The sequence below is a fragment of the Coloeus monedula genome (assembly GCF_965178545.1).
Source record: "Coloeus monedula genome assembly, chromosome: 2".
Lineage (NCBI taxonomy): Eukaryota > Metazoa > Chordata > Aves > Passeriformes > Corvidae > Coloeus > Coloeus monedula.
The window spans coordinates 35,070,670-35,141,339 of record NC_138782.1 but is presented as its reverse complement, the minus strand read 5'-3'; the positions used below and the strand labels follow the sequence as shown (position 1 = coordinate 35,141,339).

The 70,670-nt window shown below is 48.1% G+C and overlaps 1 protein-coding gene across 7 annotated transcripts; it reads left to right on the top strand.

Moving 5' to 3' along the window:
• Positions 1 to 32,121: 32,121 nt before the first annotated feature.
• VEGFA (vascular endothelial growth factor A) lies at positions 32,122 to 55,591 on the top strand. Of its 7 annotated transcripts, XM_082276935.1 has the most exons (8): positions 32,122 to 33,194; positions 38,954 to 39,005; positions 44,135 to 44,331; positions 46,070 to 46,146; positions 46,546 to 46,578; positions 49,320 to 49,391; positions 50,533 to 50,664; positions 52,925 to 55,591. In XM_082276935.1, the coding sequence occupies exons 1-8, from the start codon at positions 33,129 to 33,131 to the stop codon at positions 52,944 to 52,946; spliced, it is 651 nt and encodes a 216-aa protein (XP_082133061.1). In that variant the 5' UTR covers positions 32,122 to 33,128; the 3' UTR covers positions 52,947 to 55,591. The 7 variants fall into 7 exon arrangements, with proteins under 7 accessions (XP_082133061.1, XP_082133063.1, XP_082133065.1 ...); XM_082276937.1 differs by lacking the exon at positions 49,320 to 49,391; XM_082276939.1 differs by lacking the exon at positions 50,533 to 50,664.
• The last annotated feature ends 15,079 nt before the right edge of the window (positions 55,592 to 70,670 follow it).

Sequence of the window (70,670 nt, the reverse complement as noted above, 5' to 3'; positions counted from 1 at the left end):
GCTTTGGTTTAGGTGTAGCTGCCTCTATTTTGCAGGCAACCCAAAGGCTTCTGAGTGCTTTCTAATGAGGTCAGTTCCTTCAGGGGTGAAAGGAGACTGGGTGCCTTCCAAGCCAAGATGCTAATGGCAGTAAGCATATGGCGTATGCGTGTAAATTATAACCCAGCTACGTGCTAACATGCCATCACCTTCCTGGCCCTGTTTTCTGGAGTCTCCCTGCTGCCCCAGGGGTGAAGAGCTCCATTCATCCTGTAGGCCACCCAGCTCTCCAACAGAGAAACTCTGAATTTTTAAGTGATGGATTTAAAGCTATCGAAAGGAAACAGGATTAGCAGGGTGAGAGACCTTTCAACCACTTATCTGTGCCTGCCCTCGATGCTGTGAATCACTGGTGCTCCCCAGGCACTTCCCTCTATGCCCCATACAGGGAGCCCTGTCCTGCTCCGCAGGCACCATCACTGGTCTTACCTCCCCTCACCAGCCCTGGCTTCTGCTTCCCAGCCACCAATTGTGGCAGGACAGGAGTGGGCCACAACACACACAGTTTTCCTCTCCACTCCACACTGGTGTTGGAGGATGCCCTCCCTCAGACTGGATTTCCCCCTCCCCTGCTGCCTGAGAGCCCTACAGCTGGAGACCGTCATTTCTGCCCTGGAGGTCAGCATGATGGGGGAGTAGGGGGTGCAGGAGCCCAGCACACAGAGGGCATGTTTCCCTCCCAAAGCCTCCCTCCTCTGGTCCCTTAGCCCTGGCCCCAAGTTGCTCCAGACCCTGCTGGTTGCTGGCAGTCTTGCTGAGGACCTCTGTCATCCCCGACCCTTCCCTGACTGAACTCTGCCCCTGCACCTCTTTTGGCCTCTTGCAAAGTCCAGCAAGGTGTCATCTCTGCCACGTGGTGCCACATTTTTTGGAGCCTGAGCCAAGAATCAGGCCTGGAGCAAGAGAGACACTCAGCTGTGCTTCATCTCCCAGCACAGCATTGTTGGAGGGTGCAGATGCTCATTTGGAAAGTGATGGCACTGCTTGGGTGCTGAGGGAAAGAGTTTTGCAGCCGGAATGGCCCCCAGCAAGACAGGACCTCTGGGGCTCAGTGTGACTCCCATGGCCAAGGCTGGGAAGGGGTGCCCTGGCACTGGTGCACACTGTCAGCCTGTGGCTGTTTCGCTCCCCGAGTGTAAAGCTCCCAGCTTGTTTATTTTTCATTAAGCCTCTTCATTAAGGCTGTTTCTCATGTGACAAAGGGGAGAGGGGATGTGGGTGCAAGGAGGGGGAAGTGACAGCCTGCCCAGGTTAAGGCACCAGGTCTGCTGAGGGGCAGGCTGAGCTGGACACTCAGGCTGCAGCCCCCAGTGCTGTCAGGAGCCAGGGCTGGGAGTGAGGAGGAAGAGGAGACCTCTGTGCCAGGCCTGCTGCCCTAGAGGAGCGGGGTGGGCACTGCTGGCCAGCCCATGTGCCGGCAGGGTCTGGAGGCTCCCAGTGGAGCAGGGCCTGCCCCAGTGGGGCCCTTATCTGTGCTGGAGGCCCTGCTCACATCCCTCCTGTAGTGCCCACCATGCTGAGCGGTGCTGATAAGGGTCTGGGGGAGAGCAGGGGCTGGAAGAGGCCTGATTTATGACCCCTCAGCCCCCCGGTGGCTCCAGTCACTGTGGCTCCTGCCAGCCCAGCCAGCCCCATGTCTGTGGGGACAGGGCTTTCCTGGGAGAGGGTGTTTGCACTGCAGGGGGTGCCTGCACCCTCGACAAGGGTCACATTGCTTTTTAATTTCTTGCTGAAGTGCATCTGGAAAGTGTAGTCAATTACTGGATGGAAGACTCCCTCACAAGGCTGTGGTATTTACGAGTTCCCCCAGTCCAGGGGGGGTTGCTGACCGCAATTAGAGGAGATGAGGGAGTGAAAGTTGCCTGTGGTGAACTCCAGGACAGTGGAGCTGGAGAACAACTTGTTGGCCACTGCCATAGGGGCAGCAGCTCCTGGGGTGATCCAGGAATGGGTGACAGACCTGAGGGCTGGAGGAGGAAAGGCAGTAGCAGAGAGTTTGCTGTTGGGAGGAGATGAGGAGGATGGAGCAGGATGGGAACAGCACATGGGACTGGTGGGACAGAGATGGACTGGAGGTAAGGTGGAGAAATGTAGTGTTTAGACCATGATGAAGGTGTGGGATGCATGAGGAGGATTGTGCACATGTATCCTGACTCCTTTGTTGTGCCGGAGACCCCAGTGTGTAATCTGATATAACAGATGTAAGGCCTGAAGACTTGTGCCTACGTGTAACCCTCTTGGGCCCCACAGAGGGGCTTCTAAACATGCTTCAGTGTCATACACATCCTTTAAGTGCTGTGTGCTGATGAGGCAGCATTAAGGGGTCATCAGCCTTGTCCATTCCCAACAATTTTTTTGCCTCCATAACCCCATTAATTAAGGGAAGGGAAAGTCATCCTGTCCCTCCCATCAATACAGTAATGCTGGCAAGAGTCTTAAGATAATGTGCTGCTCTGCTGGCAGAAAATTCATCCAAAATAAGCCACCCTGGCATGTGCAGACTTTTTGCCAGTTGAAGCTGAGTCTCTGTTGGGAATGTTTTCCTCGCTGGTAATGAGAATGAGGTGCCCTGTGTGGTAGCAGGTGAAGAAGCTTATGGTCAGCAACCTGTGAGTCAAGTGGTACAAGAGGACCAACTGGAGGCCTACTTCATTTGTCCCCTTGTCCCCACAAGTCCTGTCTCCTCAGCGATCTTTTTCCTGAAGTGGCTCCCACCAAGCTGAGATGAGAGTTGGTTCTTGCTAGCCTTGCCCCATGCCTCGTGCACTGCATTAGCTGCCAGGGCGGTTGCACTGCTTGAAGACACGCACCCATCCATGGAGCTGGCAGGCTTGTCCTCACCAGCGTGTCAGTGTGAGAGTAGGTACATGCGTACAGTAATTGAAGAGATCAAGGCTGAGTGCGCCCAACAGACCGACAAAGCCAATTACCCCTCAGGAATTTCTGCTCCTCAGGCTCGGATGGTGATTACAAAACCTTTGCCATTAAAAATTAGCCAAGAGAGAAACTTGTTGCCAGAGCCTGGCAGGAATTTCCCATGCCCATCTGATACACAGAGTGACCACAAAATGTGCAGCGGTCAAACCATGGATATCACCTATTTACAGGCCTGACATTCCCCTCTACTTGAGGAGGTGGGTAGCATGACACACAGATGCATGGATATCCACAGGAACAGAGCATGTGTCCACATTTGTTGGCACACAGAGCAAATAAACTGTAAAGCTGCAGTAATAGGAGGTTGTGAAACCAACAGTGATTGCGCTGACAGCTTCCATTTCTGGCTGTGTGCTCTGGGCCCAGCTGCGGGGTCTCAGGGTGGAGGTGGAGGAGGGATGAGTGGCTGCAATACAGGCAGGGAGAAGGGGTCCTGCTGCTGAGATGCTGTGTCCTGGACACTGCCAGGAAAACCATGTCCTGCGCACACTTTGTGAGGTTGGCAATGAGACCACTGGATGTATGGGATGAAGGGAAAGAGAGGGAAGGCTACAACGGGACCAGTACTACAAGCCTGACTGCCCTATTCCTCTTTTGGATTCATCCTGCCTCCCTGGCCTCTCTGCTTAGCGTGGGTGTTTACTGCAGAATTAATGAGATTATAACTCCAGTGTTGCTGGTAACTTGTGTCTTATCCACACCCACATCCCTATAAATCGAAGATGCTTTTTGACTCGAGCTGGCTGGCCAGCCAAGGAGATAGGCTGAAGTGCAACCCCAAGGCTGCTGACATAACTGCTCAGCAATGGGGGTGCAGCTACCCTGTCTCCCATGCTGCCAAGTCCTCCAGAGGCTCTCTTCCCTCCTCTGGGTCAGACAGACATCTCTCCTCCCAGTCCTCTGGGAAAGGGTTTGTAGAGCCGTGCCATTTCCTGCACAGCACATGGGGCTGTGGGATAAGCCCCCAAAAGCATGGAGAGAAGCCAATAAGACACAGCTGCTCTTCTGCAAAGTCAGCTAATGGAGAGGGAGGCTGGACAGTAAACTACATGAGTTAACTCCATCATTTGGGTGAACACTTGCTGGCATAAACCCTGTGCATCTTAAAGATTGGCTCTTGCAGTAGAAGAACTGGGGAGAATCTCGCAATATGCTGCCAGTGCTACTATTTTTCATTTCTTCTCCCCTCTGGGGTTTGGTAGTGGAGCTAGGAAATTTTCTATAACAGGCAGTTTTTTGTTTGTAGGAATTCTCTCCTATGCAAAAAAAAAAAAAATAATACCAGGCTGGAGTCCACTGACATCTCACTTAGACCTAAAGTACTCCACATGACAGTCACTCTAGTATATTCCTCTTCCTTTTATTCTCTTTATAGTACCTCAGTTTGGGTAGGATATTGTCCCTAAAAACCTCTTAGCAATTGCTCTGTGAAAGCTTCCTGGGAGTTCACTACTCCTCATAACTCTGCAGCCACAGGTCACTCTTACCACTCTGGCATGCTGCTGTTTCTGTTTCCTGATCTATGAAGAAGGAAGGAGGAGGGACGTAATCAGGTCACTTGGCCTTTGATTCCGCTGTCTGGGGGAATTAGTGAGAATGATGAAGCCACTCCCCAAAACTGAATTTGCTGGTAAAACTCTGGCCCTGGTCCTGTAAAGAGCAGTTTATGAGTGCACAGCTGAATTAACCTAACCACATCTGGAGGCAGAGGAGGGGACAGCACCTCTGAGAAACACAGAGTAGAATCAGGGCTTGTGTTTGTAACCCTATAACACCTTGACAGCAGCATCTACAATTAGAAATCCCTTCTTGTTGTATTGTTTCCTCTTATAGCTGAAGATGAGTGATGGATGATAAAGAACCTTTACAAGACAGGAACTTCATACTCCAGCTCAAGAAGAAATAATCCAGTTACTTGGTTTCCTAGGCTCCTCTTCTTGGTTTTCATGTGCTCCATGTATATGCCTTGCAGCCCTTCTGTCTACTAATTCCTATTAGGAGTTTGCAGTGATTTGTTACGCTTTTTGTTTCTGCCTGCCAGTGAAGAGTCCACACACACCACTTCCTTTGTGTTCCAGTCAGTCCTCGGTAAATTCACTGCCTAAACTAACTAAAGTTCTCCTGCACCTCACAGTGTAACTTTTAACGCCTGCATTTGCAGTCTCCCTGGCATGCTGCTGTTACAAATATGCCACAGAGCAGGATGGAAGCAGGAGGTGCTGGTTTGATTTAACAGAACAATTCTTTCATCCTACTTCTGTTAAACGATCTTTTGTCCCTGGTGTCTGAGCACTTTGAGAGACCTTGTCCTGGGACTGCCCTATTTAATGGAATCTCTTCTTGGCTCTGGCTTGATTTAGAAAAAGTCTGTGCAGCTTTGGCACACAAGAGCAGTGTCAGATCTTGGTCTATTCCTGTCTCTCTTCCCATCCCTGTTCCAGCTTGGGCTTTGGAGGCTGTGGTCCCATGTCCTACTGTGCTGGAAAGGGCCTATCCTTTGAGCACCACTTCATGAAGCCATCTGCTGCTGAGCACTGCTCCCTTTTCTTGATGCAGAGGAAGCATGTAGGGTTGAAGTCCTCCTTGCTCAGCCTCATGAATTCAGTTCAGTGTGTGCTATATGAGCCCACCTGCTCCAAGCCTCACTGGTGCTGTGCAGGATCGCTCAATTTGGGCTTCAGGAGCTGCAGTGTGGGTGCATCTGCACTCTACACTGGAAGAAGCACATAGTTCCTTGTATTAGCCTTTGTTTCAAGGCTCTGGGGAGATCTTAAGAGCCTGTCCCTTTCCTTTGTCAGCTGTAGCTTCCTTTGCATGTCGCTGAAACACACGCAGTGTGTGGGAGAGGTAATGACAGTGGAAGGAGAAAGTACTCGCAATGTAAACAGTAAACATACTTTCACCTTGCACAGATACCAGAAGAGAGCCCCACAAATGGCCCTGCAAGGAAAAGGATCTCCTCCCAGCCTGGTGTGTCTGCTAGGGGAAGGTTGCAGACACTGCCTGCACAGACACTGTGTTTTCTGCAGGGCAATCTGATGCTGTGAGGAGCACTGTCTCTGTGGCTGCACTTGTTTACTGCAGTGTGATGTGGCTTTGGAATTGCAGACAGTAATGTCCAAAGATTTTATACTTGGCCGACATCTCAGAGAGCTGTGGCTTGTAAAACTCAGACTGGCCTGTCTTTTCTTCCAAATATTCAAGAAAAATACTTGGAAATAGCATTTTGCAGAAAAAAAAATTTCTGACTTTTCTGATTAATTTAGAGAGAAAACAGAGGTCCTGGAATTTCCCACAAAGCAGAATTTCTGTTTTTCTGCCAGCTTGACTCAGCAAGAATATTTCCCACAGGAATTTGACCATGAGCATTCATACTAGCTAGACAATTTGTTTGAATCTCTGAAGATGGTGAAAGCAAGAAAAAAAGTATGTCATAAATCCTCATGTAGTTTCTGCTTCATGCCTTCATGTGAGCAGAGATCATCTCAGCTTTCTCTCCATTCTCCCCTATAGGTTTCCTGGGAACACCCTATGTAAATGGGTACCAAAGCAAAGGTCTGAAGGGCCAAAGCTGACGGAGATGTGCTCTGTGAATTGTTCCTTGTAGACAGCTTCCCCCTTTGTTTCTCTTTATGAATGAGCTCAGTTTTTACAACACAGCCTCTTGGTTGCAATTACGCGGAAATGTCAGCCTTTTTTATTTTTATTAGGACTGGACAACTGACCTTCAGAAATATTTTTTCAGGTGTCATTTTTACTTGTGGGTTCACCAGTGGGGAAGGATGGGATGGAAACAGTGGGGGCTTGAATCAGACTGGGAGTAGGAGGCAGGGAAGTGTTCCAGAAATGGCAGAATCACTGGCTTGAGAAGCCTCATCCCAAGCCTGTATTGAGATCCAGAAGAACAACTGGAAATGGTCTGGCCTGTCCCCACCCAGATAGAATGTAAGGACTGGAGTGATGGAGTTTTTACCATAGTTCTGTCTTTGTGTGACTTCTTCTATCAAAGCTGCATTAGAAAAAAAGCCCCACCTAATAAATATCTTACCTTCTCTTTAAAAAAAAAAAAAATCCCCCAAATCTTGGACATCTTCCTGGTACTGCTAGGAGAGATTTGATTAATGCAAGTGTAGCTCTTAAACTGATGAAGTCTGTGGCCTGGGGGCAGCATGAGGTTAGATGAGATGTTCTGGCTGGCCCTCTATGGCCTTAAGGGGCTGTGATCCTCAGCTAAAACAATGTTATCCTGAATAGAATTCAAAGTCTATGAATTGAGAATTCAAGCCTGAGCCTAGTTCGGGGGAAAGGAACAAATTCCTGGTATTTGATGACAGTGCAAGAAGTTATTAGGAAGTTTCACTGTGTATGCATAGCAAAAGCCAAATAACTGACTGTGTTCATGTCCAAAATATTTATTTTCTTTATGGAGCGATAACAGAACCTGAAGAGTGCAAAATAGCTTCTAAATCTGCCTTCATCTCAGTGCTAGTGCAGGAGGACTGGTAATTTTAAAAGCTTGCTGGAAACCTGAGCTTTGATTGGTGCTGTCAAGGTAGCTGCTGCCTTTCCCATGGTTTCATAAGGGATATGTCCCCTAAATTTGTGTCTGGGCCTAAGCCTGCACTTAGAACCACTGGTCCACTTGGCTTTCCTCACCATGATGTGGTTTCAGTGACTGTGTGACCATGTGTGTGCTGACCTGCAGGTGCTCTGTCCAAAGAAGCATGTCCAAAGAAGGACAATGAAGCTGGTGAAGAGTCTAGAAAACAAATCCTGTGAGGAGCAGTTGAGAGAACTGGGGTTGTTTTGTCTGGAGAAAAGGAGACTCTGGGGGGACCTCACTGTTTGCTACAACTACCTGAAAGAAGGCTGCATTCTGCACTCTACCATGTCTCGAGTGAAAGGATGAAAGGAAATGGCCTTATGTTGTGCCAGGAAAGGTTCAGATTAGATATTAGAAAAAAAATTCACTGAAAGAGCAGTTAAGCATTGAAATAGGTTGCCCGGGGAGGTGGTGTAGTCAGCATCCCTGGAAGTGTCTGGATGTTGTGCTTGGGGATAAGGTTTAGGAGTGATAATGGCAGTGCTGGGTTGATGGCTGGACCAGATGATCTTGAGGGTATCCTCCAGCCTTAATGATTCTGTGATTTGGTGATCCTGTGATATGGGTGGGGATGGCTGTATAAAGTATGACTTGGGGAGCTTGCTGGGGTTCAGACCACTTCCTGGCAGGTTCTCCCTTGAGCTGTGCGGGTGCAGAAAGAATTCATCCAGGTGACCACAAACAAGTGCTTTAGGCGATGGATGTGAGAAACAGTAAATCCTCAATGGCTGCTCACACAATGAAGCCTCTCAGATAGCAGAGAGCTGATCGCCCTGGTCTTACACTTTTTGTAGGCTAATAGCACAGTCAATGATTGCCAGGAGCTTCATAGATTTTTAGTAGAATTTGTTGTTTTATAATGATGGAAGAACAAAATACATGAAGATAGCAAGGCATATTGTGATCTTTTTACAAGCACTGAAGTTGTCCTTTATACTGCATTTTCAAATTTCAGGGCCAAAGGATGAGTTATTTCTTTTCTTGCTTGCAAGATGACAAAAAAGCCACTGTGACTTTTTAGAAAATTACTTCTGCATAGTAATGTCTCATTTTTCTTTTGAAGTCTCAGGCAATACCAAGGTGACAGCAGTAGTTCTGCTGACTGGCACAGGCAACATCAAGATCACTTTGCTGAACTGTTTAGAGCTGTTCAGCGACAGATCCATTTCTACCTTGAAGCTGAACCCTTTTGTTAGCATTCTAAGATGGGAGTGAGGTTTTGCAAAGGACTCTTTAGTTCTTTAGAAAGTTGTTTAGGTTCTTTCCTGCTGCTCTGAAAGCATATTTTTGTTTTCACCCATGCTTTGTGAAATTCTGCATGCTTTTGCTGCCTAAGTAGAAGGTTATAATTGTGAGTGGTTAGATTTGATTCAAATCTTCTCTATGCTCAGGTGTAATTAACATGCCAACCTGAAGAAGCTGGCAAAGGGCCAGCATGCTCCACAGCACTGCTAACATCTGTCACCCTGGTTTTTCAGGAATCAGAGATGCTTCTGCCTCTAGAAGCAAAAGGGCTTTACTGATGTCAAGACTCTGCATGGTCCAGGAGGCAGAAAAGAATCACCAAGACTGGTCATTACACTCAAAAACATAATTTAGTGGTGTCTGCTTGACTTACTTCCTACTCAGTCTCTGCTGTTCTTCTGCTGTCCTAGTGGGGCAAAGCAGAAAGGGCAGAAATGTTTCTCTTGTGTCTGAACTCGCAGAACATTTAAAATTTGGGTGAGTGCCTTGATGGGATGGGCTCAGGATGATCCCATTCTGCATTACGATTCCAGGCAGGGCAGGGTATGTGCTCACACTGCATGCTGGAATATGTGCAGTCACTGCTTGGAGGGCTGTAATAATGCAGTACAAATGATTGCCTGGTCCACTTGTGTCTTTTCTCATTTGGTCCCCATCACCACAATATCTGAGCAACTTATCTGGTGAAGCAGAGGAGTCGGTAACAAAGGCACCCCTGGTTACTAGAGTGATGCTGACAGGTGCATGCATTAGCATCCTTTTATCCTCACCTGGGGCCCAGACATGCCTGTCTTGAAACTCCAGAGGGAAATATATCCTTTGTCAGGCTTTGCATGTTCTGTACATTGACTGGTCCCTGCTTGGGTTCCTTCAGAAAGCAATGATGAATGAGAGGGATGTGCAGGCCCTGGTGCCGCCAAGGCTCCTCCAAGGTACGTAGGACTGCTTCCTAGTTTCACAGAAGACACCTCTGGGACCACAGGCAAGTGTCCTGCTCCTCAGGAAGCTGAATATTGCTCTCTAGTACCCTCTAGGGTTCAGAAGACACAGAACCTGGGAACTAATGGATGTGAGATGGAGTCCATGGGAACAGAACCACAAGTCGGGCAAGAGTGCGAAGGAGACACACCGGTCACCTCACAAGTACTCTAATCCAAAGGGCTCTGTTAGCACAGTTTTCCGCAGGGGTGTAACTTGCCATTGTGCTGCAGGCCAGCCCGAGGCCCTCACATCACCTCTGTCCCACCTGCAGGGCTGACCAAAGCAGCAGATGGAAGGGAGTGACTCTCCACCCCACAGCCAAGTCACTGAATCAGAGCCTTTAGAGGCCGAGGCGTGGTAAGGATACTTGGGTTAAATCCTGACACTAAAACAATGAGCCTGAGGGGTCTTTATTGTCCGGGACAGTGTAGACAATAATATTTTTGTTACCAGAGCAATTGCTAGTGGGATGTGGAGACAGCAAGCCCTCTACATACCACAAAGCACAAGAAAATATTGCTCAAAAGTTGTGTCATGTTTTGGATTGCTACTCTTGATTTATTGCTTCTCCCTGCCTCTGGGGATGTGGAGCTGAGGCAATCCAGGAGTAAGGATGCTGAGTTTTTGGAGCACAGTCAGGGCTGGACCGTCAGCATTATTTGTAAACACAGCTTAGGTCTCCTCACCAGGAATAAAAGCCACTTATCCTACAAACAAAGCTTGTTCAACTGCAGGCCCTTTACACTGCTGCTTTGCTTTTCCCCTATTTCCTAAGAAAAATATAAGCTTAATCATTTTCATATTTTAATGATAAGGTAGCTATCTTTTTAGTCTCTTTTTCACTTTTCTTGTGAAAACCAAGAAACCAACTCTAGGCTTCTCTACATTAATTTCTTCCTAGAAAAGCAGGCTGGAGGTGTTTCCAGGAAAATTCCGCCCCAGCTCAGGGCAATACAACAGATCTCTTTGAGCTGTCTCCTTTCCTTTACAGAGTCTCCAGGGGAAATATATGCCTCTGGTCTTGGGGGAGGATCTTCTGGGAAAGGGGCTTGAGGGGGGGAAGAATGAGGGAATGGTGAGGAGGAAAGTGGCAGGAGGTTTTGCTGCAGGCCAGTAGGGAGGGAGAGCACTGCGTGGGCTGAGCTCAGCCCCCGCCAGAAGGACACCCTACATGCCACCAGCAGGACCTACTTGGATGCAGCCTTTAAGGGAGTTAGAAAAAATGTCCTTGAAAAAATGGGGTTGCTGGGGCATCCTTTCAGTGAGGCTAAGAGAGGGACATGGCGGGACTTAGTAAGCCTGTCCTGGGGAAAGAAAGACAGAGGAGGGTTATAGCTTATCTTAGGGGTATCCCCATGGTTCAGAGTGGCCAAGGGAGACATCCGGCTAGATTTCAGTTGTGTGAGGGTCAGCTTGAAGGAGGTAGTTGCAGTGGGACACGGCAACCTGAAAACTCAGTGAAAGTTGAGGTGCAGTACCTGGTAGAGGCTGCCCTGACATGAGCAGGAGCAGACCGCCGGCTTCCCTGCCATGTCCCTCAGTGAGCAACTTGCCAAGGTGTGAAAGACCCTGCCTTCCCGCAGGAGGCAGAGCTGGGCCTGAGCATCGAAACTGGAGAAATTATCTGTGTAACAGGAGGGAAGCAACATCGAGAAAGAAAGAGCTTGAAACCATGGAAACGGGTCTCCCCCCTCCTTCAGTTCACTCCCGTCTGTATTTCCCAGAATAGACACTGAACTCTGGTTTCTTTTGATGAGACAGACTTGGGTCAGTGAAGTTGAGAGTGAAATGGCCATTGCCAGGCTAGGTGAAGCAAAAAACAGAAATGCTCTCTTCCTCACTTCTCCTCCTGAAGTGGCCTCTTCATCTAGAGGCAAATTAACAGTCCCTCTGTCAGGTCACAAAGTCAGAGGCTAGGATTAGTATGAAGGGCTTCTAGGCAAACAGCCTAACTTTCCTCATCTCCTTATCTTGTTTGGTGCCAGTGATTCATTCTCTCAACTGCAGATCTCTTGGCCTTTTGAGCAAAATCCTGACATTTTAGCTTGGCTCTGGAATTTCCCTCAAGATTTTGTTTTTAAGTGCATACAGACCACACTGCCCATATTACAGATCCAGTAGGATTTCAGCAGCCACTCCACCCACTGCTGTTCGCACGCACGAGGAAAAATCTGTGCCCTAAACTTTTAAGTCTGGTAGGGCTGGGGAATGTAAGGATGAATGGTGTGAGATGGCTGGAGAGTCTTCCAGGGTAAATTGAGATATGGAGAGTAGCTGATGAGGGAAAGGGCAGCTGAAACCAAGGATGAGGGACAGAGTGAAATGGAAGATGAGAAAAGCTGATTATGCATATGTGGAGACAGATTATGCAGCTGGAGATTACTGAGGCTCTCTTTGATTCAGTGTTCAGAACTTGTGTGTTCATCCATAACTACTGCAAAGGATCAGTTACGCTCATGTAATGTTTGAAGAAGAGGGCGGCACTGATGGGCATCTTGCTTGAAACTGTACAAGGGAACATGGGACTCCTGGGAAGGGCCGCCTGGAGAGGTTATGACGACTATGCAGTGACAATACATCATCCTTTATCTCTGCTTGGCTTACACTAGCCAACAACCCAGCAAAAAATTGTTCCACCACAGCTTCTCTCCCTCACTAAAAAAAATAAACCATCTGTTCAGAACAGCCTCTTTGTCCTGATGCACCAAGATAGGTATGCTACTAACAAGACAGACACATAATCCATAAGAAAAGCTTTGTACTCGTTCACCTCCATCTGCAAATATGAGATGTAGAGAATAGGAATCTCCTTCTGAGATGGTGAAAGGATAAAATCAAAGACCAATGAAACAACCCGAAGATGAAACTGGGAATATAGTGAGAGATGTCTCCACAAGCAAAAAGAGAATATTCCTTCTGGAGATCATTGGATAGACATAGGGGTATATACTCTGGGATGTACCAGGTTGCAGACAAATACCTAGAGGGCGTAATTTCTAGCTAGAAGTGGTTCCAAACTGAGTCAAGCAGTTTTCACTGTGAGCAAGGGAGGAGAAGGGACTCTTGCTTACCTCAAGGACTCTGGCACTCAAGAGAGGTAATGAGAACAAGGAGAGCTCCTGCATACGAAGACAAGCCATACTTCTTAAAACAGCGCCGAACACACTCTGTTCTTGGCAGTGCTTGAGCTTCAGCTGTGTTGAGATCAGGCTCAGCTGCACCCCTTTGCAGTAATTGCTAGCACAGATATGCAGCATATGCAGCGCTGGGACTCCATGAGGAACACGGCCGCTTAGATGGATGCTCAAATTGCAGAACGCCACACTGAGCCCTCCCGTCGCCTCCAGGAAGTTTAGTGTACAAAGCGCTTTCAAAAGCTTTCATCATGATAGACACTACAGGGGGCTGAGGAAGAAGCCTGCGGTCACACTAACCTGTGCAAGCTGGGGATCTGTGGAAAATATTACTTCTGGTGTATGAAAGGAAGCCTTCCTTTTTGCAGTGGTATTTCTGGCATGGCTACAACCCCAGAAGCAGTGGAGAGCTCCTGGCTGGAATGTTGTGGGCATCTTGATACTGAAGAGAGCAATAAAACTGGCTAAAAAGCTCTGTTTTATGTAAGAGCAAGCGCATGCTACAGGTGCCCTGCCAAGTGAAAATACAACTGGGTTTATGGCCTTGTTTGTTTGTTGACATTGTGTAATCAGGAAAAGAAAGAAAAATGGGAAGAGGGAAAGGTTTGCTGTTTCTCAGAAAGAAACAACAAAGTTTTTGCATTGGCATTTTCCTTGATTTTAATGTATGTTTCAGAATCTACAGATGTCTGCTGTCTAAATTTACAGAGTGATTGTTAACAAAGATACTATTCTTTTCCTCTTTTTATTAGGTGTCAATATTAAGAAAAAGAAATTAGTCCTTTGACTTAAAAGTCAACATAATTTTCTCTTTCTTAATATGTAAGAAGTGCCAACAGTTCTCACATCATGTCTTGATTTTCAGGTTATAGGAGTCTGAGTATGAAAATGAAAAGAAATCACTCCTTTTAAAATTCTATATTGTTAAATATCTACCTCTTAAAGTCTATAAATTCAATCAGGTTTTCTTTGGAGGCCAAGTTGAAAACATTCTTAAAATAAGATGCTGTAATTCAGAAATTTAGCAGAAGAATCACATTTAGAGGCAATCAGAGACTTCGAGCAATTGCTTTTCCTTGGTTTTGATTCCCATTATCCTTTTCTTTTTACTTCATATCCTTTCTGCTTTGGTTTTTAATTCCTAGTGGAGGTCAGACATTTGAGGCATCCAATTCTGATTGCTGTGGAAATAGCGATGAGGCAAAAATGACAGCAGTGACATCATGGGAGAAACAGATGGTGAGAGCTGATGAACTTCTAAGAAACAAAGACATTTCTGCCAATAAGTGTTCCTAGAGAACAAGAAAAACAAAACTGAGAAAAACAATCCTCGTTCATAACACAAAGAGTGAGTGAAAAGGGAAATTACTCCTTAGCAGTAGACTGTGTGAAAGGAAGAAGAGCTAGGACTGTGGATAGATTTTTGAACTCCATTAGGCCTTTGACACAAATTAAATTAAAACAGTGTTGAATACTTGTAGAGCAGAAGATCATTCAGGGTGCAAAATCCCCCTGACACTTCCATATTATTAGGATGGTCATTTGGAGCATGGAGCTCACAAAAACTTTCCTCTTTGCTCAGGCATTTTTGGAAAATGTCCTTTTGGGCAACAAGACTCCCCACAACAAACCAGGCATTGCAGTTATGAAATTACATTGGTGTCTTTAATAGTCTTGTTGAGATGCTGACATTGTGTGAATGTAGGTAAATTTGGAATGGAATATGGATAAAATGACAGTCAGCCCTGCTAATAAAGAAAGGAAAAAACAGGAATATGCACCAGTGCTTGTTTGTTTTCTTGTGTGAAAAACATGAAGAAATGGTTGGTTTGGAGAGGAGGGTGTCAAGGCTTTTGAGCTTCATTCTACCGCCTATCATAATATTGGCATTACAATTACTCTGGTCTCTAAATGAGAGTATTTTGTGATGACAAGCTTGATTAAAAGCCCGCTGTCTGGGGTTTCTGGTCTGCATCATCAGTGCAGGTAGTAATTGCAATGTCTACTCTTGGGGGAGTCTGAGTGTGGCCTCCTCTCATGAGATGGAAAAAATGAGGTCTCACTGGTGACAAGGTGTACACTGTGCTAATGAAGGCAACTGAGTTGATACACCGTTTTGATACAAATTTAGAGACAATGAAGTATTTTGCATCACACTGCTCTGGGGACTTATGACCTGGCATTATGGAAGACTGCACGTGCTCAGTGATGCCAGACAAGCAGCTCTTCTCTTGAATGAAGTTTGCTGTAAAGTCATTCTTACTCTTGCTGAGACAAGGCAATTTGGTTCCACTGATGGCAGCAGAAATACTCCAACTGAAGTTGCTGGGTTTGAGGCTGAGGCTTAAGGCTGGCTATTTTCAGGCATGTGCGCAGATACCTCAAAAAAAGACTAAAGGGTCGTGATTCCTTCATAGAAAATACTCTTCCTTCTTTGCTGTTGCTATTTGATCACATCATGGAAAATACATAGATATTACTTCATGCACTACAAAGACCCAAAGCTCAGTGACTATTGAAGTGCCTTTCTATTAGGCACTTTGAGGATCATACACTTTCATCTCCCTTAACTTTTGATGTTTATGTTTGAGCTTCTGCTCCAGGCAATCTTTATAGCCAATGGAGAGAGATAGGCACTTCCAGGACTTGGTTCATCTGAGCGCTTTTCAACATCTACCTTAAAATGAGATTACCCATGTCCCAGAATGCCTGTTTCTCTCTGCTGACTGTTAAAGTATGTCTAGACGTCTAGCTCTGATGTAAATGCCAACATCTGGACAGGTTTATCCCACCAGCAAAATGTCCCTGGTAAAATCCAGAGCAATTACTTTGTTTTCTTGAAAGGACAAACACCCAAATGAGGGGTGAGTGCAGAGAAGAGTGAAGTTGAAGAGAAATACAGGGAGAAAATGATAAAGTGATCAAATTTCCACACCACTTCAAGGCCAGTAAGGATCAGAATCGATGCAGAGGCCTGGCTCATCCCCTTATCCATGGATTTGGTGGGAAGAATTTATAGATTTCAGAGGGAGGAGACAGGAGGATCTGAACATTTTGATACGGTTTGCAGGAATAAGCTAACAAGTACTGGCCCTGTATGTAAATGAAATTATCCTATTAGCCTAAACTCTATGATAGTGCTCGGGCTTTAAAACATGAGCCATTATATGCAAATGATCTAAACATTTTGGGGAAAAAACAAAGAGGAAAAAAACCCCAAAAAATTATAATGGAAAAAAAATTAAAAAAATAAAATGCTTTGGTGTTCAAGAGGAACACAGAGCCACTACGGCTTAGGTCATCCAGTGACAAATGTTCTGTTTTTCCACAACAGGAGCAAAAAAGCAATCCTAGGTGGTGTGTCACCAAAGAAGACTGCTTTTTTTTGTCAGATCTTCCAGAACAAAGGAGCCTACAAATATCTGTTTTCTCACATACTTGAGAATACTTGAGGATTTTTAAATTTCTTTATTTTCTACCCCTACTCTTCCATCAAACCAATAGACACTGAATTCTATCTCTTTAAATTTGGTCCCTCAGATACTGCAGCTTTAGAGTTGCTGAATTGGACCAAGACAGCACAACACATTTTTTGGTGTTCACTCATATGCATAGATGCATTTTTCTTGTTCTTTTCTTAAAATTTCCTTCTTGAACATTAAAGATGCATCTGTTCCTAAATTTTCAGTGTCCTGTTGCTGCTTGTAAAGGCAATTACTATTTTGTATGAACAACACCCTCTGTGTGACCACAGCATATATTTAGTACTGAGTTTTCTGATGTAATAGAGTCAGTTAAAATTCATTTATTGCAAGGAGTAAAATACCAGCGTGACTGGTGGAAAATAAACCAGCAACAAATGTCCTACATAGGTGTATTCATATATGACTTGTTATAAAATAGAGCATAAAATATGAGAGGAAGAATGTTGCTATAATTAAAAACAAAGGACTGGAAGCAAGAATATCTGGTTTCTGCTTTTGGCTGTATCACAGACGCTCTGTGTGGCTATGGAAGGATCACTTCTTTCTCCTGTGGGTTTCCCCATCTGGAAAATTGTCTAATGATACCTTCCAGAAAGGTGCTTGAGTAGCATGACTCATTAATATTTGTAAATATCCAGGGATCAAAGGGCCTGTAGATATACAATGTAACATATTATTATGCCGCTGTTCTGTGCCAATTTCCCTTCTCTGTAAGGATGAGCTCTTTGAATTTATTGCTTTCTACCCAGGAAAATGGCCCCACAGGACTCTGTGTTTTTATTGACTCCAGATGAAGTTTTCTCATGTTTACAAATAAAGCGATAACTTACTGACCTCCAATGCCCACCGTGCAAGCCCTCCCTTGGATCTGGTTCCCAGTTCTCCCTGGTGCATGGCAATAAGCAAAATGCCACATTTCTGGTGAGCAGAACCAGTTTTGTCTCTCATAGCTGGATGACTCCTGTGGGGATAGCACAGAGGGGAATGCCCTGGGTGGGAGTTTTGAGAGTAAGAAGTGCAAGGCAAACACAGGCAGCTCAGCTCTGACATAAGGAGAGGTCATGGGTACAGATATTTTGCAGACCATGATACAATGCTGTTCTAGTAATGATTGGTCCTGTTTTCCCTGTTCTGGGATGCAGAGAGTTTACAGATCTTCTTAGGAGGAAAATCACTTCTGCAGCTGCTCTGCTGAACCAGAAGAGCCAGAAAGCAGCTCTTGCAAATTATTTTCTCTAACTGAAGAGAGTATATCACCAAACCAAAAGGGTCTTGGAAATGCTTGAAAATAACACCAGAGTTATAAACTTCCAGCTATTGGAGTGTGAGAAAGAGTCTGATTGTGCTGGAGTCCACTGGTAGATAACATTTCCAGAGAGTGATTCTGCATATTTGCAGTCAAAATGTTTCATCAGCCCTTAAACCACAAAATTTACTTCAAAATTCATTTATTGTTATTTTGTTCTTCAGGGACATCTAAAAAAGTTTTCACTCTGGTAGAATGAATGGGTAGTTTTTACTTACTGGAATACTTATATCTTTTGGAGGCAGATGGAAAGTGTATTTTGCTTAAAATAAAGTGTGTGAGCATTTCAGATATAACTACATTTCTCCAAATGCACTGTATGACCCACTGGAGAAGAAAAAAGTGTGATGGCCTAAAGCCAACATCGGCTAAATTAGGGACAGAAGTTTTACCCAGGGGAAAACTGCTTTAGTTTTGGACAATTTTTTAAAAAAAAAAATGATTCAAAAATGTTAGCTTCATGGGAACAAGAGGTTGCAGGAGAGGCCAGGGCTGGCCACTTTGAGCAGGAAATTATTAACGATTCTTATCTTCTGGAATTTGAGTAGATTTGGTTGGTGATCTTTATAGAACAATATTTATCTTTCCCTGGTGGACTTTCTCTTTGTCTCCACCAGCTATCACAATTATAACCTGGCGTTCTGCATGAGTGGTCTTGCAACTGTGGGCCAAGGAACCTGGGAGCAAAGACAACAGAATTACGGTTATGGTTGGCAAATTGTGAATACTTTTTGTTTAAAGGTTGGATGGTAATTACAGGAGATTGGGGTTTGTGATTACTAATGGACCTTCAGTCCCCTCTCCCATGTGAGTCTTTGCCTGTACAGAGTTGCAAGTAATTGCATGGAGTGAGGCTTTTTTTATATATGCCGTAACGTGAGTTAAGATTCCAGCATATTTTTTTCCCTCCCCCTATTCTGTGTTTATGAAGAGAGGAGAAATACTTATATTCTTTGGAGATCATCTGATGTTCAAAACCTTCTCATTCAAATTCATGTCTTCCTCAATCTCTCAACTGCCTTGGGCAAAATTTTTCATTTTCTTTTCTTCCTACACCACCTTATCTGTCCTTCCTCACTCATAAACACCCTAGAATCTATATGTTTGTATGACTATTTTTTCTTACACTATCTTGAGCTATTACTGCTGCATATGCAATAGTAAACAATAACACAAACTGATAGCATTTTTTACTCTTTGTATATAAATGTGCCTAGTCCCAGTTGTTGGGAAAAGTTGCTCTTCACTTCCCTGCGTGAAAACTGGTAGTGTTTTGTGGGTTGACACTGTGAGAAATGTCCTACCAGAGAGGAGTGCTGGATTCCTTACCAGATAGGCCAAAGATACACTGAAAATTTAACCTATTGCTGGTGAGGCTATTCTCTCCCTTTTACAGCATGGTCTGTGCTCCCTTACTGCTTTATTCAGAGTGGTTTGTGGTGATGTGCAGTCCACAGACCATGTCACACACTGGCCTGTTGTGTTGGTAGGCATATCAGGGTCTTTTTGTGCAAAAACCGGGGATGCATTTTTCCTCATGAACCAAATTCTGAAAGGGAGAACAGGTTGGTGTAAAGGAAGAACTTCAGCAAGAGTGACAGGCTTATTTTGGCAAAAAGATATTGCCAGAGAGATGGAGGTATCCCATGGGTTTCTTGAGCCTCAGCTTTCTCGAACTGGAGTTTAATCCTGTTTTCCATCTTTGGAGTTTAGCAGCCTTGCAACAAAGTCCTCTACACACAAAGAAAATGCTCAGAGTAGCTTCAGTGTGCTCAGGGTCAGGCCTTCTAACAGCCTGATTGGATCTGGGGAGCACAAGAAATATGAGGTGCAAGGCCAGTTGCATTTCATTCTGGAATTTTTCTGTCTTCTTGCAGCTAGAATACATTCCCTGGAAAGCCCAACTAGCATGCCCCTCCATTAGTGCATGTTAATTATTACCAGCTATCTCAGAAACGGAAATCTTCACTCATTTTTCTCCTTAATCCCTATCTTCAGCAGAAAAGTCCTGTCTTCAGAGAGTGGCTGTCAGGAGGGGACAGGCCATTCCTTTGAGTCCTCTATCTGGCTTCTTAGGTATAACAACAACAACAATACTAATAAGTTAATTTTTAGTGATCTCTTTCTGCTGGGGTTATGACCATCCTGTCAGAGAGCACAAGTAATGGGATTGCACTTCCAGCTATGAGTCATGCAAGGCATTAATGATATTCCTGTTCACACACCTGCCCAATGGCCTCCTTTGGTGCTGTTGAGTCTTTCCCACGGTGGCATTTGCAGGCAGAGATTTCCTTGGCTCAGGTGCCTGTGTTTTCAGGGGCATTTTTAATTTTTAGCATCAGCTGAAAAGAGGAACTCCTCATTGTTCCCCTCATCCAGGCTGAAACTCATGCCCTGTCGAAACACGTGGGTGAGGGATATTTAATCCCACATACCTCCAAGGCATCGGAGCAGATGCCATTGTGATCTTTGCAGCATTTTACCCTCAGAATTTGGAGTAGGCAGAAAGCGGATGGAGTCAGAGATGGGGCAGGCTGCTGCGAGCGCCCAGCCCGCTGCGACCAGCAGGGGGGAGTGTGGGCAGCACGAAAAGCCGGGCGCTCCGCTCCTCGAGGAAAACCTGGCTAGCCCACCAGAAATGCTGCACGGGTGTGAATGCCGGTGCATGAGACGGGAGTCTGCCCTGGGTCCCTTCCCCGCCCTCCCATAAACCTGGGGTATGACGTGGGCAAGCTGATCGTCACGGAAGTCGCTTTACCTGCTCAAAAGTTGCCTTTAGCCACCCCCAAAATGCCCATGACTCAAGTCTGAAGCAGTTACACAACTGCTAGCTGTAGCTGAACAGAGAGACACGGGCATCGTCTCAGGCATCTGTGGGGTCTTCTTCCAGGGACATCTCTTGGGATTGAACAGTAGGAGTAAGGATGGAGGAATGTGGAGACGTGGGGACACCAGGACAGGAATGGAGTGGTGGGGAGCCAGGAGTGGCCTATGAGAGTTTGAACCTTGTGGAAAGCAAGAGGGAAGGCGATGAAGCAGACTGCTGCTTCTGGCTACAGCAATGAAGAAGGGAAAGAAGCTGTCAGGAAGGGAATCGTTACCGGATGCAGAGAAACAGCACTGACTGACCAGCAGGTAGGTGTGAATCCCTATTGCAATCAGAGCAAGAAATAAATACAGCCACAGAGTACAACTTCTATAATGGATTCAGAAGTACAGGTCAGAAAGGACCGTGGTGACCACCTCATCTGATTTGTATAACACCTGACAAAGAAACTTCCTGAGTTTGCCCCTGTTTCGATTAAAGAGAAACATGCTCTCTTCTAGAAAGATTTCCAGTTTTCAAAAAATCCACCGGAGCTTCTTGTAATTTTCCTCAGTTGTATTTTTGCCTCATTTCTAATCTCCAAGATTGCCTTGCATCTTCTCCTCCCATTGGCTCTTTCAATATTTGTAACTGCTAAACCAAGGAGAACCTTGTTGTTGCATTCCTATCTCCAGTGTGAGACTCTTGCACACCGTTACCAAATCACCCATGACTTTCTCTTTCATCCAAAACCAGGCTACATCATGGCAACCCTTCTCCACAGCATCTTTTTCAGTGCTGCAGTCATCCTCTGGCTCTTCTCAGCACCCTCCCAACTCCTCCCTGCCCATGCAGTGATCCCAGCAGCAGTCTTCTTGGTGCTAAAGGCTGGCATAATGCAACCTCTCTTTTCCTGTTTAATAGCTCCTGGTTTGCAGCCCAGGATCTTGTTACCCTTGACACTGTATTTCACTCTGGCAGGTAAGTCCATGACTTCCAAGTCCCATCCAGATTTCTGGCTTGCTTGGGTAGAAATCCCCTCCTGGTAGGAGGACTGCTTTCTGCTATAGCTGAGTCATATATTTCTGCAGTAAAATACATTGTGTTTGCGTGAGCCTATGCAATTTGTATTGTTCTGCACCAAAAACATCCTCTTCATAACTTAATAGTTCCATCTTTACACCATCTTCAGACTTCAACTGGAATAATTTTGTACACCTTTCTGAGTTGGATTTGAATGAGCTGAGCCAAAAGCACCACCTATCAGTGACTCTTCACTTTCAGTATCACTTCCCAAGACCTACTAGTTATCCAGCTTTTAATCCTTTTAATAAGATCCATGCATTTTTTTTTATCATTCTATGGCATGAACTAAAATGGCCTGAAGAAGTAAAATAAATTACATCAAACCTTTTACCTGTGTTAAGCAAACTTGTAATCTCACTGATAAAAGCTGTTATTATACCAAATTGATCCATTTTCTTTGTATTTAGACTCACTGATGCAAATTAGACTATCCCCTTGAATTAGTTCTTCCTAATTGAAAAGCTCAGGAATGGAGACTTCACCAGCTCTCTGGGTATCTTGCTGCAGTGCCACCCAACATCCCTGTTTTACTCATGGTAATATTGGTACAGTGCCACCTTAATTCTAGGTGTATGGAACCTGTTCTCTCAAACTTATCAAAGCCCCTCAGAATCTTTTCCTAACAGCTCTTTTTAGCGCTTTACAGGTTGGAGTTTTTGCGTGTGTTCAATCTAAATCACTGCCTTCAGGTTTCTTAGGCTTCTGTTACATTTGTAAAAAACTCCATAGTCCCTTTTGGGAAGAAAATATGTGTCATCACTGTCCAAATTCTACAACAATCCCATTTGTTGGCTACAGCTGTTCCCGGTATCATTGTAAGATAATTATTTCACCAGTAGTACCAAAAAGTAATTGTCTAGAACTAGTTTTTGATATCCTTTGGTTTTACTCTGCTTAAAAAAGCTGTCTTACTACCCTTAAGTCTCCTGTTCACTGATATTTTTGTGTGCTTTTGCTCCCCGTATCAATTTTATACAGTTGCAATCAATTAAATTACATTAATTATTGCTACTAGTTTCTCTCTTCCGCCCATAACTACTTATACCCAAATCCATACAGAGACCAACATCTACATATTTAAATATTGTTTTATTTTCCCTCCAAGCCACCATTCTTTCTCAATTATGATACTTCAGCACCAATAAAAATATTCCGTTTCCTAACTATTCCATTTTTTCTGTTTGTGTTTCTCTCCCATCTCGTTTAGCTCAAAGCTGAAATGTTTTCTACTTTGAAAACTGGCCTTTTTAAACCTTCAGGTTTGTATATGAGCAGTTTGGACTTTATTCTGTTTGCCTGTAACAAATCACATTGAGTCATGCTGGTTTCCCTCTTAACTAATCAATAACTAATTTTCAGTTCTGTAGTTACTAGTCTTGCTCCAGCTCAGAATACCAATAGGGAATGAATTTCCTCCAGAGGAAAGTGTTTTGGAAGGTCCATCCTGACCCTTTCTACCCCTCTCTGCCTCCATTCTGCCCACAGAAGTGTGTGCATCTCTTGTGAGGTCACCTTCCATGTTAGCCTAGGCATGACCAGTGCTAGTCAGAGTGAAATATGTACCAGTCTTCTGCGGTGCAGCTGACTGTTCTGGTCTTAATCCTGCAGTGCTTTGGAGTTTGACATGCTTTGGTGCCTTCAGGACAGGAGCAGCAGGACAGCAGCAATAAACCACCCTGGATAGTTTTTTCCCATTTGCCAGCAGGTGACTGCCCCTAAAGTGTCTACAGTGGCAGAGCACAGTCCATCTTCTGAAAGAAGGCACAGAGATGCTGTGCTGGCTGGCTCCACCTGTGTGCTTGGGTGCCTCCATCTAACTGTTGTCTGTCAGTGTGCAGGGACATCCATGTGGCCCACATCCTGATTCTTGTCTGGTTTGTGCTACCTGGCCATGTCTGGTGAGGAGATGACTCCAGCACTGGGAGCCTGCCTTTGGGATGACCCCATCAGAAGTCTTTGTCTTCCCAAATGTCCAGATACAGAGGTGGTATGCCAGGACAGCAGTACCAGCATGATTGTCTCAGTCCTCCCCTTGCCAGAATGAGCCCTGGACCTGGGAGAACAGGTAGGTGACTGAGTAGTTGCTCTCTGAAGTATATATGCACATTGTTGGAGAAAAACACAGCCAGCTCAGGCAACCTCAGCAGCTGCTTAATGAATTTTGACTCGTACTAATTTGCCAGACTTTTGACTGGATGAAATTGGTGCTGGCTGACGCAGTTCTTTCACTTACACTTCTCAGTCTGGAACAAAATGAAAGGCAAGTGCTTTTGATTTAAACCTGGCATGAGCCCCCAGCCACCAGCCTCAGCTCTCTGTCACACAGGATGCTGTCCAGCAGCAAGGCCAGTCTGCACATGGTCTGCATCTGGGTCAAGAATGCATGTTACTAAAGAAGGCAACTCCCTTCATTCTTCAAGGTGGTAGCCCTTGGGCTTCTCAGTGTCTCTTATTGCATCAAAGGTGCTGTTACATAGTGAACTGAAAGGTTGTCCTCTTCCCATGGAATCGTCCAGGCACCATCCTTTGGGTGAAGAGCTACAGACCTTCTACCAGCACCTCCTCTACCAAGGTCTGCATCAGCTCATCATGCACTCTGCCCAGCCCAGTCTTGTGTGCTCAGACCTCTCTTCAGCCCCAGAAAGGGCAGGAACAAGGGTATATGCACAGCGGTATGTTCAACAGTGAAAGAACTGAAGTACAGAACAAGTAAGTTATTTCTTTTCTAGAATTCACTTCTTCCCTTCAAGGACTTTAAAGGCACCTTCCTTCCAAACAGAAAAGGCCAGCTAAATCACAGGCACAAATGGTGCTTCAGCAGAGCTTTGCAGCTGGAGCCATCCACCATTGCAGGGTCCCTCTGCTGAGTACCACAGAAGATCGAAGCAAACTCCCCAAGTGAAATGCAGTGAAGTGTGTCAGTGTGCAAAGAGGAGAGTGAGCAGATGTGTCAGAGACACGACTGCTGGTCTCCAGAGCCAGGCTAGCTAGCTAGGCATGGTGCTTCCTGGAACACACTTATTCTTGCATTGAGTTTCCTGACTGGCTTCGTTTGCTTAATTATTTGTTTTCACAGATAGCACTGGTTTGTGCAATCATTTTCTTTGAAAATGGAATTCAGCTCGTGTTATTTCACCTAACTGGGCTGATGTTGAGTAAAGCAAAAGTTGTTTTGCTGACAGCCCTGGGCCCCAGCCAGTGACATGTACCTGGGATGTTGCCTCAGAGAACAGTTGTCCCAGTGTCAGGCGTGTCCTGGGGCCCCAGCACAACACTGTGCATGGCACTGGGAGATGTAAAAATGAAACTCCCCAAAACTAATGGCACACAACTCTAGCTGTAGCATAGAGATATTTTGGATGGGCAGGAGGGGCTTTTTGCCATCCAAGCTTCAGGGTCATGAGCATTAACAGGTAAAGTGACTTAAACATTTATTTAGTTCAGGGTAGAGAGGGCGTTTTGGGGCTTCTGCAACTTTTGAGTGTGTAAATGAGAAAGGAAGATGGAAAGAAATGGCACACTGCTGTTTTTAAAGGGTGAGGGAAACTTTATTCTAGCTGACCCACTTCTCTTGTATGTATATGCAAGCTGGTTGGCTCTGGACATGGGCTATCCACATACAAATGCATTTCTGTAAGAGCTGTTTTATGAGTCACTTTCAGGGAAAATAAACTGTTAGGTACCTTGTAGCAAGTGGTTTTGGAGCAAGGGCTATGGATTTTTCTTTGCTAGGAAAGTGGCTTGCTCTTTCACGACTGCTGCTACCTCACATTGTAATGGCAAGAGAGCACTGCCCTGTGCAGGTTTGGGGCACTGGCCTGATGGTCTTGTGCTGTCCTACAACACAAGTACAGATGGATGCTTGTTGACCCACAACTTAACTCTTGTAAAATGTCCAGGAAGGGGATGGGTAAACCTGCACTGTGTTTTCAGCTACCAGGATAGAGACAATATGTTAGATTCACCGCTGATTTACAAACTCACATCTCTTCCTCTGTCCATTGGCCTTTGAAAGAGTTAATACTGTGTCTTTGGAAATACAGATAATACTGAAAAGCAACATCTCTATCAAACTATAGATGTCAAAAGCTAAGCTCTTTGACCTATAGGTTAGTTCCAGAAAAGCACTTCTCTTCAGATGAGCAGAAAATAAGCTGGAAATGATGAAACTGATCATATGTTTGAACTTAATTTTGTTGATGGATGGCATTTGTAAAAGTAGCTGCCTCTATGGTTTTTGTTTCAAATCATCTGGGCTTTTAATATTGACCTTTCTGTGAATTGGTGACATCAGAAAACCTATTACCCAATTCAGAGTTTGCCAATCTTCTTCAAAAGTAGTTCTATTTATGAATATCGTATTTATAAGAAAGGAGGCCTTTCTGACATCTCAGGCATTCTAAGCCTTGGCTACATTTTGTCCTACTGGTGTAAGTGAGGTTTTCCCAGAAGTGACACTAGTGAACTGTTGTCTCAAGTGGAAGCTGTTTTGGACCAAAGTTCCTTCCTCCAAGATTTGGCCTCAGAACTCAGTTTTAAAATGCTAAGAGGAAAAAAAGAATTTGGGAAATTATAATTAGCAAGGAGGAGGCTGATGAGTTTGGCGAGGAGGCTGATGAGTTTGGCCAAGGATGAGGAAGGTTCTCTCTCAGCTTCTCTTCTCAAGAAATGCAGAACACCCTGCATTTCACTTCCAGAGCTGAGAAGTGCTCCCCCAGGAGACTGAGAGCTGGAGAATTTAGGAACCTTCTAACAGACTATTTGCCCTTATTTTGATCTTTAATTAGTTGGGATATTACTGAACCTTTTTTGGGGTGCGAGGGTGCGGTTCTGGGCAGACAGCCACCAAGGTGTGTGGGCATTTGTGGAGAAGGAATTTAAGAAAACTCCCCTGCTTTGACCAACCCAATGTGCTTTCATGAAATTTCTCACTGAACTGTATTCAATATGCTGTACTTAAGATCCTCACAAAACTGAAATACAATCTTGTGTAAACTGCAATTGAAAAGAGTTATAAAATTTCCATTTATCCAAAACAATTTGTAGGGTTTGTTATTTTAAAAAAATTGCATGTTTTTGTAATGTAGAGCCAGACATTAATATACCTCTGAGATGGAAGCCTTGCAATTGTATATATGGTTTGTGGTTTGCACATCAGATAATAATCTAGCATAAGTATGAAAATATTTAACTGGCATCCAGCTGCAGATTTGATTGGAGCATCCTTTGGTTGGGGTTTATAGCCCGCACAATTGAGTGGGCAGGATTTCCTGAACAGATCAGGTCCCAAGCCATTCGTGGAGGTGAAACTGGGCTGATCACAAGTTACTTGTGGGAAAGGGAGTGGGAGGAGGAAATGGTGCAGGGAGGTCTACAGTCACCTGTGGGGAAGTGGTGTTTGGGGACGGGGAGATTCCCTTCCTCAGACCCTAATTACTGGGGAAGAGGCTCAGGTATTGCTTTGGTACATATACATTTCACATCCCTCTGGTACCTGGGATGGGGAACAACAAATGGCAGCCAGTAGCTGCTCCCTGGCTTTTCACCCTAGGGAAGTTATACCTCCCACACCCTCCCCGCCACTCCACCCCAGCCCCCATCTTTCATTGTAGAGGGGCTTTTTGGGTCTCACCAAGCAGATGAGAGGAGGTTGGGTCAGCACTTGTTGGCACCAAGCCTGTGTGGCAGGCCTTCTGTGGCACACTTCCTGAAGGGAGGCAGGAGGGGTGTCTCCTCCCTTTAAAGGAGAAGGAGGCTTCTGGGTTTCTGCTGCAGCTTCTTCCTTCTAGGGGAGCACTGGTGAGTGAGTGGCCAGAGGAAAGACACGATCTGTGGCAAGGTGTGCTCGTGATCCTGTCCCCGTGCCCCCAGCATTTATCCTGACTGTCAGATCCATGGGCTGGAGGGAGTTTTTCCTGGATCAGATAGACACCACTGGTTGGGGTTTGCTACCTTTCTCTTTGGTGCTAGTTGTGGCGCTAGTTGTGTGGGGCACCGCTGCAAACCACAGCCTGCCACTGCCAAGACTTTGGAGAGTCTCGCCCTCTTCTCTTTCTGTGGTGAATTATGTTTGTGGTATTTGGCCTTTGCTACAGCTCTGAAGTGTGGTGAGAGGTGCTGGGGGGACTTTGAGGCCCATGGATGCTTTGTGGGTTCCTCTGGACTGAAGTCCTGTTTGCTTGTCTTTGCAGAGGACTGCATATGCAGAGGACTGTCCAGCTTCTGTGTCTCTGTTATTGTACTCATTTGGTGCCTCATTGAGGTCATTCTGATTTGATTGTTGAATAGATTTATTTATTGTTCAAGTCAATATTGCTAAATGCCCCTTGATTTGCAGGGGAGGGATAAGCATACTTGAGTTTAATTTTATTTTTGTTTGGTAGTTACCAAAATGTCGAAATCTGAGATCAAGCCATATCTCCTTCAGCAAGCAACATGTGTCCAGCACCTGGAACAAACATCAAGTGATCAACCTCAGACAATAGAACAGTTTTCCTGAAATTAGCCTTTGGTTCTTAGACCCATAGCCATGAATAACACCCACTCCTTATGCTGAGAAAGTAAAATACAAGCTCCAGGACAAATGATAATAAATGAGCCCAAATGAATTCTCCCCTCTAGGAAATGATTTAATAAGCAAGGCTGCCCCATCAGATACTTCTCCAGGGAATGTGATGTAAGTGTAAGGTGAAGTACTATCACAATAACCGTGTGTGCATATTCCTACCAGATCTATTAGCCACGGAAACAAAAGTCAGGGTCAAGATGACTGTACCCTCAGGCTGACATTACATATAGTTTTGGCAGGAAGAGCTGTTTTGAGTTTCTTGATCTCTCTGTAGATGTTAAAACAATCCTGCTGACGGTTGAGGACCTGTCCCGTTACCTCCACTCACTTATCACTGCCTCTGCTGCTTGCTGCAAAAGGATGATACAAAGATCAGTCAGTGACAGGAAAACAGACAAATAGTAAGGAAACAGAAGCAACTCCTCATAATATTATGTGATTATTGACTATGGGAAAGTGTCTGGGGTACAAAATCAATCCAGAAGGACAGAATGAGTGACTGTGATGCACATTAATGAGCATTTTTCTCTCTTTCCAGAAGGCGAAGATCTTTGGGAAACTCCTGAGTGACAGAGGTAAGTGAAACTGCCAGTGGGTGGTGCATGGGCATCTCTAATGCTTGCAGATCCGAGCAGAGCGCTGCCCTTACCGTCACATGTATTCTATTTACATCACAGCAGAGGGAGCGTCGGCAAGGCATCTCAGAGGAGCAACCTTTTGTTATACCTACAGCTGCTCCCTTCCCTGTTAGTGCAACCGACAGAAAAATAATCACAATAATAAGACTCATGCAGTTAATTGATTCACTATTTTACGACCACTGCAGCCAACTTGGCCATAGCTTGGTTACTGCATCCTGTGTCCCGGTGATTTCTTACAGGGAAAGAAACTCCTGAAGTATCTCAGGATGTTTAGGATCGGTTCACCTGGCTGCTTCTCTCAACAGTTCACTCCATTCTGGTCTTTTGTCCGTATCTGCTAGAAGGCTGTAGCAAGATGTTGATTTTTCTCGTGCTGCCCTCCATGCTCAGTGCTGAGGGACTATATTTGAAATCAGCGAGTGAGCTGTGTGTTAAGAAATAGCTCTGGCACTAAAATGCTTAAAATTACTCTTTGTTTCTCTGACTTCTCTCCTAATTTGGATTATCCCCCCAGACTTGCCCACAAGATGGAATACTAAGAAAATATTGTTTTGTTTAATTTGTTTTTTGATGTCCACATTTCTCACATTTCCTGTTACAATTTCAAAGTAGGTCTGAGCTCCTCCACTAACATTGCTCCGGCTGTTATTTTGGGGATCTGAGAGAGGGGATTAAAAATAAACGAAGTGCGGGTAATGCGTTTCTTGCCACAGGTTCTCTTAGGCAAGTTGGTAAAAAGTTACCGATATTCATCTCTTTTCAGGTTAAATAAAGGGATTAGATGAAGGGTATTACTAACACAGGTCAAGGTATTAAAATATGGATGCCTAAATTTAGGCTCCTAATTTTGTATTTTGAGCCCCTAAATAAGGCTTGATCTTATGCCCTTTGAAGTCAATGCCAAAGCTTCCACTGAGTTCAATCTGAAAGATGAAGTCCTAAATTATGTTCAGGTTCTTAAAAGTTCTCAGCGTCTCACAGCTCCAAATAAGTCATCACCCTGCTTCTTTGTAAATCACACGTCTTCCCTTGAGTTCCTAAACACGGGGCTCATGCTTTTAGATATTCCATATTTAAAATCCTGCCTGTTGATGCTGTTTTTCTTCCTGTCTCAGGGGCCATGGACATGGGAACGATAACAAGGCCAATAAGGAAGCATAGCTGGGACACAGATTAATTTGCTTTTTTGGTGAGCAGAGCTTAGTACGAACACTGCAGATTCTCTAGCAATGTCAGTATTTATTATAGTGTAAAGTTAACATGGAAGGCACATGAATGTCCTTGCTGGTGCCAGAATTCAGCAAGTACATGACCATTTGCACAAACTTCACATACACTGCTCTCCTGGTAACAGGATGTTGGCAGGTGGGAAGATCACAGGATCCAGATGAAACATAAAACGAGATGAGCAATCCCGTAGTGGTAATTTTAGAAGCTGGGTTCTGTACATTATTTACAGTACATTGTAGCTTTATGGGGAAAAGGCTGCCCCTTGCCACTCATGGATTTAATTTTTTCTGTGAGGTTTCTGTGGGGGACTTTCTTCAGAGCAGCAGCTGCAGAGATTTTGTCCATCCAGAGGAGAGTTAGAATTGGAAGTTATTTGCAGTAGAGCTACCTTCATTCATAGAATGCTCATCTAGCAGGAGGAGAAAAGGCACCTAAGACCTTCCACCAAATAAAAGGATCGAGTGAGTTAATCTGCTTGCTGCTGGTCTGAAGTGCAGAGGCCTGGCATAAAGACAGAGCTGTTCACAGTGAACTGGGACAGAGTCAGAAGCAGTACCTGCCTCCAGGAACTTTAAATTGGCTTTCCCTTCAGTTAATGAAATATCCCCTCTTTTTCCTGGGGGAGTTTGAATTCTCCCTGTCTCTTGGAAGGCATTTTTGGCAATTGCATCCTGAGTATGAGGAACTCCAGTTATTTTGGATGGGTATTTGTTTCTTCAGAAACCCTCTGCAACAATTTGTTTAAAAAATTATTAAAAAAATGAAGGAAAAGTGATTATTTTGCAATGTTTGAAAAACACCCACCACTCCGCTGTAGAAACATGATCCTTGAGGAGAAAGGCTTTATGTTCTCCTTTGGGCTTTGGTCCGGCCCGAATTCCTGCCCTTGCCCAGACAGAAGGCTGTGGGTACAAGGGGTGTGGGGTGTGACCTGCAGCTGGGGCAGCGGAGGGGCTATATGGGAGCTGCTCCTTGCTCAGGGAGACCTGTCACTCATCTCCCAGCCTTCCTCAGGATCAGTGTGACCTGGGCAACACCCCCACATCGTGCACCAAGGGATGACACAAAATCTTTAAAAATTAAACAAAGGGAAGAACAGGTCTAAAATCTACCGAAAGCAACGATTTTTTTTTGGAGCTGAGGTGGGGTTGTTTCATGTGTTTCTCTCAGCCAGCAGGTGCCTCTATAGAGCCAATGCTTTGCCTGTATCACTATGAGTCTGTGGCACAGCATTGGAATAATTGCTTTTATATTATTATATAGCCTTTTCTTTCTTCAGTGTCTTTTTCCCCTACCCCTTCCTCCAGCCCACGGTGAGCCCTGGGATCTGCCAGTCTGGATTTCTACTCCATCTGCCACATAAGGTCCTTGGAGGATGGTAGCAGGAGAAAGATTTATGTATGTTGACACACGCATATTGTTACTATGTATGCCGTATGAAGAAATTTTCTGTGTGACAGGAACCAAGTAGCTCAGTTGGGGAATGCTCGCGCGAAACTCAGTGAGACAAAGCTGCCTCTTTGCCCTTCAAATACCTTCTCAGCAGGGTGGGGTTTTTCTGGCAAAACCTTCACCCCTTCAGTATGACACCCTTCTGAACACCAGGGCACCACTCAGCCAGCACAGGCTCCCTGAGCCACGGGAGAATAGCACTGGGTTAAGAGAAATAAAACCCACCTGAGGATAACGCTCCTTCAGCCCTTTAACACATAGGTGCTAAGAAATCACTGTATCTGAAAAGCCAAGTCCTGGGGGGTGGTCAGATGATGGCTGCGATTACAATTTGTCCCCCGCCGCCCCTCTCCCCAAATGGCTCTGCTGGACTTTGGAACAATTCCCACGGGCAAAGTGAATTTTGACCCGAACATGTATCCATCGGCATCGCAGAAAGCGCGACGGGAAGGCAGGGCAGGGAGCTGGATTCGAAATGCACGAGCCGCGGGGCTACTCCGCGACGGGATTGGAGAGCGGGGAGGAAGGCCGGGCCATCGCTGAGGAGGTGGGACTTCGCGGAGCGTCTCTCCCCGTGGCCGCTGCGATCAGTTGCAGAGTGCTGACGAGCGGCGGGCGGTGGGGCGGGCGCTGCGCGGAGAGCGGGCGCTGCGCGGAGCCGCCGCTGGAGTGCGCGGAGCGGGGCTGCTGCCGCGCCGGGGGCGAGGAGCGCACGCCGCGCCGGCGGGGGACAGCGCGCCGCGAGAGCAGCCCTCCCCGGGCACCGGGACCTGCTGTTAGCTTGCCGGCTTGCTTTATCCTCTCGTTTAATTTATTTTTTCCCCACCTATACTTTGATCCGCTGGGATTTTTTTCCTCCCTTTCCTACAGAGCCTTCCCACGCCCCAGTTCCCTCCCTCTCTATCCAGCTTGGATTTTTTTTCTTTTTTTTTTTTCTTTTTTTTTATTCATATATTACTATTCTGATTTTTTTTTTAAGCGGTGGACAGAGAGAGGGAGAGACAGTAACAGAGAGGGCAGGAGGAAAACGCTCTGTTCGTCCTTTCCGCCACCACCACCCCGACTTGCGGAGAGGGGTCGGGCCGAGCGGCAGCGGAATCAGCCCCTTTTCCCGGGGGAGGCGACCCCGGCTCGGGGAGCCGCCGGAGGCAGCCGCCGCGAAGAGGGGGCGCAGGAAAAGAGATGCATTGAAAGTTTCCGCGCAAACTTTGCCGTGAGTGCGCGAAACCGAGCGAGCGCGGCGCGGGTGCCTGCCTGCCCCGACGCGGGGAGAGCGCCGCGGACGGGCGCCGCTGTGGAGCACGGACTGCCCGGCGGCGGGGGCCGGGCGGCGGCAGGGCGGCCGCGGAGCCTACGCTCGGCCCGGCGGAGCGCCCACGGAAAGCAGCAGCGGGGGCCGGCGGAGAGCCGGGTTTATGGAGGGGTGAAACCGGAGACCCCGAAGAGGAGCCCCCCTTACCCCGGAACCCTTCGCAGCGCCCGGCCGGCGGCACCCCAGGAGGCGGCGGCGGGCACGGAGGAGGCGCGGGCGAGAGCGCGGCGGGGCGGCGGCGGCGGGGCGGCGGCAGCGAGGCGGAGCACGGCGGGCCCCGCTTCGCGGCGTGCGCCGGCAACCATGAACTTTCTGCTCACTTGGATCCACTGGGGGCTGGCGGCGCTGCTCTATCTGCAGAGCGCGGAGGTAAGCGGCGGGACGGGGGCTTTTGTGCCCCGCGTAGCGGAGGGGGAGGGAAGGCAGACGGCCGAAAATACTTTTCCCCCCCTTTTTTGCTTTTTCGCCCCCCTCTCTTTGCCTCCCACCTGCTCGGTGCGGTGCGGCCGCGCCACTGGCGCCGGGTGCGGGTGGGTGCCCGCAGCACAGACACGTGTGCGGGCGTGCGTGTGGTGCTGCAGCGGGGGACAGCGCTGCCCGGAGCTCCGCGGGGTCCCGGGACAGCGGCAGCGCCGTGCGGAATGCCCGCGTACATGAGCGCGCCTCGGCGCGGGGCTCCCGGCGCGGCGCGACCGTGGGGTCCCGCCGGGGCCGGGGCGCTGCGGTCGGCGGGGCGCGAGCAGGGAGGCAGCGCGCTGCCTTCTTGCATCAGCCTCGGGTCTCCTGACATTGCAAAAGGCTGTTTCGGCGATATTTGCCTTGGGTCCCGGCTCGGGTTCGTGCCGCCGAGTGGAGTTCAAAATGTCTAGCTGGAAAAACAAATAGAGATCAAAGAGGACAAAATGGATCCAGAATTTCTTCTAGATTGGAAAAAAAATAACCAAAATGCAGATCTCCTGCACCGAGATTACAAAACCAAGGATTTTTCTCTTCCTCTTCAGTCACTTTTACCTCATTGTCATTCTTGAGGAATTACAGATCAACTCTTCCTCCTTTCCTCTTTTTAAAGAAAAAAAGAAGAAAGAAAGGCAGCTTTCTTTGCAAACCTGTCCTATAAATCTGTTTTCTAAAGAGTCAAGAGGGTTGTGTTGCCAAGAGATATTAAGGGGTTTAGACAGAGTGCCCACGTGAAAGTGGCTGTTCGGGAGGCAGGCATGGATTACGTTTTAAAGGTTATAACAGGTTAGTTCTCTCCTGCCATTTCTGCTCGGCACCTGGAAAGAGTGCGGGCCAGATCATCTCCCACAATCGTGAAAATAAACGTCGCTTGCAAACTAATCAGTTATTCACATTGTTTGTTCAGCACCGATGCTGGAAGGCAACTCCCCAATTAGGAGCCATTTCAGCTGTAACTGAAGTCATGCAAGCACTGCACGCTTTGTTTCTAGCCTGTTGTATCTCTACTTTATCCAGTGACAGCCGCACATTAGGCTGTGCTTGGCTGTGCTCGATGGGAACTGAGGCGCACTCTCACTTGAGTGTGGCACAGAGCAGCTCCCTGCTGCCTTCCTGCCAGATTTGGCTGGTGGCACAATTCTTTCTGCTCTCCAGTTTTTCCACCACCACCCAAAACAGGGGTTTCTTTGCCTCCCAGCTTCTCCCTAAACTTGTACAGTAGCATCTGTTCTCCACCTCTAGGTGAGACAACTCTTTATTGGTGTCCAGTGATAACACCCTTTAACCCTCCCCTTGTTCCTTCTCCCCTCCCCTTCCTCTTCCCCAGAAGAGGAAACAGCAGATCAGGTAGAGTTGAGATCTGTCTGTCCTCAGGAGCTGCATAAAAAGCTTCATGCTGCCTTTTCTCCTAGGCTGGAGGATGGTGCAAATGAGAAAATAGTACAACAATGGAAAAAATGGTAGGGAAGAATTACAGGAGTTTGAGGGGAAAGGTTGCAGGGACAGACACGAGAGATGACTAGAGATTCAGGTACCTGGGTGATGTGGGCCATGTAAGTGCTCAGGCAGATCGACAGTGAGATCTGCCCTTCGGTTCTGTCCTTATTTGTCCGTTGGTTGTCCGGGCACTACGGTGATGGGAACGTTAGAAATACCAGCAGATCTCACGTAGGCAGCTTGATGATGACTCTGAGCATGGCAGAAGGCATGACTCTTCACACAGGACTAGGGTTTGTGCTTTGATGATAATATTTATCTGGCTGTCAGGCTGATCTATCTAGCAAGCCAGGCACATTAGAGAGCATTGAATAAAAGCCCTGACAGAGTCTGAGTTGGGGAAGCAGAGTCCAGCATGTGACAGGCAGCTTCCTGGACGTGAAGGAGTAGGGATGAAGGAATCACGGTGCTCCTCTGGTGAAGGTTCAGGGGGATGACTCCTTACTGAACTAGCTGTTACGGTTGCTCCTACAGCAAGACTGGGGTAGTGGGAAATTGCTTCATGGTTGGGTCTGGGCAGCACTGATGCCACAGGTGTCTGCCTCCACTGGTGGCAATAGCCTTTCCATGCAGGCAAGGGAGGGAAAGGTGCTTTTGCAGTGCCACCCTCCCCACCTGATTGATTGTGCTGGGCGGTGTGCACAGTCCTCACGCACCATGGGATTAGAGAGGTTGCACTGTTGTCCCCTTCCAGTCCTACCTTTCTTAGAGAATGGGGGACAGGTGGTTATTCCCCATCCTCCTTCATCTGCGGGTCTTGCTGGCAGCCTGGTGACAGGTCACCCCTGATGACGGTCTGGGAGCTCTTCCTTTCCTGCCCTGAACAGCAGCAGGACCTGGATATACCAGCTGTATTGCCATAGGGAACAGGCAGTGATCAGACACTGAGGGAGGGAGAACAAGCCTGTGACTAGACTGTTAATGATCGCACACCCGCCAGGCTGCCTGCCTTTGGTGTGCCTCTGCACCACGCCACGATGGGGAGCCACCAGAACCTGCTTCCACAGCCCATAGGCAGCTGGGATGCAGCAGGTCACCTTCCGCAGTTCCTGTGCTCTGAGGACAGGCTGGAAAGAGGAGCACTCCTTTGGGAGCAGGGGATAGGGATGTCTGAGGGGCTCACTGATTCCTGAGCAACCCCAAATCCATTCTCCCATCTGTTCTGTCAGAGAGGTGCCTTGGCTGTGCTGGCAGCTTGCAGGATTACTGACCTCTGTCTGCATGTACAATGGAGAAGGAGTGCAGTGAGTCCCATTCCCCCCCTCTCCTAAGTAGAAAACGCTGAGAATTTCTAGTGCCTAAGACGAAAAGTGCCTTAACTCCTGTCCCAGAGTCCCTCTCAAAGTGGATGGATTGTTTGTTCCAGTCCTAAACAGTTACAAAGCTCTTTTAATGAGGCTGCACAGATTAGGGGGAGGGGAAGAGAGAGAAAGAGTGCTGGTGGTGGTGGTGAGGGGGGTGATGGTTAGAGAGGAGTGACTTGATTAACCTTTTCTCTCCCTTCAGAGAAAAGCTTGCTTTGGACAGGGACTGGGGGAGAACGGAGACAGGGAAGGTGCAGACACATGGATGGTGTGAAGTGGGTTTATTTGTTCGGGAAGGTTTTACCCCACAGAGGGAGGGATGTGCATTTGCTACAACCTGCAAAGAGCACAGAAAGGAGCTTCTTCTGTCAGCCCTATTCTGGGCTCATTTATCCTACTCTCAAGGCCAAGCCAGGGGTTGCTTCCACGCTACTGTGAAATGTTGAAAATCTGTTGGAAGGAAATTGTGTTATACAGAACTGTTGGGTAATGCCAAAAGCCAGCAGAGGAGAGCATGACCTTCAGGCTCCTACCGAAGGGCACGGTTGGCCTGCTTGTCCTGAGGAATGTTTTTGGTTCCCCATGTCTGATATGTAGCAGACTGTTTTGAAGTGAGGCACAAGCCCCTGCCTCACCTGCTATTCTAGTGGACGTGCTTTGAGGCCACTAGGCACAGGTGAAAGGCACTGCTGAAAGGGCAGAAAAGTTTCTTGGAATAGTGAGCAGAGAGCGTGTTACTGATAGTTCTGGGAAACCTTTCTAGTTTCTGCTGTGAGCTCCCGTGGGAAAGCTCAGAAGCTCTTTGCCCACTTTGCACCGATCTCATTTCCCATCTTTGGGGTCGGATCACATCCCAGGTCCAGGTGAGCACTGCAAGAGTGTTCTGGCTCCTGCTCTACTACATCAGGGGCAGGGCGAGGTGCTGGCTAGGCGTAGGTGAGTAGCGAAAGCCTGTGGCTTGCTTCTGCTTTTCATCACTTGTGCAGCCTGTGTGCTTGCATGTGAAGAGGCAGTGGGCTTGGCAGCTGGCAGGGCAGTTTTGCATAGAGAATGGGTAAAAATGATCCTCAAGGTGTCTCCAAGCTAATTTTGCTCAGTCTGTCATGGTCATTTTGTGTGTGAACCAGAAATCCCTCCGTGAAAAGTCTTCGGGGCATTGTGACTTGAATAAACTGACTTGGTTCATGATCCTCTTCCTGTGCCATAGCAGATTGAGGCTTTTCTGCCCTTGATGCAGTTTTCTTTTTACCCATAGATTGTCAGGCACTGAGTGGCTTTGGAAGGCCACTGCAGCCTCCACTGCCTCCATTTTGTTTCTGCTGTTGCAGTGACCTTCACACTTCATGAATGAAACTGTTTCTAGGAACCTGCTTTTTCAAGTGTTGTCACAGCACTGAGACTGGGCACACAGCCGCCTCCTCCCCAGAGAAGAAATAGATCCACACATGGGGCAGCTCAGGTCTGGGCTGGTAAGTTACGCCCAAATACAGAAAGACTTTGGTTGAAATGAGAAAGAAGTTCGGTTAGGGGGACCTTAGACAAAGGGAACTATGCACAGACACAAAGGAATGTCTGGGAGAGGGGCTTCTAGCTGGCTCTCTTGCCCCCTCCTTTTAAAAGCTGACACTTTTGGCTGCTTGGATGGTGGTGCTTCCCCAGGGTTGCCTAGAAGACCATAGGTGGCAGATTCCTATTGTGAGCTTGGGGCGGACATGGCCTTAATTCTGTTCTGTCTTCAGCTACAAGATCAGAGGGCCTTTTTCTAAGCCTAAACACAGCATATTGCTGACAAAGCAGTATTTTGTATGGATCACCATGCTCCTTATGGGCCTCTGCTGAAAGGCAGCAGATTCTGGGGTGGATCACACAGGTGGCAACATACCTCAGAGAAGTGAAGAAAGCTGGGCCTTTTCCATTTTGGTTCAGAACAGAACGGCAGGGGGAAGCCTGACTTGGCTGGAAAGTTACGTCAGAGCTAAAGCCCTCACGAAGAGCAGGAAGAGTGGCGTTCTTGTTTCACCTGGAATTAAAAAGGCTTCCTTAATAAAGTGGTGTAATATTTCTCCATATCATTTTAGGGGTGGGTTACCTGTCACCAATCCTGCCTGCATCGGTGCTTTGGAAATGTCCCTAGTCCCAAAAGGCAGCAGGAGTGACTGCAGAGCTTGCAGCCTTTTCGTTCTTGGCCCAGGGGAAGCTGTGGAGCGCAGGAATGGGATCCATGCAGGGGCTGCGGACTGGGGACCGTTAGGTGAGGGCGCGCGTCGCCCTCCCTTCCGTCAAGGGAGGAAGAGAACCTGGGCGGTTTGGCGGCGTCCGTCGGCAAAGTGGTGCTGTCACAGTTAATCGCCCTGACACCCGGCCAGATGCCGACACCTCCGTGGCCACCACTGCTGGGTGACAGGCATCTGTGACATTGAGAGGGCAGCAATGCCCTTCCGTGCCTGGCGGCCCTTCTCCCCCCTCTGCCCTCCCGGGCCAGATTCACCTTTACGGCGAGGAGCGGTGCCCAGGTCCATCGGTCGTGTCGGCAGCAGCAGGCCACCCCGTTACTGTTCTCCGCTGGGCTCGGATTTGCTCCCGGTGTTTGCCCGCGGTCACTGACAGCAGATCCCCGGGGACGCGTTTCTCCCTTTGGGGCCTCTCTCGGGCCCGCCACACGGCCCTGCCAGCCCTGTCCCCCCGCCCGGGGCCGTCCCGCCCTTGCCCCTCTCGGCTCCCCCGGGGGCCGGGGGAACAAAAGGTCCCTCTGTGCCCGCCGGGGCGGCCTGCGGAGCGGCCGGCGACCGGACCGGGACCCCCGGGACCCCCCCGCGCCCCGGGACCGCGTCATGGTTCCATGTTGTGACTGATTTTCTGTTGTCTTTGCAGTTGTCGAAGGCTGCGCCTGCCCTGGGGGATGGGGAGCGGAAACCCAATGAAGGTAAGCGCTAGGCGGCTTCCCGGCGGGCGGGGACGGCCGGGTGCTGGGGTGAAGGAGCCCCCGGAGCCGCGGGCGGCCAACACCGCCACCTCCCGGGCAGCGGGGCCGGGGGCTGCCGGCGGGAGGCGCCGCCGCCATCAGCCCCTTCGTGGCCGCCGCAGCGCCCCCGCCCCACGCCGCGGGCCCGGGCCGAGCCGTGAGGCCGGGGGTGGCCGTGGGGCCGGGCTCCCGGACGGCCGCGGTGCCAGGGCGGGCAGCAGGGCTGGCCCAGCCCGCCCCTGGCTTACCGCAGCTCAGAGGGAAACTGCGTGCGTGCGCCAGTGCACATACGCACGCTCATTTATATATATAAATATATATATATCTCTGCACAGGCACGGGCGCACACAAAGAGCTGAATAGCGGCGAGCAGTTTGCTGGGGATTCGCCACAGTGTTGTAGGAAGGGATTTGTCAAATTTTGTTGCTCGCCTCTTTCCCGGCGGTGCTGGTGATGCCCGGCTGGGTGGCCAGGGCTGATCCCCGAACAAAGGCCAGAGAGGCCCCCAGACGGCAGGTCTCTGGGGAAGAGAAGGAGAAAAGGGCAGTCCAGGATTATTTTCTGGGCTTATGCCTCCCAGCAGTCCCAGGTACCCCCCCCAGTCAGGAGATTGCTAAGCACTGTACAGAGTCAGGCTTGAAAAATACACCTTTTTATTCTGGTTTGGGCTAACAGACTTTGCAGATTCAGGGAACAGCACTATGATCTGATAGGTTCTACTTAATTTGTTCCTGATGGTCCAGTATGGACTGGACCATTGCCTGGTGAGGAAACAAGGTGGTGCCTCTGCAGCTGCTGTGATTTTGTGTCTTTCCGGTTGCCCAAAGGCCAGGCTGTGGCAGTGTCCTCTGCCTCGTTGGTTCATGCGAGTAAGTGTAGACCAGAAGGGCATTCAGCCCCTGGGTTAGTCAGAGACGCCTGCTGTGAGCGCCCTGTCTGGTGAAGCCCTGTGCATGTCAGGCGGTTGGCTTCTGTTGGCAGTCCTCAGTTCAGCAGTGGGATAAAAGGGCTGTGGACTTTGGAACCTTCAGGCTGAGGTGATCATCACCTGCTTTAAGACCATCCTGACCGTGGTTTTCCCTTACGTGCGTAGCAGAGCAGATCACTTGTTGCATGGCAGGGTCTGTCTGGCAGACGTCTTGCAGGGTCCCCACGGGCTGTGACCTTCAGCGTTATTCCAGCCGGAGGTCAGCAGAGGGCTCCAGCAGTGTGGGCCCAGATTGTTTTTTTGTTTGGATTTTTTTTCTTTCTTTCTTTTCTTTTTTTTTTTTTTTTTTTTTGGTAGCAGTCAGTTTCAATTTCTGTAACTTTATTGGTGTGACAGACTCCATGGGTGTTGCCAGAGGTTTGTAGCAGGCTGTGCTTGGGATAGGTGTCCATTTTGCATGGGCAAAATTTCTGATCTGCTGGCGGGCTGCCGCCTGTTGTGCTTGACCCTTGCTCCTGCTGAAGTCAACAGAAGAAGGTTCAGTGACTCCAGAGGGATCAAGATGGAGCCTGCTGTGAGGCTTATTTTGGTAACCAGTTCTCTGCTGTTGGTAGAAAAGAGCTAGTGTCCTCATCTGTGCCATTTGTTGTGTCCAACAAATCCTTCCTGGGGAGGGAAAGAATCAAACAGAATTAACTTCTGTCACAAGAAGGCTGATGGGATTGCAGGAGAAGCTGGTCTGGCAATATAAGTGGTGAGACTTTGGTGTTACTATCCTGGTGCTATTTCAGGTTCTGCAATGTAGATATATATGTGAACTAGAAGTCAGGACTCCTGGCATTACCTTCCTGGCTCTACTTTTGTCCTGTGGTTTGACCTTAGAGGTCCTCTCTCTATACCTCAATTTTTCCTGTGTGAAGAGGAGATGATGACAGGCCTCTGTTACCCAAGGGCAGTCCTGTAGTTCCTTCCACTGAAGCTCTTGGGGGCTTGGGGTGAAAGGTGGGTTTGTGTCTTTGGCCATTTTATGCTTTCTGTGAGATGTCAAGCTGTGACGGGTTTTTATTTGGGATGGACTTACTCTGATTGGAGACTGTAATTTTAGCATCAGCCCCTACCCTTTTGTGCTCAAGAGAGGCTTCCACATGTTTTGTGGGACAGGAAGTTGTAGAGGAGTCAGACAAACACTCTTTGTTCCACGGGAAAAGATTTTCTGGTATAAATAAAGGAAACCACCAGCACTTGTGGCTGCACTTTTATTTTTAAAATAACAGTGTGTCTGTATTGCTGCTAAGCCATTGATGGGGAGGGAGACAAAATGATCACAGACTTTCTCCTTTTGTCGTCCAGCATGTTCTCACTTGACTGCTCCAAATTTGAACTTAAACTCTGCCTTGAAGAGTTAATGTGGGTCCTGTCTGCGTTTTAACCTTTCTTCCCCCTCCGTTTACAATTAAGAAGCTCTGACTCAAATCTGGAGGTGTGTTGCAGGGTAGGAGTGTGAGTTAATTGTGGGATTAACTTCTAATTTGGGCTGAAGTCCAAATTGCAGGAATGGAGCAGACCTGGTGGTGTTAGTCCTTTGGTGACCTTCCTGTGCTTCCCCTGAAAGAGACCTTCTTCCATTTGTGACAGAACCAATGGAAAGGAAGCACAGACAGAATCAGCGCAGCAAAGCGTGGAATCTAACTCCCAGTACATAGGAGTAAGCATAGGTATGATAGAAGGGGCAGGATTTTGCTGTGAGGATGACTGTACTTCAGTCATTCACTCCAGTTTGGTTTAGGTGGTAACTGTGCAAATGAAGTGCAGAACGTTGCACAGTCTCCATGTGAATGCTCTGTGTCCAGCAAAATACGGCAATGTGCCTTTTGTGGCAGGATTTTCTGACTGGCAAGTCAGAAGATTCCCTGGTTCCTTTTCAGAGGCTGATTCAGACTTTGGAAAACCATCATGTGTTAAATTAAAGGTAGAAACTCCCAGATTCTTCATGGGAAGGATTTAGTCCTGTCACATCTCCCAGATCTCAAGTATGGTTGTCAGGGTGCAGCTGTGAAAGTAAAGACACCCTGCAAAAGAAGTTGAGTGTGCTGTTCTGGGACCAATCTGTAATTTGGATTCTCTGGTGTAATCCAAATGCTTGGGTACTGCAAACATTTAGGAAAGCATGGCAGATGTCAGTTTCACTTCGCATTTCTACTCTGTTTCGGTTTCTGCCTCCTTTATGCCCCAGACTGGTGTGGTGAGCAGCATTTCATCTGCACAGGTAACTGCTGCTTTCCCTCCCTCTTACCTTCCATCCCTCCCCTTGACGTAGGTCTGTAAGCATTTTTATCCTGAACTATGCCTTTCCTGCCAGAGTTCCCAGATCCTGTGTCTGGCACAGTGTGAATAATCAACAGTGCAGTTCAGCGATTATCACTGTGCCTGCAGAATTTCCCACATATTAAATTGTTCAACTTGCTGGAACATAGGCGGCGACTAAGGTCACTCCAAAGGGGAACAGGAAGAAGGAGGTAGTCACAGACAAGATAGGAGAACAGACAGGAGGCATACGGCAGTTAGGGGAGGAGGGAAGAGGAAGGGAAGGAACAAGGAACAGAAACATACTGTCTTCTAGACAAGGAATACCAACAAGCAGTCCATGCCTGCCAGGCTGCATTTCCCTTTCACAAGCCGCTTTCTCTTTTAATAGCTGCTCACGCTCTCTGACACTTCAAACTCCTTGGATGGAAGCTCCTCCCCTCTTGTACCCAATCTCAGCACTTCAGTACTATGGCACTGTCAGCCCTGCATGACCTAGAATTAACTTTCAACAATTAACTGTGGGCTGTGAGCTCCAAGCCCTGCAGCTTTTGCATTTTTGTGGCAAAGTAACCTTTATGCCAGTTTGTCACAAGTTCAGGGCACTATAGAAACGCTTACAGGAGACCATTATTTTCCATGATGCAAGCAGTTTGCTCTTATCACTCTGAGTTATCAACCTTGCTGCTGGAGGACTCTGCATACTGTACAGGTGGATCATTATAGTGCATAACAGCATGGGGCAGGTACTATCTCCTTGTGCATACTCCTATCCTCTGCTCCATGTGAGACATCCTCCGTTGCCGGTGTGGTGCTAGTGTGAGGAGGCCTGGAGGGCTCCAGGTACTCACTGTTTGCAGTACTCTACTAGTGCCTGGGGTTTGTGTGTGTGTACTTATCTATACTATCTCTCATCTCTTTAAATCTCTCCAACCCTTGACCAAGCAGCAAAATGAATCTTTGGCAAGAGACTGGGAAACATTGAGAAATGCTTGTGAAATCAGTGCAGATCGCAAGCAGTTAGTGTTTGCTCCATTTGTAGGGAAGGCATGGGATAATGGCAGATCCACCCTGTTCCCCCTCCCACACTGTCTCATTGTGGTTCAGTAACCAAATATATAGTCTGGTTAATCCTGAGGGTGCTGTGAGCTTACTTTGAATCTTTCAGTGGGTGGCTTGGTTCCTTGGTCTGGGAAAGTGGTCAGTGTGGAGACACCGAGGCTGTGACTTGTAGTGGATGCTGTCATGGTTCTGTGGTGACCTGCTGAGGTGGATGTTCTGCATGGCCAGAAGAGGTAGATGACAGGAAGGGTGAAGATACATAGCTCCATGGTTCAGAGCCTCTGCTTGCTCTTAGAAGTGTCTGAGGTCTGTACAAAGGATGCTTCTAGCTTTAAAACCCACTGAGGCATCCACTAGCTGTTTTGAAAGGGGGTAAAGGGCAAACCAGTGAAGGGCCTTAATCCAGAGTGTAGATTACCTGCTACAGCTTCAGGGTTTTTTTTGGCTGAGCTGATACTCTTGGTGGCAGCATACCAGGAGTATGGGGAATAGCAGAGAAGGGGTTTGGGGAAGAGTCAGCTGTGGCATGCATCATGGTACCAGGCAGGCAAATAATGAGGCTCTCTTGTCCATCTTGCCTTTGCCCTGAAGCAGCCGTAGGAAGAGATGGTGTTTTTCCCTTCCTGCTTTGATGTGTGTGTATGTAGAGCACAGACAAAGGACTTAGGCCTGCAAGACTGTTAGTGAAGAGCATAGGGTAGTTGTGTTGCAACTATCTGGCTCACTTTAAGGGGCGAAGCACTAGACATTCTTGAGCTAAGTTTGCATTAACTTATTCCCTCCATTCCTCTTCTAGTTATCAAATTCCTGGAAGTCTACGAGCGCAGCTTCTGCAGGACTATTGAGACCCTGGTGGACATTTTCCAGGAGTACCCTGATGAGGTGGAGTACATATTCAAGCCATCCTGTGTGCCTCTGATGAGATGTGCGGGTTGCTGCGGCGATGAGGGCCTAGAATGTGTCCCTGTGGATGTGTACAACGTCACGATGGAGGTGAGGGTCCAGCTTGCAATCTGCCATCCTTGGTTGGAAGGAAGCAAGTCAGCCATCACAGCCACCCCAAGTCCCAGCTCCCAGCTAATTCAGAGGAAGGGCAACCTACCCCAGGGAACCTCTCTTCTGACTCTGGTGCTCAGTGTTCCACCATGCAGGGTTAAAAGATGAGTTGCCTATGTCTATTTAAGGCTAAGAGGAGAGTCTGTTTTTTGGCTCTTGCCCAAATACAGTAGGTAGGAGCATGCAAAGAAGCGTTTCTGCAAAGGAGCACTTTGTGCTTAGAGAATACAAAGGAGCATTTCCGATGGTATTATGTCCAAGTTCCCAGAGAAGATACTCCTTGGGCCCTTGCTCCACCTTAACTCTACACACAGCTGTTGTTCTGAAGGTAGCTGAGTAGGGCGAAAGGGGAGAACCTGTCAATACTCTCTCCTGTGAGGTCGGCCTGTACCAACAGAGCAGGGAATTTGGGTCATAGCTACCCTGGCACAGCAGGGGTGAAAGGGGCTCTGAGAAACAAACTGCTTCTGTGTCAGCTGGAAAAGCCTTTCTGCCTCTGGGCATCTTCCTCCTTTGTTTGGAGGCTGCTGAATTCATTTCTTGGAAGAGACACAGGTGGCCATGATAGCAAAAGCTGGGCCTATGGGGGAGATGCAAATTGCTTTAGAGAGCTTTGTTACTGCCCTCATCTGTCAGGCTGGATCCCAGCTCGTGTCCAAAATCATGCTGGTGCCCATTACCCGTACCCATAGCTTCCTCACCTACTTCTGTCCCTCAGCCTCTTACATGGCCACTGTAAATATTGCTGTCACCTTTTAATATCGATGAGAGATGTGCAGTGCTAAGTGATTAAGCAGCAGGTCCTTTTACCTGTTATGTGTTTGAACTCTGGGCTGTGTTTGAACTCTGTTGGAGAACCTGCCTGTGCCCTTTCATGGTTCCCCATACTGCTTTTCTTCTTTCAGGCTCCAGCCTGGGTACCAGAAAATACTAGCTTGGTGTAGCTAGGGGTGGTTTTCTTCCTACCATTCCTTGCTGAACTACAGTTCTTGGCGGGTATGCCCGCATGCCTGTAAGGGTTCAGAGGCACTTAAGCAGATCACTAGAGCTAGTGGTCCAGTCATGTTCTGGGTTAAGAGAATGTGACAATATTCCATAGCTTCTAAATAACTTCTCTGGAGGTACCTGGGGCTGGGGCCTGAGTGATGCAGGTGAGCTTTGCAGAGCTCTTATGAACACAGATCTCCAGATTTATTTTGTGTGTCGAGTCACTGAGAAAGTGAGATGTCAGCTGGGAAGGAATGGTGGCTTAAGGAAAAGGAGTTGGATATGGAATTTTTGATTTGGATCTTTGTGTGAGACTGTAGCATAGCTTCTGCATGAGCAGGCTGGATGTTCAGCTACTGTCAGTCCAGCATCAGCCAGGGAGGGCTCATTGAGAACCTTGCTATGGTGGTATGCCCTCTCCCATGCCTGTCTCCAAGGCAATTCACCAGTGCTGGCACCGGGCATGCAGGAGCAAACAGAGCTTTGGCACGAGTCTGGTGTTGCTGCTTGCTTGTGATCAAAGGCCTTCCCTGACTGGGAGAATGGGGCCTCAGAGCTAGCTCGAACTCTGCCCTGCTCTTCCCAGGAGCAGCTGGGGTGCGAGCGCTTTGGTGCACAGCGGCCTGATTTGGAGCTGTGAATATGAAGAGTGAACAGGCGGTGACCCTCTCTGTTTCTTTCATTCCAGATCATGAGAATTAAACCCCATCAGAGTCAGCACATAGCACACATGAGCTTCTTACAGCACAGTAAATGTGACTGCAGGTGAGAATGGAGCAGCACTGGTTCCTCTTGCAATCAACTTTGAGCCTTTCCTTTTTTCTGTCATTGGGTTGGGTCTCTTGTTCAGATGCTTATGCAGTCTCCTCGGTTGGTTTGCAGTGGGATGGCTGAGCCTGGGAAAAGAAGCCTTCTGCTGTCAGGGCTCTTCCATCTCTATCAGGTGGACAGTGCTAGCCTGCAACTTGGGATCTTATGGCACTGGCTACCAGCAAGGTGCACCAGGAGAGCAAAACCACTTTGGGATGGACCACTTGACCTGTGCCATGGGCATCCTGCAATGCTGTCTGTACAGGTCCTTCCCTGGACTTGGTGGGAGCTGGGGATAATACTAGAAGTATAAGCTCTCTTCTAATGAGGCCTTTGTTCTGTCTTTCCCCACAGACCAAAGAAAGATGTCAAAAACAAACAAGAAAAGTAAGTGACAAGCCTTTCCTCCTTTCTCTTTTGGTGGTTGGTTGGCATTTCCTCTCCCCACTGCCCCTTGCCCTTTTCTTTGGTTGGATACACTCACTTCAAGAAAGTGTTTTTGGAAATGGCATATGGTAGTAGTGCATGGGGCGACACTCTGAATCCATTCCAGGTGGGCACAGAAACCCAGATCTGATGGTCCTTCCTTCATACCCCAGACATGGACCTTGCATGACCCATGGCCATGGCAGTCAATCCTAATGCTTTTTCCCGAGTCAGGGAAGTCCCGTCGTGTCTGTCCTGCCGGAATGGATTCAAGGTGCAGCCCCCATTCTCCCCTTCCCTCTTCCTGGGGTGTTTCTGGTTACTGCAAATTGCTGCCCTTCTTTATTATTAATTTTTTTCTTGCTGCTTGAGTGAGTATTTGCTGGCTTCTTTCACAGCAGCTTGGGTAGGAACTCTGCTGGCTACAGGGAGAGGTGTAAATAGAGGCCTGGTGGAGGCAGGACTGATGCCGTGCAGGATGTGACACTGGTTTTGGTTGGGTGGGGTTCTGGGAGGGTGTAAAGGGAGGTGGATGTCCTAGCTGGATCTCAGTGAAGGCTTTCATGAGGAGTTTTTTTAATCTGATGGATTTGCTTCGGTGGCCTGAGGGAGGTTAAGTCACAACCTTCCCTTTACTTCCTTCCCAAAGTAAAAAGGTTGTGGAAAGTAGAAAAATAAGCTCTAATCCTGCAGTAGTTGCAGGGACAAGCATAAAATGTGAAACAATGTTGAGTGATCTCTCTGAGCGAGGGGATCAGTTGGACTGTGCATGACTGGGGAAGAAAGTCTGCCATTTAGAGGTGTGGAGTTGGAGAGGAAGGAGTGAATATTTGGAGATGAGGCTGAATCTGAGACAGAGGGAGCAAACAGGAGAGTGAGAGAGCTTCGTTCACCCCTCTCCTGGTGGTTGTATATTTCTAGCTGCCTTCCAGCCTCTCCTCCTCGCCCTGGAAATCTGCTCCTGGCTGCATCGGACTGCGTGCAGCCAGTGGTGCTCTCTGCACAGGGCCATGTCGGGGATGGTTGGTCTGTGTGGCTCTGTAGTTTGAAGGTGTGTGAGAGTTTGGTCTGTGTGAGCTCTGGTGAGGATGGGGTGTGGGTGTAGCAGCCAGCTCGGACTGTGTTGCATTCACTTTCCTCTTCTAACAGCACCTTGCCTGCTCTTTGCTGGTTCTGCACTCCCCAGGGAAGGAAGGGAAGGGATGGGAGAGACTGGTGTGCTTTGATTTGTGCTTGATTGAAAGTCTTGTTATATTGGTACCCCTCTCCTCCCTTCAGGTTGATTTTCTTCCCCTCACCGTCTCCCTGTGACTCCTGCCTGACATGTAGGGCAGAACCGGGACTGAGCTGATGCTCTGACACTCGTTCCAGTGAGACAACTTGAACAGGGCCTAGGAGACACCTATGGTGCTTTCTCTTTTGTCCCCTCAGTTCCCTTTGATAGCTCTCTCCCGAGGTGGGCTGCACCAGGGAACGAGGGAGCCTTTGCTGAACTGCCTCAGAGCTGGGACTCATTTGCCTGACAAGCCCTGGTGCTTTGCCTAGGGCCTTCTCCTTGCATGTCTCTCCCTTGCTCCTGTGCTAATGTGGCTCAAGGAGCAGTACAGGCTCCAGCCTCCCTCCTCCCTGTGCTCTCAGTGGCCCATAGGGATCCATGGTTAATGTCCAGGACTGCATATCCTAGCCTCTGCCTGCCTCAGCTCCTGCCCAAGAATCAGAGGCAACTGGTGAATTTTTCAGAATGGAGTCAGTGCCTTGGCTCCATCTGCTAGTCTGTCTGGCAGATCCACGTGGAAGGTGACAGGAGGGAAAGGAGGGAAGATCTGAAAGCTGCTTGCTGGTTATCTCCTGGGTAAAATAACTAGGTCAGGCCTTCCTCTTCTCCCTCTTTACTCTTCAGTACTCAGGATGGAGGCTGCCAGAGGAGTTACAGACATTCAAGTAAGGTTTCCTGGAATCCTCTGAACCACAGGCAGGAGGTGAGGTGGATGACCAAAGCCTTCAGGTTGGATAGCCCTCTCCCACACAACAGTGCTGTGTAGATCAGATCTCCTCCTTTGTCTGTGGAGTGCTCCCATCCCAAGGCAGGATTGCCACCAGCCCTGCAGCAGAGCTCTTGGAGCTCAGCTGCCCCCTCCTAGGCCCAGTGCTGGGCAGTGCATCAGGTCAGAGTGATTTCCCCTTCCCTGCAGAGAGCCCTGTCACTCAGGTTGCCTCTTGCCAGTCGTTGTGCACCTGTGCTTGTCGCCTGGAATGGTTGTCTGCACTCACTGCGGTGGCGTGATGCTTTCACAAAGCTTTCTGTTCCTTCTCCCTCTCACCCCCCGTCCCTTTCCCACTGCCCCTTTCTGGAGGGGGCAGGTGCCCCTCTGAGGCTCCAGCAGATCCACCCCTGCTCGCAGCAGCCTTGCAGGAGGTGGTCTCTGCTGAGTTCCCTGGTGTTGGCTTGGCTGTGGGGAGGCTGGTTGCAGAGCTGACAGGAGCGCCGGAGCCGGTGAATGCGTGTGTGAGGTGGAGATCTGTGCTTCGGCCCTGGGATTTATCCTCCAGTCCTGCCTCATGTGCTTCTCCCCTCCCAGCAAGGCACATGGCTGTATTTTTTTTCTCTTCTTCCTTGCATTTTCTTCCGTTTTCTCTCTACCTCTCCCTTTCTTTCCCCCTCTCTCTCTTTCTCTTTTTTTTTTTTTTTGTTTTTCTTCCAGAAAATCAAAGCGAGGAAAGGGGAAGGGTCAAAAGAGAAAGCGCAAGAAAGGCCGGTACAAACCACTCAGCTTGTACGTTTGTGTCCTCTGCTTGTAGACTCTCTTCCCTCCCTTTCCCCAAACCAATCTGCCTGCTTGCTGCTCGCTCAAATCTCACCCTCCCCTCCCAGTCACTGGTGGGCTGCAGATCCTGCAGGGGCAGCACTGGTGGTGGCACTGCTCTGGCACTAAGGCTATCTCAGGGAAGGTGGCTTTAGCTTGCTTGGCTCTCTAACCATCAGTGGCAACCATTTTCCCAAGGCACAAGAGTGTGGCGGGTGGACGAGTACCCTGCACCTCTTCACACCTTCTGGTTGTAACTCTGTCATCTGCTTTCCCCCACTTGTCTCGTGCCCTCACTGCTATGATGACTGGTGACAGGCAGGCTGGCATCTGCCATGCATGTGTGTGTGTGTGTGTGTGTGTGTGTGCGTGTGCACATGTGCGTGTGTGTCTGGTGGAGTCACAGGTGGAGAGAAGAGGTGGGACTGTGGGAAGCCAGAGAGGGGGCGCTGGGGAGCCGGGGGGGGGCTCTCTGTCTGTTTTTTCTTCTCTCTTTCTGCTGGATTTGGTGGCTTGTCTCTCCCTGTCTCTTTTGCTCTGCCTCTCTCATGGTGGTTCACAAAATTCTGCATTGTAAATTCACGGCCCGTCCATAGGAGACTCCTATGCAGCAAGGTTGGGATGGGGCTTACAGAAAAGAGGGCAGTGCTGGCTGCAGGGGTAAGCATGTGATGCTGGAGCCCAGCTGCTTTCCAGGGGAGGAGAGACCCTGTGTATTTAACTCGTTTAGCTGCTGGCCTCTTTCTACCCCAATAGTCCACTTCAGAGGACTCCTTTCATTGATGTGCCAATAGCTGGCTGGGACCTCTCACTTTCCCATCCTTGCTTTCCCCTTCTTCTTCCCCCTGGCCTGAGCCAATGGATCCAATGCAGCATTTGTGAATACTGTGCAGAAGGCCTGTTTTCTTTCTCTACGCTAATGCAAGGGGTTGCTGTCCTGGGGCTGTCAGGGTGCTGCTGGAAAACCCATCAGCCTGTGACACTCCAGTGGGCAGCTTGGGGGCTGCGGGAGGGGGCAAGGGGATTGCTTTGATGTTTAGGGTGTTGCATGTGTATTTTCTTTCTGCTGAAGCGCTGTAGCTTAGACATCTTTCCTTTTGCCTTTTTGCAGTCACTGTGAGCCTTGCTCAGAGAGGAGAAAGCACTTGTTTGTACAAGATCCCCAGACCTGTAAATGTTCCTGCAAATTCACAGACTCACGTTGCAAGTCGAGGCAGCTTGAGTTAAACGAGCGCACTTGCAGGTTTGTGTCCTGAAGGATGAAACACACAAAGAGAAAGAGAGAGAAAGAGAAAGGGGGGGAGCTTGCTTCCTGCTGACTTCTGGCACCAGTGCTATTTGATTACTTCTTTTCTCTGTCCTATGTGGGCCAGAGGGCACAGGGGCTAACTGGGGTGAGGACAGAGTTTCCCTGTGTCAGAGGGCAGCTGTGCATTTCAGGTGTGCTCTCAGGACTTGGATGGGGATGGCTCCCAGAGACAGGGCGTTTGTGTCTCAGGTATTCTTTATCATAGAATACAATTATGGAGTTCATGTTGCTGAGGTAGGCAGGGGAGGGTCTGTATCCCTCTGTACATTATCTGTGTGCAACTCTGAGCATACTGTTGGACAAAGACAAATCTTTAACTGACTAGGATTTGACCACCCCTGTCTTCCAAGCCTTTTTTCTGTGGCTTATAGATGCTCTGCTGTGTGCAGAATGAGGAGAGCCATTAGGAGCACCGCTCAACGCTGAGCCTACATTCTCCTTTGCCTTTTTGTTCTTCTAAAAGCCAGGGAGAGCACCCTGTCCTCTTATACTGTGCTCTCAATTCCCCGTCCATGTCCTGTCCAGAGTTGTGATTTGAGGGGCTGCACTTAGGACTGTGAATGGAATACAACATGTTTAAGTCTGACCCTGGGTTACGGCAGAGGTGTGTATTTCAGGTGTGAGGTAGGAGACACAAAGGCACTGTGGGGTTAGTGATAGTTCAGAGATCCATGCTGTTAGTTCAGAGATCCATGTGTCATCTGAGTGCTGTCACACACCATCTGTGGCACAGACATGTAAAGAAACTGATTCCTCAGTTTCTCACCTGAGCACTTTGGTGAACTCAGTGGGGTATCTTGAGTCACACAAGCTATGTGTGCACCTCTGGTGTGGGATCATCCTACCTGTCTAGAGGGAGACAGAAATGGGATTGCTAATGAGCACTTGGCTATGACTCTGAACTCAGACCCCTTTCCCAGAGATCTAGGAGATTGTTCCTGTTAAGAGAGTATTGCAGTGGCAGTGGCTCAGGGGGAGAAAATAAGGGAGATCCAGGGTCCTCTGTGGCTACATCTTGAAAAGAGGAGACATCCATTGGCTAGGTGGCTAAGGCTGATACAAGTAACAAGTGCTTCCTTTGGGTGTGAAAATTCTTTGTGTCCAAGCCAGAGAGGCATTGGCACTGCCAGCGGGTGGAAACTGGTCTGTATACAGAGAATTTTTCTGGGGTGCTATAATTTCAATGGGAAAGTAATTAATGGAGGGGCCAGAGGAGAGCCACTTCTAGAGTTAAACTTCTCCTAGTGAGCAAAACCCCTGAAGTCTGAGACCAGACTTAATGTTGGCCTTTTCCTCTCTGTTCCTGTTCCCAAAGTCCAGAGTAACTGATAATTACCCCACAAAGTTTGAAGGGTGAGAAATGGTAACAAATACAATGAAAAACCAAACAATACCCCAAAGAAGTCACGATGGCAGAAGGGGTTTACTAGTTTCTCTTACTAGTCCCTCTCTGTGGTGGGATAATTAGCACTAAGGGAGGTTTCCAGATGTGGTGTGTTGGCCAGAAAAATGGGAAGGAGTCATAGGAGTGGTTAGCTTATCAGTTTCCAGATAAAAAGCTGGTTAAGCTGCAGTTCCTCATGCTCTTTCTTGTAGAATTAGAATTGGGACCTACAGGGGAGGGTAAATTCTCATTTCTCCTGCTGCTTCTTCAGGCCACTGCTGTTCTCTGGTGCTAACCCCCACTCACGGCAGCTACTGGAATGAAAAGCGCTCACTTTTCACTCTCTTGCCTGCATGAGGCCTTGTTGTCTGCACTGCTTCCAACCCAAACGAGGCTAGGTGGAGAGCTGAGGGTGTGTGTCTTTCTGCATGCATTGCTTAGCCTTGTTTTTCTGTGTTTGTGTTTGTGTGTATGGTGTGCAAAGGTGCAAACAAGACACACAGCTTATCTGTGAGGAAGCCACTGATTCTGCTTCTAAATTTACTCCTGTTCGAGTATCCCCCCTGCTCTGTCTCACTGAGCCTGGGGGAATAGAATTCATCGACTCGTTTGTGGGGTCAAGATTCTCAGCTGATTTGCCCCATCTGCACAGCACTTCACCCCACCAGTGACATCATGCCATGCCTTAACACCGTGTGCTCTTAAACACATTAGCCACCACCCTTCCTTCCCTTCCCTGCCCTACTTGCACCCCCATCACAAACATTAACCCCTGTTCTCTTTTTTTTCCTTCCTTCTCCTCTTTGACAGATGTGAAAAACCGAGACGGTGAGCAGCGGAAAAGAAGGGGGAACAGCCCTGTTTCTGGAGCCTGATTTCTCGCCTGGACAGAATAAAACAAAACAAAACACTAATCCAAATGAACCCTAAAAATGAAGGATCGGTAGAGCACAGCACTTTCAGTACGGACGATGGACTCCGGAAGGAACATTCCCCAAGGCACCCGCCGCACAGAATTCACCTATGGGTTTTGAACTGTTTTATTTTATTTTTCTTTTTATGCTGCTAAATAACAGAGCCAGGAAGACTTATAGGGGTGTATTTGATGGGTTTTCCCATGCATACATATATATGTGTGTATACATGCATATACATATATATATATGTATATATATTTTAACCACATCTATATATACATATATGTATATCTTAACCACACACACACACACACACACACATATATATAATATATATATATATATATACTGATTATTTTTTTTAACATTGCTAATGTTATTGGTGTCTTCACTGGATAATACTCGACTGCTGTGGACACAAGCGGGCTACTTGGGGCATAAGAAACAAGCTAAGACTGGACTTGAGTAGAAGCGCTGGGTGTAAACTTCTTAACTCTAACTGACTTGTGCGGCCTCCGCTGTTTCTCTGTAGAGTGTGCTGTACCACAAACCACCTTCTCCTTGCCTGGGACAGGGAGGAGAGGTGATGGAGAGGACGGGCAGGGAGTTCCAAAGAGCGGCATCCTAGGGTGCGATGGGTCAAAGGCCAAGGAAATGGCCATCTCCGTGATCAAGGATTCCTCCTCCCCTCTCTTCCCCCAACCTTCGCCCTTACTCGTCTCATAACCTGCCTGCCTTGCTGGGACATGGGATGTCAGTGTACATTTTGCGTTGACTTTATTTGCTGTAGAACCTTTGCCAGAGAAACCTGCTGGCTTCTCTTAAGGATGGTGGGCAGCTGATGCGCACTAACTTTCCGTTCAAGGAAGTATCACAGGAGTCTAGATTTCCTGCCCTTGGTGGCTGCAGAAGGACACAAGGTCTACAGTGTGCTGAAGCAAGAATGGGGACCGGTGCATAGCCACACAGTTGTTCAGCACTGTCTGCTTTCTTCATGCACAGAGCTGCCACTCAAGAGCATCCAAGATGCTTATGGAACATTTCTGGAAAGGGATATTAATCAAAAGTATATACACAGTAGTGGGGGTGTGTGTGTGTATGTATGTGAATGTATGCATTTGTGTGTATGTATGTATGTATGTATGTGGTTTTTTTCTCTTTTTTATATATATATATTTATTTTTATACATATATATATATAAAAAAATAATATATATGTATGCCAAGATTGAAGGGGGGAAAAAAGAAAGCAACTTTTGCTGCCTTCAGTTTGCGTGCCCAGTGTGAATGACCCTTAAGAATGTCAAGATTTTTTTTTGAAAATGACATACTGTAAATATCAGGTCCGTTTTCCATGTCTTGGGCTGGGGAATCAAATGTGAAGGCAGCTGGAGTCCCTTAGCAGTGTCGTGAGGTTCTTGGCTATGTGTGTATCTGCAGTGTAGGCTGTGGTGTATGTGAAACCCACCTTACACACGTGCGCACACACACACCCCCCTGAAAGTGTGTTTGTACATCTATGTGGATATATATAATCTAGTTCTGTGATTAAAATTATTATTAATAATAATAATAATCAAAAAGGTACTCGGTCTGTGTCAGAATGCTGCCAAACATCATCTGCAATTGAATTTTCAACGCCTGATAATGTACAACACGGAAAGCTTCCAAAAAGACAAGACAGTCTAAAAACAGACTCACAACAAGTGACTACTAACCACTAGGATCTCCCCATCCGACTGATGGCTTTCAGAAGGAGAGAAAACACACGGGTGGGTGCTTGCATCTGCAATGTAGAATATTCATGCTGCATCGTGTGCAAGACAGAGGCTTCCGATTGGGGGAGGGAAGAGAAAGTGTTTTATATACTTATTTAATATCCCTTTTTAAATTAGAAATTAAACAGATAATTTAATTAAAGAGTAGGGATTTTTCAGTATTCTTTGTTAATATTTAATTTCAACTATTTATAAGCCGTACCTCCTTTTTTTTTTCTTTTTTTTTCTTTTTTTTTTTTTTTTTTTTTTGTACTTGTTGTGTATAAATTTAACCTTCCTGTTCTCCCATCCCGTCTCTCCCCAATTGTTGGCAGAGTCAGTAGCATGTTATGGGCAGTTATTTAATTAATTTCTCTAACACCTACCCCTACACATTCCTATTGAGACAACGGTTAGATATACATCTACATACTATATATATATTTGGCTATGTGTTTGTATATATATATATGTTTATGTATATGTGTGATTCGGATTAAATAGACACTACGATTTTTTTATATATGTAAAAAGAAACAGGAAAAAATAGAAAATTCTACATCTTGAATCTCTCTCCTTTTTAATTTTAATATTTGTTATCATTTTATTTATTGGTGCTACTGTTTATCTGTAATAATTGCGGGGAAAAAAGATATTAACACTACATATTGTGTCTAGTGAATTTTTTCAAGATATTCCTTAGTACATATTTATTTTTAAACAAAGAAATTACAGATATATCTTAAAAAACAACGACGACGACGACAAACAAACTTTTTTTGTATTAAAGAATTTAATTCTGACCTTGATTTCCTTTGCCTTCTCCTTCTGCTTTACATCCTGGTTTTCTTCCATTGTGTAACAGTTTCTCCAGCATTGCCTCTGGAGGCTACAGAGCATCAGTAACCTACCAGCTGGACTCTCGGATTTGGGCCCAGCGCCTCCAAAAGCATCTAGGTACCTAAAACCCGTTGAAATGAGTGGGAGGTAGGCACCAGAATCTTTGTGTGGAGCTCAGCCCGAGTTCCCTGCCTGGTGAGAAGAGGGTGGTGAGATGGGCAGGACCAAGGGGGCAGGACTCCTGGGTTCTTCCCAGCCTGATGCCAAGCAGTGTGGTGATGGTCCCAACCCTGCCTCTCTCCTATCAGGAGCCAAGTCCCGTGAGCTGGGTACTGTACAGGCATGAATAGATGCGATCCTGGTGGAATTTACAATCCAAGGTGAAAGTAATGCTCTGAGCCTGCCCTTTCTGGTAATGGACTTGGTGTTTGCAGTTGGACCTGTGTGCATGTAACTCGCTGTCAGTGGTGGCTCAGCCAGACCTTGCCATCCTGGACGACATTGAACAAAACCGTTCAGCTCTGACATGAGGGATCTGACATGCTCATCACTTCATGAGGGATCTTGATATTGCATTTTTTGTGATGTGCTTTGGGGTCTTTAGGAGGAAAAACTTTGGCAGTGGTGTAAGTTCCTCGTCATCCATGGAGAGGAATGTGTCATGTGTCAGTCATCTGGCCACACTGGAAAGGAGCATGCAGGATGTTTCCTGGATGTCTGGGAGGTGACTCACTTAGGGTAATACAGACCACTGAGTTCATGGCTGCATCATTCCTGCTCTTGCAGAGGTAAAGATTCTGGCTTCTATTTAGGATGGACTCAGGTAGCTCAACAGGTGGACCTGCAGTTGCTGCCTCAGCAGAGGGTGGAGTGGAGGAAAGAGGATGAGTACCTGAGGACACTTTGGTTCCTTGTGTTCAGCAACGTCTTGTGGACTGCAGCAGTGAGGTGAGAAGGTGAGCCATCTGGATGTTTCTGCATGAGGAACCTAAGGAGTTGCTTCTCTTGTGTATTCACCACTGGCTTTTGTTCTGTGTGGATCTATGGGCTCTTTGCCTGTGGCTGTGCAAGGTGATGAAGACAGCAAGCCTACCCTCAGGAGACCTGCTCTACCTCTTTGAGACCTGGGAAATGTTTACAAGTCATTAAATTGGAAAAATGGAAGCCGGCAGGTAAGTGCTTCTCCCCTGAGCTGAGCTGGATGTGAAATCTCAGCATAAGGGGATCCAGGTCTCTTGGATGGATGAGTCAGCATGTTCCTGCTGTCAGTCACAACACATCAAACCCTGTCCCACCAATGGCAAGCTGGGCTGGCTGCTCCTGGTGCCCTTCTCCTTTCCTACCTCTAAGGGCTCAGGAGAAGTAGGATATCTGCAGAGCCAGGTGACCTGGTAGCCACCTATTTCATGAGACAGTGGCTGGATGGCATATTTCAGATGGGACAACTGATAGAATTTGTTTGCGTGGATGCAGCAGAGCCAAGGTAGCTGCCTCAAACAACTGCAGCAAGACCCTGCCCTGCCCAAGCCAGCTCTGACAGGGGTACTTGTGGCTCTGGAAGCAGTCCAACCCTTCTTTATTCTTCAGGGTGGGTGTGACTGGGCTGTCATCTCTTGTGAGGAAAGTCATCATAGCTTGGTGTTGGAAGCAAGCTCAGGCTGGTTGGAGAGGCTGTACATGATTGAGAACCCTGCCTTTGGAGAGACTGGGACACAGGAGCACAGTTGCCCCTCACCCTGCCCAGAGCTCACACCTGGCTTGCCTGTGCCCTGGCCCGAGGTGAGGCGAGGACACGTGGAGGGAGGCCAGGTTTTCAGGCTGGCACTCTGATCTTGTCATACAGCCTTTCACCCTGTGCACGAGAATTTTCCCTGAAAGGCTTCTGGTCACGTCCACGTTTTGGTTGCTGGCTAATTAAAATGCTATCTTCAGGCAGCCAGCTGATGCTTTCCTCGTGCCTGCTGCATTTATTCTGTGGGATTCAGAGAGCGGAGGCACCATGAAAAGCAGAAAAGGGTGCCCTGGGCAGACACAACAGAAAACCCCACTGGCAATGGAATAAAGGGTGCTTTTGGTTGGAAACCCTGTCTGTCTCTCCCTTTTGGCACCTGCTAGCTGGTTTAACCCCTTGTTGATGATGTCTTGTGCCGCTCTTCAGGTCTGTAAGTCAGACAGGCTGTGCTTGGGCCCCACCACCACCTACAGTGTCTGTGTTAGAAATGCCTATAAAGTGCCTGTCCTTCAGCATGGTTCCACAAAGGACCTTGGGAGCCCAAAGGAAATTAATTTCACGGGCCATGCCCTCCACTGTCTGCCCGTGGGACCTTTGGTAGTGAGAGATGGATATTTTTATAGTAGTCCATGTGGTGAGTGTGCAGGCAGTCTTTCTGTGTTTGGGATGGCTGAAATTCAAGGCTAATCCCCATCATCCAGCACAAGGTCTGCAGTCCTGCTCTGTGATGCACCATGCTTGCTCCCAGCTCCCCATTTGGGGCCAGGCCAGTGTGGCCCTGGTGGCACTGTGCCACTCCACAAGCAGCTGCTGGCCCCTGCTGTGCCCCACAGCGCCTGACACCCTGCATGATGGGGTGGCTGAGCTGTTGGCCATCCCAGAGCAACCAGGCACTCATGCCTGGACCTCCAGCCAAGTACCCCATATCTCATAAGAGGTGGTGAGCTGTGGATAAGAGCAGGGAGGCGATATCCCTTGCACAGCAGTGAAGGAGGATGCAAAAGGAGTGCAAAGAGTGCCTGGCCACAGCTTTGGGGAAGGCTTGCCCTTCGGTGTGGGGAGGTGGGAGGACCCCGGGGGCTTTACATCATGAAGGGGAGAAGGGTCAGGTTCCCCTTCAAATGTCAGAGGTTTGCTGGCTGCCTACATCAGGACAGTATGTCCCGAGGTGCAACTCGCTGTCTGTGTGAGGTCATTACAGACATACAAAGGGAAGTGGGCTTGTTGGGCAAGTGCCACCTGTTTACTTGCCCCAGACTGGCTTCCCGAGGCCAAAAAAGCCTTTCCATAAGGATTTCTTTAAATTTGCCGCCTGAGCTGCCTCCATACATCCAGGTGAGCGATGCTGCCCATCCACAACTGAGAGACATGTCGGAAATATCTGCATTTCTGGGCTATATCTGTACCCTGTGACACGGGGCTAATCTTTCTGGTTCCTGCTCTGTATTTTTACCTTTTTCAGATGCCCCAAACACTTCTTTGGGAATGAAAAAAAAAAGCCCCATCCCTCCCTACCCTGCGTGTGCCCAAGCATCTCTTTAGGCATTAGGGCTGCCCACTGCAGCCAGCTGCCGTGGGGTTCTCTGTGTGTTTAGCACCCAGGCACCTCTACTGCCCACCCCACCACACTGCCCATCTCCTGGCCAAGCCTGGTGCATGCAGCAGGGGGAAGGCATCCTGCAAGCCTGATGCCAGCACGGCAGGGCTTTACTTTGGGGCTTGCTTTGGCACCTCCTTTGACAGCTATTCTGAGAGCTGTTTGTGTGCTCCGTGCTTGGAGCGTGTTGCATGGTGGGACCCAGGCTAGGGAGGGCGTCTGGCTCTGCTTAACCCCCTGCCAGGACTGGTGATGAGTGTCGGTTCCTGCTGAACATTCCCCACGGGGACTCACGTGATCCCAAAACAATCTGGGATGCAGGTCAGGATGCCTTGCTCCCAGCCTGTGTGGTAAGTTGGAGGTGAAAAGCTTTGGCCCCAGATGGCATTACCTCTGAATCTTGGTCAAATGCATCTATGGAGAATGAAGGGTGTGATTGATGCAAGCCCTTGAGCCCTTGCAACCCTGTTCAGTGGGAGCATTATCTAAAGGGAGATAAAAAGGGGAGAGACCTCACCCCTGAGCTGCAAGCCTTACTGACAGCTCAAGAGAGGCAGCACAAGATGAGTAAAATGATCAACTTATGCAAGTAATTCAGTTCCATCACCTCTTCTAAGATCTTAAGGCCAGAGCCCATCACCTTCGTTTGCCCATAACTTCTACCTGAGCCATGGTGTACACTTCGGAAAAGTGTCCAAGCTGCCACAAACATATGGATACCAGGGAGTAGATGTTTGTGTCATTGGCCTCTTCTCCAGAAGCAAGGCTCCCATCAGCATCCCTCCCTGCCCATCCTCTGCTCAGCTCTGATGCCATGAGTGCAGAAGCAAAAGCCCCAACAGAGATTTATGATGAACTCATTCCTTTCAAAGAAACCCCTCACCTTGTTGCTCAGAGGCCTGTGCAGATACTAACTTCTGGAAATGCAACTTCCTGTTGATCATCTCTACTTTTTTTCTTCCCAGCTCCAATTTGCCCATTCCCCCTCCAAGTCCCTTTCCTTACGTTGGGCAGTTTGCTGGAAGGTTCAAGTCTCACATTTGGGAGAAGCAGCCTGGATACTCCTGAGCGGATCATGTTTGTTTGAAGGTGTTGTTGCTCCTGGGGATAAGAAGCTAACTCCTACTTACTTGGATTTATCTCACTACTGGAAGTGTGGTGAATGGGGGTCAACAGCACAGTGTATGATTGTTTCCAGTCTTCATAGGCATAATAAATTATGAGTCATAGGATCATCCTGAGTTATTTAGTGACTAATCTGAGTCTGGTCTTGAGGCCGAGGGCAAATTTCTTGTTGCAAGATTGGCTTCCCAGAGCTCTGTGTTGTGGATGTGCAGTGTAGACTTAGTTGATACACAGCACCTGGGAGAACTGGCTGAGCTGCCGGAGGAGGTGCTGATGAGTCAGGGAGTGGCACTGCCCTCTGCACCAGTACCCCACTGAGGTGGCTGGATGTACAGTGCAAGTGGCTGTGACTTTTGTGAGTCACTTTGTGGAACTGAGTGTGATCCACACCCTTGCTGAATTGTTGGGACCAGTCACGGACTCAGAGACATCCCAAGAGGAACAAATTTGTGCGTTTAGGTATCTTGTTAACTATGGGCTGCTGTCCTGAACAGCCTAACCTGTTGCACTGCCTGGATTCTGTCCTTATCTTTACCCTCTGTTTTCTCTGACTTGATTTCACCCTTAAGTTGGCAAATGTGTCAGTAGGTGTGTTCCCTTTCTCTCTGATGTAGACCCCTCATATGCTTGTGGAGTCTGATTATGTCTCCTCTGGAGTAATTTCTTGGCCAGTGACATAAAATGGATCTTCAAAGCCCATGGTGTCAGCTCATCGAGCTCTGCCCTCAATCATTCCTCTTTCTTATATCCCAACAACTTTCATATATGAAAATAATACTCCTTTCCCCTCAAAAGTTGTTTACTGCTGAACTTGCTCAAAGGTGGATCACCCCAAAATCAGAGAAGAGGCAGCTGGTTCTGAATATATCCCCTTATGTCTCTCTCTAGATGCATCTCTCCATGGCTGCTCTTTCTCAACCTCTTCTGGCAGTTCTGCTTTCCAGGTCGTCCCCTCCCACTGCAAAGCAGCTTTGCCCCAGATACATTAGCTTATCTTTTCTCAAGTTAAATCTCATTTTGTTTCCTGCTCATTTCTAATCTCTCTAAATCCTTTTGGAGGATTTCTCAGTTTGCTCTGGAATTTGCAATCCCTTCTGCGGAACTGCACTGAGGTGCCAGCTCAGGGAGTTCATGGGAGAACCTTCTCCTTGGTGCTGCTGAGTCAGGAGGGTGCTGTGGCTGCCAGTGGTGGTGGTGCCCACGGAGTGGATGCAGTGCGGTCCTGCACGTAGCTATGCTCAATCATCTGGTGAGCCGTGTTTCTGCCTCACCATCAGATAGGGATTGCCTAGCACAGCTGAAGGAACCGTGGGAGTCAGCGAGTCCTGGTCTGTAGAACAGAGCAGAGGTGTGGGAAGAGAGGGAGCTGGGTTCAGCTCCCAGTTGGATCACTGATACTTCGCTTTCCCTTCCTTGCCTTGATTTCTCCATGCATAAGACAAACCCCATCCTCCTTTTTGGGACCCTTGACAGGCACCAAGTGCGATTTACCACTTCTTATTTTATTTCCAGTTAGCAGAAGGCTTTCATCTTGCTGAAATTGTTAGGGTTCTCGGTATACCTTGCCCAAAGCAGGTAAGTCATTGGCCCCTCACCACGCAGTCCCAGTGGCAGTCACATCTCCCTGCTCCTCTCCATCATTTGAGAGAGAACCTCAACAGGTATTTGGGTACCAACAGCATCTCCTTCCACCTGCTCTTTAGAAGGAGACAGGAGCAAACAGGGTAGGGGGGTGGAGTGGAGGGGGAACAACAAAGCACAGCTCAGGAGGGGCTTTGTTGGCTGGGAGAGGTAGGACATAGTGCAAGGCCAGTGAGGATGGAAGGTAAGGGATGCCCTGTGAGGTGAGGTGGGAAGATGAGGAGGAGTAGGCTGGCTGTGTCTCAGGAGTGGGGTGGGGCAGGTCTGAGATTATCTGGCAGCCCCAGGTGCAGGGAACCCTCCCAGTTATGAAACATCCTGCACTCCCATGGACACATTTCTCACTGGTGTGAATTGCTTTGAGTGCTGGAAAACTCATGGTTAGGGTTTGCAGAAGGGCCTGAGCTTCTATCCTCTCCAGCACCTAACGAACCTTCCCCTGGCCAAGCCCTGCCACAGAGAGCCCTGCTCCAGACAGGGGGTTGTGAGATCCAGTGGCTCTTGACTATGCAGGTGAAGAGGCACCTGCTAGAGCCCAGGATGGCCAATGCTGAGAATCTTGTGCTGCTTACACCAGCACGAGACCAGTGTGGTGTGAAAGACTACCTGCTTTTAGCCAAACCAAAAACATTTTGGTCCTTCATGCTCCTGAAAACATGAAATCCAACATGACCCAAGTATACTAAAAAGCTCAGAAGGCAAATGTGCCCAGATTGCATTAGTTTTCAAACTGCTGTGAAGTTCAGCTGGGCAGGTGGTTTGCCAGCAATGACTTTTCTTCCCAGCCTTAAATCCTGCCAGTGAGTCCCCTCGGGCATCCTTCAGACTCTGCTCTTCAGGCTCTTGCCTTTACATATCCCTTTACATCCAGGTTCCACCCTATTTTTAATCCACTCTCCATCTTCTGGTGTTGTCAATCTCAGACCTTTCCTAAGCCTGGAAGGGAGCTGTGTATACGTCCTTGTCTCGCTGTGGATATCTTACAGTTTCTCACACAGTTTTAAGTCACTTGAGCTCTATTTGCCTCTTGGGCTGTAGATAGACACAAACCCCAGACATCCAATCAGGGGTATCCACAGCAACTTCTAAATATTTTTTTCCAGAGGGGACCTTCAAGAAACGTTGGTGAAGAGGTGAAGTTTCGGCTGTTCTGAGCCAGGGTACATCACCTGCTGCCTATCCGGGGGCCATTTCAGAGGGCTGTTACACTGCTTCACGCCAAAATATCTTTACATCCCCTTCAGGCACCCCAGACATCCCAGCACCATGAGCCAAACCCATTAGCTCCTCATCCCCAGTGTCCTGGGATCACTCAGAACCGACCAGAGCGCTGGCACCCTGGAGCTTCCTCATTGGAGGTTCTGCTCTGAGCAGCGAGTTTTCACTTTTTCTTTAATCACATCACCAAGTTTTAATGCCCAGCAAGAACTTTGACCCTTATCCAGGGATTAGTTGTTATCCTTAAGAGCTTTCTGCGGCAAGCCTTATAAAAGAACTCCAGCTTTGGAGAATGTGGGCAAATCATGTCCACTGGGTTAATTTTCTTTATTAGCTGACTACCTCGTTTTTCCATCCAGAGCTCTCAGATATTGTCTCCTTGCTCCAGGGGAAGGGCTGTTCCCATCAGTTCACAGGAAGTTCACTGCTGGCATTCTTGCTAACACCAAGCCACCCTCAGCAAGGAGGGGAAATCTTGGCTTTGGTGAAATTAAGGGAAAAATGTTATGTTCTCTCATCAGGCTGTTTCGCATCTCACCCCAGCACAATTAGGCAGTGATGGAGGGCTGCCAGACAGATCCTGTAAAGAGGCAAAGTATTTTAAATAGGGGCTGTAGAGGCAGCTGAGGTTAAGCAGAAGTAGAAAAATCCATTTGGCTGATTAGCAAGTTTCTTCATGAAAAGACATGTGGGCATCTGTGTGTCTTTCCTTGTGTTCTCCCATAGCCTATTTCAAGTATAAGCCTGTTTATTGAGCAGGATTTCAGTAAGGCATAAAGGGGAAATTCTGTTCTGGTTATTGGCTGTTATTTTTCATGTGTATGCAAGGTACACAGATGCGGGAAAACCAGGAGCACAGTGTGTTTTGCTCTAAATAATTAGAGGCAGGATTCACAGGTATATTCTGGCTGCTTTCAGCCTTTCCCGTGACAGAAAGCAGCTGCACACCCAGCATTAGCCAATCTGCTAATAGGCTGTGTCACAAGACACAGCATCACCATGTCTCACAAAGCAACTGCATTGTCCTCCCTAAGCTTATTGTGTGAAATATCACGGGAACACCACCAAATCGTGTTCCACAGACCGTTCCAGACTAAACATCCACAGCCCAGCTCCCTGACCCAGACTGAGGTTCCTTGAGGGAGGAGAGAAGACACCTTGCTTTTGCTGTGCCGAGAGCCCAAGAGGTCTGTGCGCTTGGTCAGCATCTCCACACAGACCTGCCTGGGTGAACAGATGCCAATGCATCCAGAGACTCCTCATTTTCTCATTCAGATGATAAGTGTGTGAACATGCTAGTGACAAAAATCTTGTCTGTGGATACCTCTGAACTAGATCCTTGGCTCTTTCAGTCCAGGCAGCCTGGAAGACAGGAGAAAACAGTGGATCCTTTGAGTCCGGGAGGATGACTGGTCTCTAACTCACTGAGGGTGAGAGGGTGTGACTAAAGATGGAAGGCAGAGTAAGGACAGGAAACATGCTTGGAGGCTACTACAGAGAATGAAAGGAGTTTTGGATAGGATCTTGCAGCCAAGACAAACCAAAGCTGTAGCATCTATGGAAGATTCATTTTGCCAAACCCTTTGTTTTATCTTGGTGTAAAAGAAACGCACTATAGGTTATGGTGTTGTGCATTACAGGTGATTCTGTACCTCAATACTCTGCCAGAGCTGCGAGTCCTGGGTTGTCTTCCCAGCTCTGTCCCTTGTTTCCTAATTAGTGCAGGGTCAATCACTACTCTGGTCTGTGCCTCAGTTTCCTCAGCTGTTAGTGGTGATAAGAGTACAGTGATGATAACAGTACTGAGCTGCCCTGGGGCATGATCTGTAAGTGAATTAACAGTGAGGAGTTAAAGAAGAATTAATTGGTGGCCTCCATTGAGTGCTCAGAGATTCCTCGATAGCAGGCAGTGAGTGGCAAGCAGAAGTTTTGTGTGCTGTGCCCTGCATGGCTTTCACAGCCTGTCCCTGGGCCTTTGCTCGTTGCTGCCTGGCTCCAAAGGAAAGTCACCCTTTGACTAGGACAAGTGCTCATCAGTCACATAATGTTATTTCCAGGTGTGCAGCAGGCTGTGCAGGCAGGGTGAAGCAGCTTCCCAGCTGCAACTTTCTTCCCTCAAAGCAATATGTAATGACAGAATCCAGGACTAAAGTTCTCTAGGAGACCCCTGAGTGTTGCATGTGATGGCAAAGAGAAAGGAAAAAATTAGGAGAAACAGAGCAAAGTGGGATGTTGCTTGTAGCACACTTGTGCTGTAGTGTTTTAACCATAAACTGGTAGAAACTAGGAAGCACAGCTCTTCAGGAGAGAAACCTGGAGAGTGAGAAGCATCACATAAAGTCTGCTGGGGGGGTAACATCAAGAACTGGAAAGAAATGTCTGCTGAAAGGTGAATTTGGCCTCCAACTCCAGAATATGAACTGTGAGTCTGGGGAATGACAGCTGCTTATTAGGTTACAAGTTTTTTCAGTCTCTGAACCCCTGTCCTTCTTTCAAGGCTGTTTCAGAGATTTTCAGAGAAGTTGGGTATGTGTATCTTTGCAGCACACCCAGCAAAGTGTCCTACTTCATCAATTCTTCTGGATCACTAAGATGTAGTCATGAAATCTGTGTAGATCTCTGGAACACAGGCAGTAGATCACCCTTAGTGGAACATTTCTCCTCTCTACACTTCAATTTCCTTTCCTGTGAAACAAGGATGTTAAAACCAACATCCTCCTAAACAGCAACTTGGTGCCTAGAGCCTGGCAGGGACTATGGGGCAGGAACACGAGGCAGGGACAGAGCAGAGGGGCCAAATGTAGGTCTGAGAGAGGCCCCAGGAGACCAAGGCTCTTCACGGATAGGGAATGGTGCCTGGAGCACAGCTGAACACAAGTGCTGGGAAGAAGGCGGGAGCTCAACGCTGGTGTCAGCTCTGCAGCCATTTGCACAAACTGCACTGGGTGTTACACCGGTCACCCCGGGGCGCTGGGGTCCCCCGTCCATGGGGGCTGTCCTGTGCCTCAGGCCAGGATGCTAGGCCTGTAACCCTGCGCACACAGCAGGTCCTCCAGGCCCCCTCTCCGCATGGGTTCTGCCTCCAGAGATGGAGCCTCTCTCTCCCCTGAGACCGGAGCAATGTGGCAATGCTCTCAGACCTTGGCTTGTGACAGCAGTAACCTCCGAGCTGCTGACTGTTGCTCAGCAATAAACACCACTCGTGCTATTAATAAACACTATCTGTCAGCCTTGGTATTTCTAATGCCGGGACACTGTGCCCTGGCATGCGGAGCCACTCAGAGACTGAAGGCCGGATTCAGAGACGAGTCTAAACTGCTGTGAGGTGCTGCATCATGCAGCCCTGCAGCCCAGGCCTGTTGCAGGGTGGAAAGTCTCTGTTCTCCTTTGCGTGTTAGACAGGATCCAAGTTCTGCCCCACAAGGGATTTCCCCTCCTGTCCTCTGCAATCCCACAGCACTGACAATCACTCACAGGCTCTACCCACTGTCATAGACTTCGATAGATCTAACAGGATCTCTGGACCCATGTGAGTCAGTGAAAATACTTCAGCTTTTTCCCCGTGATGATGTGCCAGGACATTCAGCTGAATCAGCAAGGGAATGCTGTCAGCTCACACTGTGTCTTTGGACTCACAGTCCTACTATAGGAAGTTTCACTCAGCAGACCTTGAGAAGTGCTCGCCTGTGCACAGAGGTTGTCAAGTGAGTCCTGATGGGATTGGTACCTCTGAATGATGCACATGAACACATGACACTTCTCCACCAGTAGCCTGGAAGAAAAATAGGAAGGAAAAGGAAAATGAAGCGTTTGTGGGGGCTGATCATGTTGTACTGAAGCTCCTGGCTGCTTCCAGCTGGCTGCAGTGTGAGCCATCCCTGCATCAAGCTGGTGTGTTCTCTGCTGGGGTCCTCCCAGGCTGGGCTGGAGGGCACTGGTGTGAAGTTGCAGGGGAGTCTGCGTGGCCGACGGTCCGATGCAGCAGGAAAGAGCGGGTTTCACCTTCAGCCGCGGTGTTTGGCCCTGGCAGCGGAGCTGGGGTGGTGGGTGTGTGACTCCTCCTGAGCTCAGGGGCAGGGAGTGGGGCTGTGGGCGCTGGCGAGCCAAGGAGGGGTGCGGGTGACACCAGAGGGGAGCAGTGCGGCCCCGGCGCTGCTGCTGCGGTGCGCGCCGGGCGCTGGGGCTGGCTGGGGCTGCACCCCAGTGCGGCTTCGCCCTTTGCCACCGCAAGAGCAGCTGTGGAGGGTTCTGGAGGGGCGGTGGGAGAGGAATAGCCAAGCAAACAGTGAGCTGGCCAAGCAAACAGCGGCCAGTGTGAAACAATCGGGTCCCGTTCTGCTAAAGCTCAGCAAATACCGCGTAAGACCTGCTGCTGGCAGTGGGTGCTTGCCCTAGTCATCAGGTAGAGCACTATCAGAGGGCAGATACAGAACAACCTGGGGAGGCGGGGAGAAGTTGTGCAAGAGAAAGCTCTGGCCAGCATGACTCAACGCTCATTAGCAGCGGCACACCTACGAGAAACCCTTTAAAACTGAAAGGAAGAAGCTCAAGTACCTTATTTCTTCCCTTTGTTGTAAATAATCTCTTTTATCACCTCACATCTCAGTGACTGCAGAGACGGCAGCAGAGAGAGGAGCACTGTGTATCGTAATCCCCTCCCAGCTCTGCTGTGCCCGTCCCTCCTGCCCCGTGGTCCCCATCAGCCCAACTCCAGGCCTCGCAGAGCTCCCCCGGACTGATGGGCTTGTCAGCGCTTTGATCCAAAGCCCATTTCTCACTCACTACCATGGACTCTGCCTTCTTCAGAGCCATCCACCCTGATGTCTGCAACCTCTTACAAAGGCCGAAGTAGCCGAAGGAGGCACTGCCCTTGTGCTGTGAAGCATCCTGCACTGGGCTGACAGGGGCCCACGGCACAGGTGTAGATCTGCACCTGGGAGATGCCCTCAGCTTTTAGGTTCAAGCTGGGCTCTCTGAACACCATCCACCTGCCACCTTGCCCTTGCCTGCTAGCTGGTTTCTTGGACATGCAGTTGAAGAAAGCATCGAACTAGGGAGGGAGGAGACTTCTACATGTCTACGTATAAATACCCTGACCTGGGGGATGTGTGCAGAGTGGAGACATGAGCAGAAACTATGTCTGCAGTACACCTGACAGTGGTGTCCCTTGCTGGTGCATCACTGGGAAAATGGCTTTGTTTCTCTGCTCCTGTTAAAGGCAACAAAATACAGGTTTACACTGATGCTTAGTACACAGCTGTAGGACTAGCTGTGGAGTAAAACTCAAGTCACTTCTCCATTTTACAAGGAGATAGCTAAACCCAGTCATCCCTTGGTTATGTCTCCATTGCATTCCAGTGGGGGGGATTGCATTTTAGTAAACACACCCTGGTGAGCTTGGGTTTTAATCTGAGTTTTAACCTAGTTTTCTGCCTCACGGCATGGGTACCAGTAGTGGCGTGTCACTGAGATCTCTGGACTGCACACCCCTCTTAGACCAAGCTTGGCTGTTTGCTGCTGCTGCTGCCTGTACTCTCTCATTAGTCCCCATCTAGTTTAAAGATAAAGGGATGTCTTCCCAAGCCATTCCCATGATTTTGAACTGCTCTTTTGTCGCTTTATGTCACTGTCAAACTCTCATTTCTTCCTCTACTCCAAGGCCACCCCAAGTGTTCTTCTGCACTGCTGCTCCTAACATATCTGAGCTTTTGAGCTTGCTGGTCTGGACTAAGGTAGGCAGCCCTCTTGCAATTTTGAAGAAGGAACCTCACTGCATAGGCAGAGGCTCTGGAAGGTGTGCTGTGTGCTGCAGTGGGGATGGACAGTCCCAGCCCTCGGAGCCGAGAGTGGCTTTGCTGTTCTAGACTGTTACCTGCTGCAAAGGAGACAGGTCATCCTGCCCCATCCTTCCTCCCCTGTGCCCCTTTCCCATCCTCACAGTGCCCACACCAAGTCTTCTGGAGGGGTCTTCTCTCTCAGAAATACCATCTTAGGCCCACTGTCTTTTATCTGATTCAGATTAAGCTTCTTTCTGCTGTTCTCTTTCTGCTGTTGACACACAGAAGAGCAATACCCCCACAGGGGAGGGTCCGGATGTGCTCCAAATGATGTCAGCTTTGATTTATTATTGTTTAATATCATGTTGCTTACTGTTGCCGTTTCATGGAGTTAGCTCAGTTTGGGAAAGACTGCTATTCTTTGGACAGGACAGATGGTCTGAAAATTAATTTTTTCCCTTGCCTAACTAAATATCCAAGGCAGGCTGTTCTGTCATCAGAGCTTTGCTTAGGCAAGATCCTTCCTTGGCAGAAGTGGTAGGGGAGAAAGGGGGGATGAGGGAGAGAGCAAGAGGGGGATGTGTGCGCTCTACCACAGTTGAGGTTTCTCAGTTTGTCTCCTTGTCTCCCCTCCACAGAACCTCCTTCCACTCTTGCCAGTTTCCCAGTGGTTTAATTCAGAGTTACATCTGGGATGGGGCCAGTGCCAGAAACTGCAGGAAAAAGGGGCAGAAAATGCAGCTGCAGGTAATTACAAAACAACCTGCTCAGATAGGTTGTTTTGTCCCTGTCAGTCAGGGCTGGCTTGTATTTTGGAGGAAGAGGGCTTAGATCTCTTACATTTTTATTCTCTCTCATGTAGCTCTGGATGTTCTTTTTTATCCATTGAAACATCTGATCCTTTCGTGCTTCCTGCAAAGCTCTTGGCCTCCCCAGTGACAATGATTTCCATCTGTGCTCTCACTCAGATCATTTCCAGGCTCCTTTTGGTGAGCGTGTGGATTCACAGGGATCTTGGCTCCTGTTTTGTGAACGAGCTCAATGGTTTGCTGGGAAGACTGCTTGAGCTCTTGCTGCCTCTCAAGCTCCACAAATCTCAACTCTCTGTCCTGCAGTGTGCCTGGTCAGTGTAGACGGATCCCCACCAGGATAGCTGGGTTCTGTTGCACTTCTTGCCAGGGTGATGAGGCAGACTGGTGAACTGTTCAGAGCAGAGTGAGGAAGACTTCAAGCAGAAGGAGAGGAAGGCTCCCAGAACTACATGCTCAAGCCAGCCCTAGTTTCCACCTTAGCCAGAACCCTACCTGACACACACTTTACTTCTCCAATGTCCACCAGGAAGGAGAAGAACACTGCATTAGTTGCCACTACCACTTTTAATACACAGCTCTCAAGCACATAGACCTATATAATCTCAAAATGTTTGCTTATTTTGTTTGGCCTGAATCCTAGAGGACATAACTGTGGGTTTCCGAATATTTAGGGCCAATGTGTTATAAGCCATGTCGGAAACATCCTGAGCATGTGGATTTTAGTGAGGAGAGTCTGGGTTTGGTATGCCCACACAGCCCAGGTTTGCCATTCTGCAGTGCTGTCTGTGGTGATGCATTTGAGGTTAGCAGTGTCTGTAGTAGTGCTAGACTTATGACATTCTCTTCTCAATATTGTTGATCTACTGGCAAACAGCAATGAAATTATGAGGCAGGTAGTGAAGGACAGAGTGAGACCTTGCTTTTGAATCCCTTGCAGTGCCCCTGTTTAACCTCCCAGCAGCCATCACAGCCCTGCTCCCTGCTCCCTGCTCTCTCACCCCAAGACAGGCCCTCAATAGAGTCCTCACCACTTTCATCTGAGGTGGTAACCACCATCCTTGGCATGACACTCCAGCCTGGAACTACATCCCCAGGAGGCAGAGAACTGAGCCTGCTCCTCTGTGTACTCCTGTCTCCACC

Excerpts from the sequence above, each read along its gene's own strand:
- VEGFA (XM_082276934.1), top strand. The coding sequence starts at position 33,129 with ATGAACTTTCTGCTCACTTGGATCCACTGGGGGCTGGCGGCGCTGCTC. Across the intron at positions 39,006-44,134 it reads GGAGCGGAAACCCAATGAAG|TTATCAAATTCCTGGAAGTC; the intron begins GTAAGCGCTAGG and ends TTCCTCTTCTAG. Across the intron at positions 44,332-46,069 it reads TGTACAACGTCACGATGGAG|ATCATGAGAATTAAACCCCA; the intron begins GTGAGGGTCCAG and ends CTTTCATTCCAG.